This window comes from Phragmites australis, chromosome 2 (assembly GCF_958298935.1).
Source record: "Phragmites australis chromosome 2, lpPhrAust1.1, whole genome shotgun sequence".
Classification (NCBI taxonomy): domain Eukaryota; kingdom Viridiplantae; phylum Streptophyta; class Magnoliopsida; order Poales; family Poaceae; genus Phragmites; species Phragmites australis.
In genome coordinates this window covers 31,900,908-31,972,996 of record NC_084922.1, presented here as the reverse complement: position 1 = coordinate 31,972,996, position 72,089 = coordinate 31,900,908, and the positions used below count along the sequence as shown (strand labels likewise).

At 45.8% G+C, this 72,089-nt stretch overlaps 3 protein-coding genes across 5 annotated transcripts; 1 reads left to right on the top strand and 2 right to left on the bottom strand.

The window, feature by feature from the left end:
• The first annotated feature begins 24,844 nt into the window (after positions 1-24,844).
• On the top strand, positions 24,845-26,417 carry LOC133908396 (transcription factor WRKY19-like). Its single transcript, XM_062350404.1, has 3 exons — positions 24,845-25,358; positions 25,464-25,589; positions 25,698-26,417. The coding sequence occupies exons 1-3, from the start codon at positions 25,030-25,032 to the stop codon at positions 26,227-26,229; spliced, it is 987 nt and encodes a 328-aa protein (XP_062206388.1). The 5' UTR covers positions 24,845-25,029; the 3' UTR covers positions 26,230-26,417.
• A 16,644-nt stretch (positions 26,418-43,061) lies between these two features.
• LOC133905455 (uncharacterized) lies at positions 43,062-44,450 on the bottom strand. Its single transcript, XM_062347243.1, has one exon. It carries the CDS (start codon positions 44,448-44,450, stop codon positions 43,062-43,064), a length of 1,389 nt encoding a protein of 462 aa, XP_062203227.1.
• Positions 44,451-47,109: 2,659 nt separating this feature from the next.
• LOC133908395 (probable protein phosphatase 2C 8) lies at positions 47,110-52,505 on the bottom strand. Of its 3 annotated transcripts, XM_062350402.1 has the most exons (4): positions 51,536-52,505; positions 48,287-48,392; positions 47,979-48,081; positions 47,110-47,869 (listed from the first exon to the last, which is right to left on the bottom strand). In XM_062350402.1, the coding sequence occupies exons 1-4, from the start codon at positions 52,355-52,357 to the stop codon at positions 47,545-47,547; spliced, it is 1,356 nt and encodes a 451-aa protein (XP_062206386.1). In that variant the 5' UTR covers positions 52,358-52,505; the 3' UTR covers positions 47,110-47,544. The 3 variants fall into 3 exon arrangements, 2 of the variants coding, with proteins under 2 accessions (XP_062206386.1, XP_062206387.1); XM_062350403.1 differs by lacking the exon at positions 47,979-48,081 and having other exon boundaries at positions 47,117-47,869; positions 51,536-52,496; XR_009908202.1 differs by lacking the exon at positions 47,979-48,081 and having other exon boundaries at positions 47,822-47,869; positions 48,287-50,482; positions 51,208-51,666.
• Between the last annotated feature and the right edge of the window lie 19,584 nt (positions 52,506-72,089).

Here is a 72,089-nt window from a genome sequence, read left to right as displayed (position 1 = left end):
GTAAAAGGAAGCTGGATCTGCGCAAGCAACTAGACCTAATTTTGGCGGACCATTCACACAAGTATCGTGCGCCCGTACCCTCCGCCCGCGCTCCATCCCGGTGAGCGAGCGCGCGTGTTCTTCTAGTCCTCTCATCCACACATGCTAAGTTGATAGAAGAGATAAAACTTTTTAAGTTGGTCTCCTACATCCACTAGCAAGATAAGACTAAAAAAACACACATTTCTCACATGTTTAAGCCTTTGAGATTTATTTAGAATTATACAAATATAATAAGCTAAACCCATATATTCTACCAAAAGCACCCAAGAACCTTGTTATTTGGCTTGAAGGTTCTAATGGCTGGTCATAGTGAAAGCAATGCTACTACTTCAACAATATCCGATGCATACTCAAAGATGCTTACAATATTTATTCCACTTCTTATGGATAAGGTTATTCTTTTTTTCCCCTTCAGTGGTCCATATTTGTTTGACTTGATACACAAACTGATAACACTATTACATCTGCAGAGTTCTTTTTTGCACATGCTATGCACTTGGAGTATCTGCATTTGTTTCAGCTCGTGAGTGATCTAAAGGAAATGATGTAGATAATTAACTAGGTCTTGTGGATGGATCTTAAATCAGATATCTTTTCTAATGTTGAATAATGCGAGTTTCTTTCATGCAATGTGAATACGTCTTCTCTTACATTATAATCGTTGCACACAATCTTATTTTTTTTAATAATAGTTTCAAATTTTTGTTTAACAAATTTTTAACATCCGTTACAACATACCGGCTAAAAATTAGTTAACTATAAAACAGTATAGAAGCAAACATTGATTTACAGGTGGGGGAGGGAGTGCGCGTTATCTGTCTTCCTTCCGCCCAGGCGGACTCCAACAGCCTCCGCAGGGCAGCCGCATGGTGCGGACGTGGGACGGTCGTTGGTGTGTTTTCTGCGTCATGAAACTGCTCCAAGTCCAAACTCCGCACACGCTCCCTCCATATCAATTGCAGCGGAAGCATTAGGCCATCTCCAGTGGATGTGCTTATCAAAAGAAAATCGGGTTTCATTGTCTCGTAGGATGATTATAGTGCTTATTTCATAGCATCGGTGTTTCGTGAAGGTCATATAACTACCATAAAAAAAATACACCAAACACCCAATTAAATATCTAAAGAAAAGATCTTGTATTGAAGATAGATGCTTCTGATATATGTGCTTCAAGACGTGACTCTACTCAGACAATCGTATAAGCACTATTGCACTGAAGATGCCCTTATGGCTTCAGCCGCTTCGCCGGACGGTATTGGCATGCTGAACGTCAAAGCCAGCTAAACTAGGCCCGCTTGATAGTTTGGCTGGGGCATGGGGTACACAACAAGATGAGCCCAGACTTCCCTCCACAGCAACAGAGCCAATTGCAGACAGGGCCATTTTGGGTTACCTAATCGGATCTGTATCCTCTAATTCTACTTAAACAAAATCAAAGATGCTGCAGTAACATGACTTTGTCAGCTCTCGACTGTTAGATTGTGATCAGGTGAACAGGGCTGAGTGCTTTAGTGCGCGCTACAGTATTTTCGCTACTAGCGACTAGAGGTGGGACTTGGGCCGGGTCGGGCTGGCCCGACCCGGCTCCTTCGGGTTTCGGGCCTTCCGGGCCGTGCTAGAATGGCCCGAGATACTGTTCGGATCGGGTCGGGCTGGCCCAAGCAACCGTCAGTTAGGCCCAGACCCGGCACGCATGCCCGATGGGCCTCGTCGGGCCGGGCTGGCACGGGCCCAGCACTGGTACACCACAGTGCATGTGAGGGCGTGCTGGCGCGAGCTCACGCGCGACGCCGCGTGTCGGACAGCATCGGTGGGAGCTGGCGCGGCCGTGCGGGACAACACGGGTGCTGGCGCCGCGTGTTGGCACAGGAGCAGGCGCTGGCGCGGGACGGCGCAGAGACCTGGCGCAGGCGCCGCGTGTCAGCGCAGGAGCAGGCGTTGGCGCGGGACAGCGCAGAGTTTAGGCGCGGGCGCCGTGTGTCAGCGACTCAGTGCGGGATGGGCGTTTGGCGCGGGACGGAGGCATGGAGCCGAGCGTTGGCATGGGCGCGCGCCGCGTGTTGATGCGACAGAGGCGTGTGTCAGCGGCTCAGCGCGGATGCAGGTGCAATGGCGCGAGAAACGGTGCAATGGCGCGAGAAACGGTGCGAAATTTTATGGTGGAATACGACGAAAAAATATAATACATAAAATAGATGCATCAAATATTTTTGGAAGAAAAAAGAGAAATTTTCTTATAAAATAATGTGTTACAATATGATTGCCTCGTTAAAAACCTTACACTCCAATATGGAGTTCCTCCGGTAAGGAAAAGAGTACAATACATCGTTACACACATAATTTACTCATTATCATCTAGATTAAGGTTCTCGAGGTCTGCTAATGCCCCCGCGATCTCCAAATCCTCAAGCTGATGTTGTGTGCCAGCGTTCGCCCTCTCCCAGTCTTTGAGGCAAGTGATTGCCTCTACCATTTCAGGAGTGAGCGATGATCTCCTCTCTTCAATAATTCTCCCCACCATGCTGAATGTCGCTTCCGACGAGACGGTCGACACTGGAACTAGGAGAACATCCCGTGCAAAGCGTGACAACACAGGGAAGAATCGCTCTTTATCTTTCCACCATGCAAGAAGGTTGACAGTGTTGTTGTCCGTAAGCATTGGATCATGGGTGTAAAGATCTTGCTCAAGGTAGTGGTTAAGCTCTGCTATGGGATTCCAAGATAACCTAGTTGTCTGCTGAGATGATGATGCGAATCCCTTGCCTTTGATCTTGTTCCATAAATTGGCCGCACTCGACTTGCTTGCTTTGTGTTGCTGTGTAGACTTCGGGACCGGAGGGCTACATCCAAATTTGCCCTGGTATAACTGAAAAACCCGAAATACTTCTTCTTTGACATGATTGTAGGCATCCGAGAAATCAAGGTTGAGCAAGTCACCTATTTCCTGCAAAGCAAGCTCTAAACCACCCAACTTTTTACGCGGGTCAAATATAACAGCAAAACAATATAGATGTGGGATAGTAGAGAAATATTTTAGATATTTATCTTTCATTTGTTCAACAATGGGATTTAAAACATTATCATCCTTATTTTCATTAAATGTGTATGCAATTCTCCAGAGCCACTCTAGCACTAAGCAAGATGTAGGATAATAAACACCGGACAACTGCACTGTTGCCTTGTAAAAGGGTTTTAGAAAAAGTCGTAAACGTGTAGCAATGTACCAATCAGTTTCTGTAAGTAGTAAACCAGCATTCTGAGCATTTACGAAAACAGTAATAATTCCTTCGTAACTTTTCACTTGCTTCAACATAGTATATGTTGAATTCCAGCGCACTTTCATGTCAAGTCCGAATTTTCTTGGCTTCTTACCTTGAGCCTTGCAGTAGTCCTTGAAACTACTAAATATTGTAGGCGAAGTAGAGATGAGACGGATGGCACCACGAATATTGTTCAAATATCTACTTACCATTGTCATACCTGCCTGTACTATGATATTGATGATATGACACATACATCTTCGGTGGAGAACATACCCACCAATGTAGCTCTGTATGTGAGGTTCTAGGTCCTCCATTGCTTTTGAGTTGGCTGATGCATTATCCAAAGTTATAGAAATAATCCTATTTTCTATTTTAAATTCCTTAACAACCTCTAGCACACGTGCGGCAATGGCTTCTCCTGTATGTGACTCATCAATGATTCTAAACCCTATTATTCTTTTATTTAGGTTATAGTTGTTGTCTACATAATGTGCGACAACGCTAAGATATGATGTTCTTTGATGTGATGAAGTCCAAATATCAGATGTTAAAGCAAATGAGTAGGTCATATTATGGAAGTTTTGTTTCAAAGCATCTAATTGAGTATGAAACAATTTTAAAATGTCATTCTTAGTAGTTTTCCTAGAGACATGTTGATATTATGGACAAAAACCATGTTGGATCATTCTCTCAAAACTTAGGCTTTCCCCATTCTAATTGGTAGATCCTCAGAAACTATATATTTAGCAATTTCTTGACGAGCTACTGAAGGATCAAATATCCATGTGCTTACCGAACCGTCAGGCGCAAAGGTAATTTGTGTCTGTACAGGTTGTCCAGCTATCCGCGCAGCTGCAGCAATCTTTTCCCGACACCTTTTCCAATGTCGATTCAAATGTGCGGTACCTGCTGTTGTAGACGCAGATAATTCACGACTACAATAATTGCAAATTGCGATACATACCTTCTCACCACCCCGTATTTCCTCAACCAACTTCATGTGCTTCCACGCTTCTGATCGCCGTCACATATTCACAACTCAGCTTACAGATTGTATATGACGAACTGGGCTTTTTTCGTACCGGGCCGGCCCAGATTCGGCCCATTTGTTTACCGGGCCGGAGCGCCCATTGGGCCTCATATCAAGGCCCGGCCCGGCCCATAATTCGGGCCGGGTCAGCCCGGCCCAATAGTGCCCGGGCCGGGTCGGGCTTCAGCTCCACGGGCCGTGCCGGGCTCGGGTCGGCCCAAAAAAGGGCCCAAAGTCCCAGCTCTACTAGCGACTGAGCGCTTTAGTGCTCGCTGCAGTATTTTCGCTACTAGTGCTACAGTAAAATCTGATCGGATGTTGTACCTTCCGTACTGTAGCATCTCTGACTTTTGCTTGTGATCCTCCGCGAGAATTTCCCCGGCTGCTACGCCTACTGACAGTGCCATTTTGGGCAATGCATGCGTTGGTTAATCGGTTTCTGTCGATTTCGAGCCACCTCTGTGTCGCGTGGTCTTATTTCTCTGTGGAGAATTCATCCATGCATGTTTCTGTCACCGGCCGGTCGCGGTCTACCGGCTCGCGGAGATTGGTCCGTCCACGACCAACGCAGTCTAGAAGGCATTGAGCCAGCAACTAGTCCAACACCTGTATATACACGCGCAGTATAATTAAGGTGCCGAACTTTGGAACCTTCTACATCAATTTACGGAATGAGTGTGTGACTGTTTCCGACAAGTCCTTCAGCTTTGAAACCCTAAACCCTAAGCATATATCTCAATTAATTTCCAACTTAAAAATTTAGCACGTAGTGTACTACTGTACAGGGGAACAACGACATATACTTTTTGAGTGTGTTGCGCAGAGGTTTTGAATTGGTATACCTCCTAGATATACACGTAAACATTTTTTTAATTGAATAGTAGGATCATCCTCTACTAGATATATATTAAAAAACAAAAAAGAGTACAAGAAAAGATTAACAAACCAAAAACAAAAACTATAAAAAGGCTTATACATATTAATCTAAAGAAGCAAGTCATTCGGTCATATGGTTGACTTTAGATTGACATCAATCTAAAGATTTGCTCTAGTTATTCATAGAGCCAACGCTTCTTTAGATTAACATGTATATGACGGGAGATACATATTTTTCCGATGAAGAATTTCGCTTGTGTTTAGCCTGTGTTTAATCAAGAGCCAGAAAAATACCTTATGTTTTATTTGACAGCAAGATTTCCAAATCCAATTGAAGATAGGATGAACAGGCATGTGGCCAATAAGAAATTTATAAGCTTTACTAGCTGAATAGAAAGCACTTTCTCAAATATAGCTCCAAATGTTATGCTGATTATGAAAAGCCATGCTAGATAGGTGCTCAAGCAGGACCTGGAACTGATCATAAGCTTGCACTGAGAGAGGTAGATTAAAAGTCTCTGAGAAACTGTTGAGCAGGTGCAAAGACTGCATTGTAATTGTCACATCTTTTGCAAAAGAAAACAATTCTAGGAAGGTCTGGTGGGGGACAAAAACAAGCACATATATCATCCCATAATAACACAGAGCTTCCATTTCCAATTTGGGGAGAGACAATACCTTTAAAGGTGTTAATGAGTTTTACATTATCTCTTCACCAAAAGGAATATCTTTTTGGGACTTAAGTAAAGTACCATTTCTGCAATAGTTTTCCCAAATCAAATGAACCCAAGGGATATCGCACTTATTATAAAACTTATGAAGATTCTTTAGGAGGAGAGCCTCGTCATGAACTCTGAGATTGATGACACCAAGGCCACCTTCCTTCTTTGGTATGCAGACTATTTTTCAAGCTGCTAAGGCTGCTTTCTTTCCATTAATATCATAACCCCTCTAAAGACAATACTTTCTATATTTGTCAATTTGCTTAATGACAGCTGAAGGGATTTTAATGGTGCACATAATAAAAGTTGGGAGAGAAGAAAGGACCGTGTTCACCATTTCTAGTCTGCCAGCTTGATTTAAAAAGATTAAGGTGCAAATTAGTCTTCTTTCTGTTCTTTTGATAAGAGGCATGAAGTCTTCAAGCTTTGGCTTAGTGAGGCTAAGAGGCAACCCCAAGTAAGTGAAGCTGAGAGATCCCTTTTGGCAGTTGAAAGTCTTGGATAGAACCTCCATCTTTTCATCAGAAACATTAATAGGCACCATTACATATTTGCTATCGTTCACTTTTAGCCCTGTAGAATCGGTAAAAGTATTTAGAAGAGCTTTGAGAACTAGGAGCTATCTTGGGCAGGCTTGAAGAACCAAAAGTGTATCATCAACATACTGAACAACAGGAAAATTTTGTCCAGCTCCCACTTGAATAGGAAGATGAAGCAAACCCAAAGCCTTTGTCTTATTAAGAATACTTTGAAGAAGGTCAGCTGCCAAAACAAAAAACAAAAGGGAGAGAGGGTCACCTTGTCTTACACCTATCTTACAATGAAAGGTCTTGCCTAGAACACCATTAAGAAGAACAACCAAAGTGCCTGACTGGAGAATTTCAGAAATCCAAGAGATCCAATGTTGACCAAAGCCCTTATGCAGCAGAATATCAAGAATAGCCTGGTGCTCAATTTTATCAAAAGCCTTTTTGAAATCAAGCTTTAGGAGCACAATCTCCTTTTTTTGTGACAAATATGAATATACTCAAAAGACCAGGCTAATTAATAGTCATACTGGTTTTTATGAACAAGCTGTCGGATAACCTGTTGAAGTCTATCAGTTAGAATGTTGGTGATTAGCTTAATTGATGTATTGAGTAGAGAAATTGGTCTATAATCACCAATAGAGGTTGGATTATCCTTCTTGGGAACCAGAGTGATGTAAGAACCATTGATACTTTGAGTGTTGATATTGCCCTCATAAAAAGCATTACATAAGTCATAAAAATCCTAAGAGACCACTGTCCAACATTTTTTTAGGAAGTCACCATTAAAACCATCCCATCCAGGCGATCTATCAAAGGGCAGACAAGCAATGACCCTATCAATCTTCTCTTTTGAGAAGGAGAGCTCAATCCAATCCAAATCACTCTTAGCTGTCAGAAGATCAGAGAGGTCAAAATGCATTTTAATGAATTCTGAAGAACCCAACCTTTCTTTGAAAGAAACCCATAAAAGATATGTCTTTTCCTCATGGGAAGAATGGGAGACCCCAGCTTCATCTGAGAGGAACATAATAGAATTCCTTCTATGCCTATTAGTGGCATTTGCATGAAAAAACTTAGTGCAAGCATCACCAAATTTAACATATTTGAGGGAGCCCCTTTGCTTACAATAAATCTTCTGCTGAGCTAACAAATGGTCTAGATGAAGGAGAAGCAAGTCTCTGAAATTCCACTCCTGCAAAGTGAGATCTCAAAACTCCTCCAGGGTGTCCAAAAGAAGAATGATCATCTTACAATTAGAAATAGTAACAGCCAAACTCAAGAGATGCTTTTTCCAATGCCTAAGAACTCCTATGAGGTTCTTAAACTTAGCGACAAATTTTTTTGCCTTATCAACTTGATTAGATTGAATTGACCAACCGTGCTGAGTGATCGGCATAAAATGCTCATGCTCCATCCAATAATTTTCAAATCTAAAAATCCTAGGCTTAGGGATATCAGTTGTGATGCTAACAAGACATGGAACATGATCGGGGGCTTCTTTAGATAAAGAAGTGACAATTATCTTAGGGAAAGAAGAAGTCCAAGAAAATGAAGTGAAAAACTAGTCAAGACGAACAAGCAGCAGGGATTGCTAGTTATTAGACCAAGTGAATGATCTGCCTTTCAAAGGGAGTTCCACTAGCCTAAGGCTACTTATAACGGCATTGAAATTCAGCATATCCCTAACATTTCCACTGGCTTATTTCTATCAGAAGGAGATCTTATGAGATTAAAGTCCCCAACAAAGAGCCAATCATCATCTTCTGCAATATCAATACTTTTAAACCAATCAAGGAAAAGGGTTTTTCCTTTAGGGGTACACGGAGCATAGATGTCGGTGAGAAACCAATGATCCCTAGAATGAACCGAGATGAACTCGATGGATATAGCAAAGTCATTGTTGAAAATCTTAGAGCCTAGAAAGCGAGAGTTTTTTCAAATGACAAATAAACCACCAAAAGCCCCATTGGAAGGTTGGTACTCAAACTGTCAAAGTCTCTAGTACAAAAGTTTTTGATGTATGACAAGTCAAAATGTTCTCTTTTGGTTTCCTGAAGACAAATGATGTCACATCACGATTCAGTTATTTTGCTTCTAATAGCATTCCACTTGCCATCAGCATTGATGCCCCTAACATTCCAACAGAGCACATTCCAATCTCTTTTAGAATTTCTAAAGTTCTTATTCATTTAGCAAGAAAAAAAGAGGAGAAGCTACCAACATGCTTAACATGCAGGAAAAGACCAACCAAATCTATAAGAGACAAAAAAAAAGGCACAATCCATATTGTGGGATCCCAACTTGTAACTGGTAAAAGACTGAACCAAAACCATGGCCATATACATAGTGTTAAACTAACAACTCTCAAAAGATGCATCTTTAAGATGTCCAAAAGAACTAGAGATAAGACTAGGCCCATCACTTCTTGGAACTTGGACTGTTAACATCATCTGGACACTTTTTATGAATCTTGCTAGCTGCATGCTTTGAGTAGGAAGCTTCAGTAGAGGCAACTTTGGAGGAGGATGCTCTAGATGAAGGTGATATACCCTAAAGGCAATCATAGAGATGATTGTATCACGCGTCTATGTTTATGTACTATTGAATAATGTGTTATTCTAAGAATGACTATAGTTTACATTGATTAGCAAGTATGTGACTTGTTCATAAAACTCTTTGTTTATTTCAAGATGTTATTCTTAATCGATCCCTAGTCGCATATCATTGTGATGATACATAAGATCAGCACATGTATTGATTGATGATCACATTTCATGGATCATAGGTATAGAGATACCAGGTCAATAATGTGAATATTTATGTTAGAGAATATGATGTTGGATAGACACACCTTGAGATACTGCTAGGATTGTTATTTATGATGTGCCATTAGTTATTATCTCAAATGGTGTATCTGCAGGATCCTTAGACCTGAGATTGTCATTGATTCCTAGAATGTGTGGTGGCATACTTTGAGGCTGTCAAACGCTATTCCGTAACTGGGTAGTCATAAAGGTAGTTTTCGAGTTTATCATGAAACATGTCGTGGGATATGAGCGATCAATATGGAATTTGCCCCTCCTTGATAACGGGAGAGATATCTCTGGGCCCCTCGAGGTAGTTGGATTGAGAAAGTGCATGGCTATACCAATATGATTAAAGAGTTAATCATGATGAATCCACTATTTGATCATGTGAATGGTCAGGCTATCACAAGGGTGGCATATATGTCACCTTGAGCTTGACTGATATCGTGAGGTAAAAGGATCGGTGTATGTGTATATCAAGGTTCAGCTGATATGATCTTTTATGTATACTCGGGAGTCAATATGTCCTGCTAGGGACCGCTATTGATTTCGGTTTGGAAAGATTTTCCGAGTCGTAGCCATTTGTACATGAATCTAACGGGTCACACACTTAATGGGTTTGAACAAAACATGTGAATTGGATTCATATATGAGTTTTGATTGGATTGTGATCCATGAGAAGTCAGAGTGCTAATGGGATTCTATTGTGGGAGCTCATTGACGAGCTCTATATACAGAGAGACGTGGGTAGGGCGTTCTAAGGTTGAGCCACTCCGAAACCCTAGCCGCAGCCTTCCACATGATCTCCCAAAACCCTAGCCACGCGTGTGGTGCTAGCACATTTGCACTCGGCATTTTTGTCCAGTACGTGTGGATACCATAGAGGCACTGTTGCTATTGTGGCACTGATCTTCTCGGCGAGTTGAACGTGACGTGTTCGGGACTAGTTGCCAACCATGGTCGAGGAGCACGACCACCTACTCAGAGTTGGTCGAGGAGCACGACCACCTGCTTGGAGTTGGTCGAGGAGCACAACCACCTGCTTGTGGCTGGTTGAGGAATTGATCGAGAAGCTGCTCGAGAAGTTTCACATGCACGATGTTGGATCGATCTACTCCAACTCTTCTTTCGCTGCATTGCGCATGGAGCGTAGCGATCTATGATCTCCTACTAGTATGATTTTCTGGGTGAATGTGGTAGAAATTTTTTTATTTTAAGCTAGAGTAGCCTGCCCGTTCCCCAACAGTGGTATCAGAGCCATCTTGCATAGTTTTTGATCTTGATCGGTCACATATATGTGATATGTGGTAGTAATAGATTGGATCTATTATTTTAGTGATCATTTCATGTGATGGATCGGTCGCTGCACGGTTTGGTGTAATTGGGATCGGATGAGGTACTAGTCGATGGAACCATATGACCAAAAATATTAGCTCAATCTCCCACTTGCTCGCACGTGTGACTTGCCCCTACTGGCTGGAATCACCATCGGGGCTGACAGCACGCGTCGCTTAGTGGTCGGGAGAACAACAGATTGAGGTTGTACGTGTTGTTGTCATTTCCAAAAACCTCATGAAATGATCAATGTGATTGACCCAATGAAAATTGAGGCATTGTGAATGACTCAAAATCGGCTTGATATGATCAATCCGATGAGATTTTCATAGCGATTTCATAGATACGATCTATGAATTTTTGAGAGGTTTATAAAGATATCATGTTAACGTTGCAGCACTAGAATTTGATTCCACGCTTAACTCGTTTTGTAGAGAATGTTGTGACTAGTATGGCCTTATAATGTATGTGATGCATGTTTGTAATTTTCATGACCTGTGTGTCATGGTTAATTGCAGTGCAAGGCAATCATGTTATTGTATAACGATCCGCATGGTAACATGTGATGCTTCATATTCTCATGTAATTTGTCTAGTGCTATTAGGTGTAATAGACTAATACATAACCATGAAGACTCGAAGCATGATGAATCGGAGGACAGGGACTATGGCGATAGAGATCACCATGTGAAGAGGCCATACTATGTCACAATTAATATGATTGTCTGTGATGCTTATTTATGTTCCTGTCATGCTGTTTTATTCATGTTTTCTATGATACGGATATGTTTACATGATAGAATAGTTTACCTCAGAAAAATTAAGAATAATTGCACCTACTTAGGTTTTGATCATTGTTTGGTAGGTCTGCCAAAGCAGGGTGCCATCTTTTATCTTAACCAGTTAGTGTGGATATCGGATATCCACACGTATAGTGTTGGTTTACTATCAAAGCTATCAAAACTATTTTTAGGCTTTGGAGCATAGTATTGGGACTGGGGCATTCGATGCCACCCAACAAACAAGAGTTACATAGGGATGTGATTAGCAAGATGTTGTTTACCTATGTCACCTAAGTTTCTAGCAGTGATGCCATGCCAAAGCTCACTAGAACCTAGTTGAATATGGATCTTGTTCCACTATATGTCATTAGAGGGAAACAGTTTCAAAACATATAGTGAGAGTATCTTTTGTTAAATTGTTCAATGAAAGGTTAACATAAACATAGTGCTAAACTTTGCATATTTATTTCTGTTGTAGATCATGGAACCTACTATTAACGTCAATTCCAGTTTTAATTTGCGTTCGATTCTTGAAAAAGAAAAGCTATCTGGAACAAACTTTATTGATTGGTATAGAAATCTGATAATTATTCTCAAACAAGAGAAAAAATAGTATGTTCTAGAGGTTCCCTATCCTGATGAACCAGCTGATAATGCATCTACCGCTAATCGGAGGGCTTACGAGAAGCATACCAACGATTCACTCGATGTTAGCTGTCTCATGCTTGCCACTATGTCCTCTGAACTTTAGAAGCAATATGAGAACGCGGATGCTCACGATATGATTGTGAGACTCCGAGTCATGTTTGAGAACCAAGCTAGGGCCGAGAGGTTCAACACCTACAAGTGCTTGTTTGCGTGCAGGTTAATGGAAGGCAGTCCAGTTAGTCCTTATGTGATCAAGATAATTGGTATATTGAGAGCCTGGAAAAACTTGGTTTTCCCTTAGTCCTGAGTTGGCTATGGATGTAATTCTACAGTTGCTCCCTACGAGTTTCGATCCGTTTATTTTGAATTTTCATATGAATAGCATGGAGAATAGCATGGCTGAATTGCACGGGATGCTTAAGACTGCTGAGGAAAGCATTAAGAAAAGCTCTAGTCATGTGATGATGGTTCAGAAAGATAGCAAGAAGAGAAAGCGCAAGGCCAAGGCTAAAGCGTCCGATGACATCTCGAGCTCAAAACCTAAACCTGTTGGAAAGTCCAAGGCTAGTCCTGTTGCTTCTGATGCTTGCCACCACTGTCATAAGCCTAGCCATTGGTGGAGGAACTGCAAGCTATACTTGAAAGAACTCAAGTAGAAGAAGTGAAGTAAGACTTCCACTTCAGGTATAAATATTATTGAAATTAATTTTGCTACTCGTCCTAAAGATTCATGGGTATTTAATATTGGATCGATTATTCATACTTGCAATTGTTGCAGGGACTGAAAAGGACTAGGAAGTGTGCAAGAGGCGAGATGGATGCTCGTGTCGGCAATGGTGCAAAAGTTGCTGCGTTGTCGTTGGTGTTTATTCCTTATCGCTACCCTTAGGATTAGTTTTGGAATTAAATAATTGTTATTATATTCCTACCTTGGGTAAAAATATTATCTCTTCTTCATATTTGGAAGAAGATGGATATGATTTCATAATAAAGAACAAGCGTTGTTCGATTTATTTGAATGTTATGCTCTATGGCAATTGTCCATTAATGCATGGATTATATATTCTAAATCTTGAGGATGTCCCTGTCTATAACATTAATACGAAGAAGCCTCAGCTTGATGATTTGAATCCCACCTTTATTTGGCATTGTCGCTTAGGTCATATAAATGAGAAACGCATGCAGAGGCTCCATAAAGATGGTCTTCTTGATTCATTTGATTTCGAATCATTTGATATATGCGAATTTTGTTTACTTGGCAAGATGACTAAGGCGCCTTTCACCCGTCAAGGAGAGAGGTCGAGTGAGTTGTTAGCCCTTGTACATACTGATATATGTGGACCAATGAACTCTATCGCTAGAGGTGGTTTTCAGTACTTCATTACTTTTAACGATGACTTTAGTAGATATGGTTACATCTACCTAATGAGGCACAAGTCTGAGTTATTTGAAAAGTTCAAGAAGTTTCAGAATGAAGCACAAAATCAACTTGGAAAGACAATTAAATTTCTGCGATCTGATCGTGGAGGTAAATATTTGAGCCATAAGTTTGGTGATCATCTAAAGTAATATGGAATTGTTCCACATATGACTCCACCGGGGACACCTCAATGGAATGGAGTGTCCGAACGGAGGAACCAGACTTTGTTGGACATGGTCTGGTCCATGATGAGCCAATGTGATCTTCAAATATCCTTTTGGGGATACGCTCAAGAAACTGCTACGTTCACTTTAAATAGGGTTCCATCTAAAGCTGTAGAGAAAACACCATATGAGATATGGACTGGAAAGCGTCCCGAGTAGTCTTTCCTTGAGATCTAGGGTTGTAAGGCCTATGTAAAACGTTTGATATCAGATAAGCTCACTCCCAAATCAAATAAGTGCTTCTTTGTGGGGTATCCTAGGGAAACCAAATGATATTACTTTATAACCAGCAAGAAGGCAAAGTGTTTGTCGCCCGAAACGGTGTTTTTCTGGAGAAAGAGTTTCTCTCAAGGAATATCAGTGATAGCACGGTGCAACTCGAAGAGATTCGGGAACCATCAGAAAGTGTTTCAGCTCCTATTAAACCACAATTGGATGTTACAGAACATGTTGTGGAGACATCAGCTCCACGATGGTCGGAAAGGATCAGTCGCGCACCTGAGAGGTTTATGTTCCTTACCACAGAGCAGCGCGATATATTATTGTTGGATAATGATGAACCTAAGATCTACTCGAAAGTGGTGGTGGGACCGGACTCTGAGAGATGGCTTGGAGCCATGAGATCCGAGATAGAATTCATGTGCGATAATCAAGTTTGGAACTTAGTTGATCCACGTGATAGTGTCAAAGCAGTTGAGTGCAAATGGGTTTTTAAGAAAAGATAGACATTGATGGAAATGTTGACATCTACAAAGCATGATTGGTGTCAACAGGTTTCAGATAGATTCAAGGTGTTGATTTTGATGAAACATTTTCGCCCATTGCAATGCTAAAGTCTATCCGGATCATCCTAGAAATTGCTGCATATTATGACTATGAGATATGGCAGATGGATTTTAAAATGGCTTTCCTTAATGGAAACATAAGTGAGGGTGTGTACATGACACAGCCTGAAGGTTTTGTCGATCCGAAAAATGCTAGGAAGATATGCAAGCTGCAAAAGTCCATCTATGGGCTGAAGCAAACTTCTTGAAGTTGGAATCATCATTTTGATGAAGTGGTTAAAGGGTTTGGCTTCATCAAGAATGAAGAAGAACCTTGTGTTTACAAAAGGGCTAGTGTGAGTGCACTTGTGTTTCTGGTTTTATATGTAGATGATATATTATTGATCGGGAATGATATTTCGATGCTTGATGCTGTCAAATTTTTGTTGCAAAAAAGTTTTTCAATGAAAGATATAAGAGAGGCAACATACATATTGGGTATAAAGATCTATAGAGATAGGTTGAGAAGGTTGATCAGATTAAGCCAAAGTACATACATCGACAAGGTATTGAAAAGGTTCAATATGCAGGATTCCAAGAAAGGTTTCTTGCCAATATTACATGGCATCACTCTCAGTAAGAGTCAGTGTCCTTCGACCATTGATGAGCTCGAGAGCATGAGTGCGATCCTGTATGCTTCCGCTATCAGGTCCATCATGTATGCCATGCTTTGTACATGCCCAGATATCTTTTATGCTCTAAGTGTTATGAGTAGATAGCAATCAAACCTAGGTGAAGCTCACTAGGTAACAGTAAAGAATATTCTCAAGTACTTGAGAAGAACAATAGATATGTTCCTAGTCCATGGAGATGAGGAGGAGCTCGTTGTAAATGGTTACTGATGCTAGCTTCCAAACCGACAAGGATGATTCAAGATCGCAATCTAGTTTTGTGTTTTGCCACAATGGAAGAGCAGTGAGTTGGAAGAGTTTCAAGCAAGAAACGGTGGCCGATTCCACGACGGAGGCCGAGTATATTGTAGCTTCTGAAGCTACAAAGGAGGCTATTTGGATCAAAAAGTTTGTTTCTGAGTTAGGTGTGGTGCCTAGTGCTTCTAGTCCAATGGATCTCTATTGTGACAATAGTGGAACCATTGCGCAAGCCAAAAAACCTAGGTCGCATCAGAAGTCCAAGCACATGGATTTGAATATTCATGATCCGTTGACAAAGCCACTCCACCGTGGCTGAAGCATGAGGCGCACAATGAGAGCTATGGGTATTGGATACTTACATAATTGACTCTAGTGCAAGTGGGAGATTAAAGGTGATATGCCATAGAGGTAATCATAGAGATGATTGTATCACATGTCTATGTTTATGTACTACCGAATAATATGTTATTCCAAGAATGACTATCGTTTACATTGATTGGAAAGTATGTGACTTGTTCATGAAAACTCTTTGTTTATTTCATGATGTTATTCTTAATCGATCCCTGGTCACATATCATTGTGATGATACATAAGACCAACACATGTATTGATTGATGATCATGTTTTATGGATCATAGGTATAGAGATACCAGGTTAATAATGTGAACATTTATGTTAGAGAACATGATGTTGGATAGACTCACCTTAAGATACTGCTGGGATTGTTATTTATAATGTGCCATCAGTTGTTATCTCAAATGGTGTACCTGCAGGATCCTTAGACCTGAGATCGTCATTGATTCCTAGAATATGTAGTGGCATACTTTGAGGCTGCCAAATGCTATTTCATAACTGGGTAGTTATGAAGGTAGTTTTCAGGTTTGTCATGAAATATGTTGTGGGGTATGAGCGATCAATATGGAATTTGCCTCACCTTGATAACGGGAGAGATATCTCTAGGCCCCTCGAAGTAGTTGGATTGAGAAAGTGCATGGCCATGTCAATATGATTAAAGAGTTAATCATGATAAATCCACTATTTGATCGAGTGAATGGTCGGACTATCACAAGGGTGGTATGTATCTCGTCTTGAGCTTGATTGGTATCGTGAGGCAAAGGGATCGGTGCATGTGTATATTAGGTTCAGCCGATATGATCTTTTATGTATACTCAGGAATTAACATGTCCTGCTAGGGACCGCTATTGATTTTGGTTTTGAAAGGGTTTCTGAGTCATAGCCGTTTGTACATGAACCTAACGAGTCACAAACTTAATGGATTGGAATAAAACATACGAATTAGATTCGTATATGAATTTTGATTGGATTGTGATCCATGAGAAGTTAGAGTCCTAATGGGATTCCAATGTGGAAGTCCATTGGCAAGCTCTATATAAGGAGAGGCATGGGTAGGGCATGCTAAGGTTGAGCCACTCTGAAACCCTAGCCATAGCCTTCCACACGATCTTCCAAAACCCTAGCTGCGTGTGTGGTGTTAGCACATCTGTGCTTAGCATTTTTGTCCAGTATGTGTGGATACCGTAGAGGTGCTGTTGCTATTGCGACGCTGGTCTTCTCGGTGAGTTGAACATGATGTATTCGAGACTAGTCGCCATCCGTGGTCGAGGAGCTCGACCACCTGCTCGGAGTTGGTCGAGGAGCACAACCACCTGCTCGTGGCTAGTCGAGGAATTGATCGAAAAGCTGCTCGAGGAGTTTCATGAGCACGATGTTGGATTGGTCTACTCCAACTCTTCTTCTACTGCACTGCGCGTCGAGCGGTAATGATCTATGATCTCCTACTAGCATGATTTTCTAAGTGAATACTGTAGAAAATTTTTATTTTAGGCTAGCGTAGCATGCTCATTCCCCAACACTAGAGACCCCCTCAGACTGAGGCGCACTTTTCTTCTTGCTTAAATTCTCTTCTGCAAGCCTCATTGGATCCATCTTGCAAAAGGATCCACTGAGGATTCTAATCATCCTGGAAGAAAGTATAGGAAGCTTGACTGGGCATGCCAAACAGTTATTGTCATAACAAGAATTGTTTTTGAATCCCTCAATTTTAGATTTAAGTCTATTACTCCTTCTCACCTCAATTTCCACTAGGGGAATTGAGGAAGACATCGATTGCCTATTCCCCTTTGAAGTGACCTGAATATCATTCTCACTGTCATGTTGTTGTTGAGCTTCACACTTTAATTCAGCAATATGAAGACAGGCATCAGGAATGGTGAGATATAAGGAGCCATTATCATTAGAGTTTTTCATGATAGAATCCCAAGCTTTAGAGGACAAGAGATTCTTGATCTAGTCAAAAAAAAAAAGGGCGAAGAAAGGGGCCCATCCCAAAGAGATACTTACAGAGGCAGAATTAGGACCCAAAGGGCAAAGGATTTTAGCCCAATCCATGCCACAAACTTGCCTTCCAGTGGTGTCCTAGGGAAAGCCCACATTATGATGGAAGGCTTCAACCACTGGGTCAGAATTGAACCTAATGTCATGCTGAGCAAAACTCACTTGCATGTATAAGTGAAAGCTACCTCCATCTGGATGAGGGTTAGGCTATTCATTCTGAGATAGCTCCACCTCCATCAACTCATTTTGATTAACATCATCAGGTAAAAAAATTGGAAGTTTCAGGTCCAACTAGGGCTCTTGAATATTGGTCACCAAGGTAGGAACAACCTGAATGTTAGGATCAAGATGAAGTTCCTGGTGGTGAACTAAATTATTTGAAGATGCCAAGCCAGACGATGCAAGACAAATGGAGAGCCTTATTCTACTGTCCTCATTATCATCATCCACTTGCATTTCTTGATCAACTAGATAAGAGGGGAGCTTCATTTAAGTTCAGTTGCTCTCCTTCAGCCATAAGATCAGGTAGCATAGCTAAATGTACATCAAACTCGGGCATCAGAGGGGGAAACTCCACCGGGCCCTGGAAGTCAAGGAGAAGAGGAAGCTCATTGTTATCTAGCGGCATGTCCTCATCCTGCGGGGGGGGGGGGGGAGAACACCTAGAAGATTTTGTTGAATTATCTCACATTACACTATCCAAGAAAACCCCTAAAAGCCATCACACTTAGTGATCACAATAAACTGCAGCACTTCTTGAAGGTCAGTGACCCTGGCCTTGATGATGATGTGAGCAAGGAAGTCATCTTCTCTTTCCCACACAAGAAGCCTACCAAAAGACTTTATAGCACCAGCAATATGTTCAATGGACCAGTAACGAAGAGGGAAGCCAATTAGCATCAGCCATCATTCTTTATTGATGCTGATAGTCCTATGATTGGGTCCAGCATTATAATTAACAAACTCAAAGGTAACCCCTCTAGCAGCATGGGGACTATGATGAACCAATACATCCCTCTCACTAATTCTGGATAGACGAACAAAGGCCATTCCTCTACCAAAAGGACAAAGCTGAACATCTCGAACCTCAACATGATGATGGTCCACTAGGAACTCAAGGATAGCTGCACGGAGGTTCTCAAAGGCAACTTCACCTGGAGAGAGTGGCGAGACTAAGACAATAGCAACATCTACATTAGTTTTATCCGCGGAAGCATTAACCACTACACGAACAAATAATTGGTGATTCCGAACTTCCAGCCTGGTAAAGCCCAAAAGCATGAGAGGGCTAGGATCAATTGCATTGAATGCCATCGTTGGACAAGACGCTTCTTCCAAAGAGAGGGCTCGAGATGGATCAATTAAGGGCACTGGAGAAGCCCTAAGCTCAGAATTAGGGGAAGAAGGGGAGAGAGAAGCCGGAGCGACCGAAGAGAAGCCTCCTAGAACCACCCACCCAAACTCAAAGAAGTTGTAAAGCTTGGCACCACTAGTCTCAGGCCCACATGGCATAGAGGTAGATTTGTGGAAAAAAAGTTTTGTGGGTTTCCATCCTACTTGTTATTCTCCACTAGATTTGGGAAGTTGCAAGATGACATGAAAGAAGCAGGGATTGGGATTCCGGAAGGGGGTGGAGCAGATCGACAAAAGAGGGCAATATGTCCCCAATGAAGGCAACAGTGGCATTTAATCTGATTAGAGCATAATTGCCGATTATGATTCATGGAGAGGCATCTTGGGCATCTCTGAAAGGAAGCCTGAAATTTCAGAAGCTGAAAATACACCTCTCCCAAATGCTGATTTGAATGGTTTGATTTCAAAATTTGCACGCACTGAGGCATAAAACCTGGATCATGAACTCCCAGATGGCTAAACATCAATGTATGGGGAAAACTTATCTAGTTAAACATTGAAACACGCTGATCAGTAGAAGAATTGCTCTTGGAACCCAGGAGAATGCTATTAGCACCAGAGAGGACTAAATGGGAGAGGTTTGATCTAAGCACTGCAGCATAACATCTCTGATCATGTTTCCTTAGCACTTGAGTCCAAGCAACCTGTTCATCATGGAAGAAAGTAGCAGATTCAGAAAGCCAATGAGGACCACCATTCCCCCAAAGGTTAAATACTAATTTGAAAGATTCACATTCATAGGATTTGGTCCTGTAAATGAAGAAACCAATCTCTTTTGAGGCAACAGAGAATCGAAATGAGAGATCACGCAAATGCGTAACATTGAAACCCGCAGCAAAACCACCAAGAACTGACTGGAGAACATGAGCAACTGATTTTGGAGAGAGCCTGAATTGAGCCCAACCGAAGGAAACCACCAAGAAGAAAGACTTGAGAGACTCACCAGGGAATAGGACCAAAGATCGATCGAACTTCCGAACCACCTCGCCATGAAAAGAAACCCCCATATGATGATCTAGAAGAGACAGATCCATGGCAAGACAGAGAACCACCAAGGAGAGACACTAGAGGAAGAAGATCACCGATCGCACGTCACCCCCGAAGCCAGATTCTTGAGGCATTCACCAACTCCATCCCAAAGAACCCTTCGGGCAAGATCCTAAAGAAGGACTTGAGAGCCAGGCTCTCCTACACGTAAACATCTTTATTGCGATTCTATCACCATCTAATCTATAGACTGTTGTATTCAAATACGAAGTCTATCTCATTTGTCACTGATCAGACATAAGTTTTGTCGAAGAGGATGGGATCAAAAGCGAGAAAACCACAGCGATAACCTAAAGAAAGTGAATAGAGCGCAAGAGCACAAGAGTGTTGTAAGCCTAGTGACATTGCTGAATCCACATAAATTGCCAGGGAAAGGGACGTCAGTGATCAATAGCTACTAACCTACTAGCTAGCAGCATGACCTAGCTGCAGAAGCTAGACGTGGTAAAAGAGGGGTATCTAGTTCGTTGGAACATGTCAAAAGTAGAAAACCGCGTGAAATATTGTTGGATTTACATTACTACTTATCAACTATATATTATTGTAACTTTTTTGTACAACTTTTGTCATGAGCATGTTGTTCTATATATATCTTGGTGATACAAGGCCAGTACTCACGTTGCAATCATATGCGCGACCACCACATACTTGAGTGTGATTCATGGACTCATGACAGGTCTATATCACATAGTACTATGATTTATTCAGCATGATTAGGCTGTCAGCAGACGTGACGCATTTTAATTTTCGAGGTAATGTATCACATCCATCCATTTTTTTCACCAAAATAAGGCAGTTGGGATCTCGATCATAACAAATAAACAATACTAACCCACAGTAGTGAACTAGTATTATGTGGTATATTGACTGTTCATTCCATCACATTAGGTGTGTGGGACCGGGTATTTATAGCCATACCTCAACTATTTCACTCATCATCATTACATTAGTGCCCTTGTTCTTTAGAATATTCTCAGGATATTCTATGAGTATTACAACCATTATACTATTTTAAGATCACATTGTCCCACAATATAACATGTGTCTGTGGGTGCAAGTATCGGCCTGCCCTTCGTTAGTGGTTAGCTACCTTTGGACTTCCCTTCGGCTTGACTCTCTTTGGATCCTTTGCTCCGCCTCAGGTGGTCTTTCCCTTCTCGTTCATGTCTTCAGCAGAGAAGCTCTAATCTTCAGGTTTTCATCCCTCAGCAAGTAACTTTTTGGGCCCCTCGTTGCCTTTAGCGAATCCTCAGGACTTACGGTGTGCCCTTCGAGACCTTCGGTGTCCATAGTTGGCGTTGGCCTTCTCTTCGACTCTGTCTCTACAAAACAACTTCTAAAACTACTTAGTTATTGTGTTATCACTGACAATTCTTATCTGATATTTGGTTGGTTGAAGTCGAATGGGGAACGACTTGATACCAATCCCCCAACCAGGGTGTTTCAGGAATGCACGAAATTCCCATAGCTAGAGTCTTGCATGAATTGAAACATGAACCATTTCCAAAGATAATGAGAAAATCTTGTGGGGACCACCAGCAGGTGGGGCCGACTGAGCCTCGAGGCCCCCACACTCAGTGGAACCCGCATCACACTTGGTGGAGTCTCTCACACCTGCGCAGCAGCGCAAGACCGTTGTCGCGGACCACCATCGTTCATTGGTCACCACTCACCACCATGAGGCTCTCCCTGCATGCGCAAGGCACGATGCCCTCGTGATAACAAGCCGCCAGTGTGACCTTACGTCACTGGCCCGTGGGCCACAGTATCTACGAGCCCAGTATGTCAAAGTCGTCTAGTACGTAAGTTTCGACCGAGCTACTGCTGCCCTTGTGAAGAACAACAACGTGCTCTGGTGCGCCGCCGAAGCCAACCAAGCCGCTACTGCATGTCCCAGTGCCCCCCGTGCTAACCACGGCCGCCAGGCCGCGTCTGCTGAGTCACTAACGTCTCTCCTTCCGCACGAGCTGGCTACCGCTGTTGTTTGTTGGTCCGTCCGTCCAGGTTCGGATCTCCGAGTCGCCATGCCCCATGGCTATTATATTCGCCTAGAGCTACACATCCGATTGTTGTTATAGGCTAGAACGTATTGTCGCATCGTGTAACTCGTTTATTGCGGGGCAGTGTCAGGATTTGGACATAGGGGCCAAGACGGCAAGGAAACAATGATATCGAAAAAAAATTATCATAACAGTGTATTTGGTTCCTATTTTCTTACTGTTTGGCATTGACAATAGTGTTCAATATATACTTTTCAGAACTACTTTTTTTAAAAGAAAATGTTAGTAAAAAATTGTTAAGGATTCAAAGTACAAAACTATTAAAAAAATCAATGATTTCAAAATTCAAGATAGATCTAACAATAACATGTTTATGTGATAAAACTTAATACTTTTATGCATTAGACAACATATTAATATATGTTAAAAATTTAAAAGGAATTATATTTGATTAATTTTCTCCGACATACTCCTATGTTCTTAAATAGCTGTTGTTTTAAAATACGTACAATCTAAATTTAAAGTCTTTGGCAACTAGTACACACAAAAATATTAGAGGTATTAAAAATGACAGTAGTAGATATTGCATGAAAAGTACTTTAGATCTTTATATTTCCAATCATTTTACTAAGATACACGTAGAAAAAGGTAAGGATTACATTGGAGAATGAAGACCACATAAATATCATAAAACAAGTAAAAAAGAAATATGTCATAGAGAAACCCAATTAGATAATCCTCGTGAGATTCATGCAACATGTACTACTTATCTTCGTGACTTCGCTTAGTGACAATAGCGGCATAGCTCATCCTAGTCGGCGATTGGAGTTCGCTATAAGTGAATGTGTAAAACTATACAAAGGCAGGGGGAGGGGCGGCGGCGGTCGGACTTGCCGCTGAGAAGTTGAACGTAGGAAGCGACGAGGTGATGAAGGCACTACCCACTTTGGTGATTATATTGGCTGCCTATTGGTTTGATTGGTGACAATGGGCAAAAGGCAAGACTGAATCAGTGAAGTGAATTGGATTGGGCTTCACCTTGTTAGGCTTGGATAAGGACTTAGAGGATTCACGAGGAGGGACCAAGTAAACACAGTACAAGAAGATTAGCAAGGTCATTAGGGGACCCTCTTAAACTTGTCTCCGCCCCTACATTTATTGTGGTCTATCTCACCACTCTATAGGTGAAGGTTAGATGAAGCTCCCCCGAAAGGTACAGTTGCTCAATCGTTAGTAGCGTCAGAAATTAACGGGCTCACTTTTGCTCCTTCTCGACTCTTCCCCCAGCTGCAGATGAGAGAGGGCAACACTCTTCCCATTTCGGCGCCGGTGGGAATGGAAAACCGGGATTAAGGCGGCCGATGTATATATTTCCTTCTTATCTAATAGATCTAGGTAGGTTAGGGTTGGTTTCTCTGTTCGTGTCGTCGCTGATGTTGGGATTTTGGAATCTCGGTTTCTTCCATGTCTCCGGGGTGTTTTCCGGTGTGGAGAAGTTGAGGTATGTCTTTCTTACCCTATTAGCGGTTGGGGTGGAGGTACATCTTCTCCTTTTTGGTGGAGTTTAGGTTGTTCTGGGTCGCCGTTGTTCCCTTTGGGTTCATGATTGGTGGCACCAAATCTGGTCTCTAGGTTGTTGACTTCGTCGGCGTGCTGCCTATCCTTGTTACCGAGGAGGAGCGTCGTGTTCCAGTGGGGTTTCTTATCGGGTGGTGTGGCCTGGGCTTGTTTTTTCCTCGGTTGATCTTGACGACGACTTCGCCAATGTGCGTTCAGCGGCCAAGTGGCCGAGGCGTTTGTTCATGGGACATCTTCAAAGGCTTTGGGCTCGTCGCCAAGATTGGCTGGTGGACTTTCGGATTAGCTATTGTTGTTGCTGGCAGCGGCAGGTTCCCCTTCCATCTCCGGCAGTGGGATGGCCGATGCTCGTTCATGGTGCTTCATGCGTCTTAGGAAGAGTCTGGGGCGCTGTCTGTTGCGGCTTTTCTCCAATGTGTTGGGATCCCTTGCCGGATCTGGTAGGTATCCTAGCCACCAACTCCGCTATCCTTCTTCATTCGGTGTGTTGCTTCGCTTTGGCTCGTCGGTGTGGGCACCGGAGGAAGGAGACGGCTTTGAAGAACACTAGGGGCATCTTATGGGCTTCTCTGTTCTTTTTTCTTCTGCGGGTGCTAATTGTAAGATGGGGATGTAATGTTATGTAATTTTAACAAAATCCTCACCCCTTTCGCAAAAAAAAACTAGCATCAATAATTGGAAACAGCTGCCCCCAAGTTGCAGTTTTAGTTTAGCTGGCCGAACTAGAATTTGACAAGAAGCATGAATGCCAAATGTGATTTTTTATCAGCTCCAGCCTCCAGATTCTTATATCGACTAGGCTACAATCCACGTTGCTCAGGACCTTGATCAGGGGTCATCAGCAACTGCACCTAGGAGTGTATCACCTAACCCAAGTCAGTACCTAGCAGCACGACGTACCAGTAACACCAAAAGAGCGATCCAGCCGAGCAGGGAACCGGTCAAAGGGTGCACCGGACTAGCGTCTCGATCGCCATCCGGGTCCCACGATCAAAGACCGGTCCAATTCCAAACCGTTGAATGTTACACAGCACAGGTCCTTTTAAACACCCAGGAAAAATCCCCTTTTCCTTAGTCCGGTCAAACTTCTTACTCTTCCACCTGATAAATAAGCTAGGATACTGATGCTCTCAGCTCCTCTATAAGAACTCCCGTTCTCTACACACATCATCAGCTTGACGACACACAGCCCAGCCGCCAATACGTATGAACACTTGAACGGCTAGAATTGCAGAGTGAGCAAGCTAGCTTACCTGCGTTCGATGGAGGGCTCGTCCGAGGAGAGGTGCTTCTTGGTCAGGAATCTGGTGCAGGTGCTCGAGATGGCGAGGCAGGTGGAGGCGCACATGGCGGGCCAACTGGACTGCACGGCGGCCGGAGGGGAGCAGTGCCGGGCCCTGGTGTCCACCATGCGCGCGTCCATCGACAGGGCCGTACAAATCGCCAGTTCCTGTTTTCCCGAGGGCCGACTGGCCGTTGGACTTCCGGAGTCGCCGCCGTCCGGTGGTGATGGCAGCCCGCGCAGCGCCGGGTCGTACCAGGCCGGTGAATCCCGTGGCCGCGGCAATGAGGCCGGGCAGTGCAAGAAGAGGTGAGAGCAAACAAAATCCCAGTCGATTATTCGCACGCGCGCGCGGTTCTTTCTTATGTATGCGTTTGTTCACCACGCACCTGCCGGCCATTTCGGTGAACGCAGGAAGACGCTGCCCAAGTGGAGCACCCAGGTGAGGGTGAGCGCCGTGCAGGACGTCGCCCCCCTCGACGACGGCCTCAGCTGGAGGAAGTACGGCCAGAAGGACATCCTCGGCGCCAAGTACCCAAGGTCAGCGCCGCCAAGATACTCGCCTCGAACGCCGCAGCCTTTTCAGCTCACGAGCGATGCTGATCCTGAACTGCGCTTGAGTATTAAACTGAACATGAACTCTTGCAGAGCCTACTTCCGGTGCACGCACCGGCACACGCAGGAGTGCCACGCGAGCAAGCAGGTGCAGCGAACGGACGGTGACCCGCTGCTATTCGACGTCGTGTACCACGGGAGCCACACGTGCGCCCAGGCCGGCGCGCACGCCAAAACCCAGTGGCCGCGCCCCGCAGCAAGCGCAGATCACTGCCCGCCCCAGGCCCAGCTGCAGCCCGGGCAGGAGCAGACTTCCGCCTCCACGGGGTTCGAGGGGCCTATGCCGCCGTTGTCGCTCCCCTACAAGCCGTCGGTTGCCGACGATACTGGTGGCGCGACGAGCAGCAGTTTCCCGGCCGGCGGTGTCACGGCGTCCTCTTTCGTGTCCCCGGCGACGCCAGCGTGCCGGCAGGTTGGCAGCAGCAGCAGCAGCTACGCGGTGGCCAGTGCCCGGAACGTGCCTGACGTCGAGCTCGACTCCACGACAAACTCTTCCATGGGGGACATGGACTTCATGTTTCCCCTGGACGCCGCCGATTTCTTGGGGAACCCCGGCTATTTCTAAGCGGAAACGTTCCTTGGCGCCGGCAAAGCCGCCAAGGCGAAACGAACGAGCGGCCTAGCGCTCACTGTAAAACCTCCCCTATCCACTCTTCAAGTCTGTAACGCTAGCTAGCAGCCTAGCACAGAGGACTAGTACATCACAGGTTCATCTGTTGCATGCACTTCAATTTTAAATCTCCTTTCATGTTCTTTTGGTGCACACATGATTATTTTCCCAGCAAATCGGCACAAGCAGACGTCACTCGGCGGATGATGTGGTCCTGAATTCTTGGTCGAATAATTTGTACGATGCAGAGGAAGTCACGATGTAATCCACACGAACAGATGTATCCTGACGGATCCGATAACCGAGAGATTCAAGTTGCACTAGCAACAAATACTGTCCGTGTCCCGTCGCCAACACGAATCAATTGCCGTCATCCGCAGGTTACTGACCGAGAGATGACAGCAGCAACAGCGACGCTGCCGTACGCCGATGTAGTGAAGTGTGACGCTGACACACTTTATACCTTGCAGCACATATGCTCATGCTCCCGGCCGGTCCTGCCCGCGCCAGACAACCATTTCCTAAGGAGCATAGATACATGTACGGTCGTAAACACGGCGGCGCATGTCATCGTGTGATGCACGTGAATGACGGGGATAGAACTGGGCGAATTTCCTCTATGCTATAAAAAAATAGCTTTTCCCTCTATACTATCAAAATTTCGAACTGCTTTATCTTCCATCATTTTTATCTTTCTTTTCCTGTCACTCCGTTAGCCCTGTTGGAGAACTCCAGTCTAAAATCACTATGCATCATATAAGAAGAATTAGTTCATACAACCTAGGACTAGAAGTAATTTTAGATTGTGCAAATGTTAATGAATTTTACAAGATTTTTGGATTTTATTTGAAGCCGTAATGATTGTTAGATATTTTTAAAGTAGTTTTTTTTAGAGATTTTAGTTTAAATTATACATAGATTTATTGGTGAATCCAATTAAAAGATTGCGGATGAATTATAAACACGAACAAAAAGTTCTATGATTTTTAAAAAAATAGAATACCACTGATTTTTTAAGGAAAAGAGGCCAATGTGTCCTGTGAACAGTACCCATGAATAGTGATTTTCGACGAGAGTTCTACCAGAGGAATGATGGAGTGACATGAGGGAAAGAAAGATAAAAATGATGAAAAATAAGGAAGTTTGAAATTTTTGATGGTATAGAGGGAAGAGATACTTTTTTTGATAGCAAAGAAAATATTCACCCTAGAACGTGTAGTAGGTAGGCTATGGGCAACTAGTAACTATGCATGTGCGACATGCACGTATAGTTTTTATACACGCACATAGATGTCCTCCACATCAATAATGCCGTAACAAGTTCTAGTCTATCTCATAGTGTCTAGCCCAAGAATAGTTGCCTTATTATCTTATCTCAATATGGATTACATGTCATTGTGACAAAGTAACCAGACTTTCCAAACCAAGACACCAAAATCATTGCATCAAAGAATCGTGTTTGCACGTCTTGATCTCGTCCAGGGGAAGTCCGTGAGAGCATGATTCTTAGATCAACCTCGGAAGCACATTGTCGGAGGATGAACTCCACAAGCGGGGATCCAGAGGAACCCCTTTGAGATTCGGCTGGGGGGATGATTTTGAATCTACCTCGTACGTGAAATAAATGAGAGTAAATGGGATGCAGGTGGGATGGATGATCGGATGCTAGAGAAAATAAATACTCAGGGGATTTAGACAGATTCGGGCCGTACGGAGCGTAATACCCTACTCCTATGTGTATGCTATAAATGCTCTAAAAATGCATCTCTGAGGATCTCTTGCGTTACAAGGATTTCTGTCTAAGTCTAAAGCTTTGTGTATCTTATTCTTCGTCTGTTGAGCTTCTTGAACTTCTTTGTTGGAGCACCTTCAGACCCTGTCGACTTGAAGCTCCTTCGGGGAGCCCGCCCCTTCTTATACCCCGTCGGGGCGGCCTAGCGTGCCCAGAAAGGAGAGCGCAAGTTCCAAGGTGCCATAAATGGAAAGCAACCCTCATGAGCTGCAGCTTGATGTTACGGGAAAGGTTGAAAACGCGCCCCCGTCCGGTCCTGTCGTCATCATACCGCTTTTCAGCGGGTGCAGCAGGGAGGGACCACCGGGCAGCCACCGAGCAACCCCGCGTGCCCGCCCGGTTAGAGCCAACTTGCCTCGAGCCCTGTGTCGATATCCTGAGGCGCGCCGGATGATGCGCGACGGGACCCGCCGCATTAAATGTCCCCACGCCTCCCTGCCAAGCAATGGCAGAGACTGACAGCAGGCGTGGGGGGAGTGGTTGGAAGTGACAGGCCACGCTCCCTCTTAAATGTAGCATTGGGCCTCTCACCAATTGACTCCTCACCGCTGAGCCCTTGTGGGGTCCACCGGCAAGGGGCTTCTCAAGTCCTCAGGCAACTCTGGGTGCTCGGGGACTACTGTTCATAGCCCCGAGCACTCTCTTCCGGATATGCCATTTCTCGGTCCTCGGGGAACTCAAGCGCTCGGGGCCATGAACTCTCCCGGAACTGTGTCTGCTCGGGTCATCGAGGAACTCAGGTACTCGGGGACCACTGTTCATGGCCCCGAGTGCCCTCTCCTGGAACTTGTACTTCTCGGGTTCTCGGGGAACTCGGGTACTCAGGACCACTGTTCATGGCCCCGAGAGTCCTCTCCCGGAACTTGTACTTCTCAGGTCCTCGGGGAACTCGGGTACTCGGGGACCACTGTCCATGGCCCCGGGCACCCTCTCCTGGAACTTGGTCTTCTCGGACCTCGGGGAAAAGTCCCCGAGGGATGGCGCCATGTGGCACTCTGCTGTCCTGGCCTCGAGACTCGGGGACCCTTGGTTCCCATGTCACCGACAGCAGCCCCCGGGCCCATTGGCAGGCAATGACCCAGAGACTGCGGATGGGGCCCTTATTTCTTCGAGGCCGATCCTAGCATCGATGCCACGTCGCTTGTTCTCAGGCGCTGAAATTTTGCGGTCTTGGCAGTCTTTCAGGCCCAGGCTTTTGGTACGACCCCGGCGGGGAACCGAAATGATGCATGTCCTTCCAACTTCCGAGGAGAGTGATAACGAAGCGGGAGGCGTGCGTGGCAACCGTGCGGATCGAGGATAGTGCGCCTGCCAACCGCACGGATTGAGGGAGATTTGCTTGGCAACCGCGCCGATCGAGGGGAATGGGCTTCGCAAAATACGCCACAGAAAGTGCCGTTTGAAATCCATAGGATATAAAAAGGAAGGATGAGCAAACCGTTGCCCCCTCACACCATTCTTGCGATCGCCACCTCCTGTCTTCTTCTTCCTTGCGCACCGGGAGCTCTCGCCCTCTTCAGCCCGTAGCGCACCCTTCTTCTCAACCCCTCCAGCACACTCCCCACCCAAAAAATGCCGAGGGCAGGAAGCAGCCGTCGGGACACATCGAGCTCCGACAGCGTTCTGCCGAAGTCCCGCTTTAGGAACGAGGAGGGGGCAGAGAAGGTCAGCAAGTTGATGGTGCCTGCCGACCAACGGGAGGCGTCGGTGGTGACGCCAGTGAACTTTCTGCCCTCCACACGCCGACCGGAGCGGACCGTCATCTTCGTGTCCTTCGTCGCCGCTGGACTGGTGCCACCATTTTTTACTTTCTTCCTCCAAGTGCTGGACACATTCGGCATCCAGCTGGCCCACCTGAGTCTGAACTCGGTGGAGATTCTGGCGATCTTCGCGCATTTTTGCGAGATGTTCGTGGGAGTGCCACCGTCGGTCGCTCTGTTCCGGCACTTCTTCGTCCTTCGAGCGGCCAGGAAGAGAAAAGGATCCGACAGGGTGGAGGTGGTCGGCTGCTGCAATTTCCACCTGCAGGAGGGGCTCGGCAAACTCTACATCCCGCAAGTGCTGCGCAGCAAATGGGAGGACTGGAGCCAGGGCTGGGTCTACGTTGACGTCAGCCCCCATGACCGCCTCACGCTGCCCCAAACGCTGACGGAACCCCACAGATCGACCTGGGAGGCGGCCCCCACGGAGGATGAGCGCCTGCGCCCGGTGCTGAACCGCATCGACGACCTCCACCGGGCGGGGCTGACTTCATTGATGGTGGCTGCCAACTACCTGTGCCGCCATCTGGCCCCCTTGTGGGAGTGTGCCCGCGCTGCCTGGATGTACACCGGCTCAGGCGACATCACGAGGACCCACATTGGCCCGGACGGTGACCTCGACGAGGGGGCGCTGGCGACCCTACTGAAGGTGGTGATCGGCATCGACGACCTCGCCCGGGCGGTCCTACCCCGAGAGGAGCTGGCGCTTTGCATGGATCCGGGCCAGGCGACACTGCAAGGGTCCATGCCGGAGTTCGACGCCCAAGGGCTGGTGGATCGTCCGGGGCGCCGGAACCCCGGGACCATACAAATCCCCAGGGTGGATGACAACGGAGGGTGGGGTGCCGCCGCTTAAGGCAGCAAGCCAGCGGCCCGAGGAGACAAAGGGAAGCGTCCCCGGGCATACATTCCTCAGCCGTCTTCATCGTCATCGCCGTCACCTTCGCGACAACGGCCGGTGGCGGGCGGCGCGACGGAGGGTGGTCGAGGCGGCCAATCTTCAGGAGCGGAGTCCGGGACGGAGGCCAGATCTAGGGCGTGGGAGCTCGAGGGCCAGGGCCCAGCTAGCGGCGCAACGGCTGGCGGCCGGGCCGACCAGCCGCCGGAGAAAGGCTCTGGGGCGGCCGTAGGGGCCGGCCCACAACGGCCCGAGGGCCAGAGCCCTCCCCCGAAGAGGGAAGGCGGAACTCGGACCGAAGCCGTAGAGCCCTGACTTCCGGATTTCTGAGTCTCGGTGGCGGTACCGCGGGCCGAAAACCACGTAAGTTTCCTTTCTGTCTCGAGCATATATGTCCAGATTTTGGCTTGCTACTAACCTTTTTTGTTTTCAGGCCGCCCAAAGACCCCGCAGGAGGCCAAAGGCAACCGGAGGAGCCGAGGCCAGCCCCTGTTCTAGGGCTGAGCACGCCTGTTCCAAAGCCGAGCGCGCCAGCGGGCGCGGAGCTGAGGGCACCAGCTAGCCCTGAGCCGAGGGCCTCGGCCGGTCCCGAGTAGCAAACACCGACCAAACCTGCCCCAAGCCCTCCGAGGACGGAGCGAGTGGTCGTGGGGGAGGTGGTTGCGACGAGGGCGCTGCTGGCGCGACAGCCATCGGGGACCCAGAGCGCCTCTGCACAGAGGGCTCGCAAGGGACCCAGCCCCCGACCGCCTTTTGGCCAGGCCCCGGAACCCCTCCCAGGAGGTCATTGGGCGGCTCAAAGTGGCCGTGGAGATAGAGCGGGTGGAACTCGAGAAGGAGGCGGGCCACGGAGCTGCTTGCTCAGGAGTGGCAGCTGTTGTCTCAGGAGGAGGCGGCCGGCAAAAGGGAGGAGGCCGTGTGGTCTACCCAGGCGGACTTGGCCCACTAGAACGACGAGCTCGAGCATGGCCACGCTGAAGTCCTCCGCCGGGAGGAGGAGGTCGTGGTACGCGAGACCGACGTTGAGATAAAGGCGGTGGCCCTTGATGCCCGGGAGGAGCAGATCGCGTGGCGCGAGGTGGATGTCGCCTCGGCATCGTCGACCATCATCACCCGGGAGGAGCTGGTCACCAAGCGGGAGGCCGACCTGGCTGCCTGGGAGCAGGCAGTCGGGGTCCGGGCTGAGCAGTTGCAGCGCGCTCAGACCGAGATCCCGTCCGTGAGGGGCGTCCCTACCAGCGCAGCCGACGGCACTAGCCTTGAGGACCGGCTGAAGAGCACAAAGGATGAGCTCGAGACCATCATCGCCGAGTGGACTAACGTGAAGCTGATGATGCGGGACATCCTCCAGCAGGCACGGAACTCCGTGAAGGCGGTCGGGCTCGGACACGTGCACGTGGGTGAGCAGTCGCTAGACAAAGAGACGACTGGCCACATCGCCCTCGGCTTTGCGGAGATTGCCTGGTGCCTCGAGGCCCTTCCAGACGCCGTGCAGGAGCTGGCGTCCCGGGAGGGGCGTGCTCTGCCCCAAGCGGTGGCCGAGCACGTTCTCGCCTGCTATCGCAGTCGAGACTCCGCCTTCCCGCTGGAGCCAGTCCAGCAGGGCGTGGTAGAGGCCGAGGAAGCTGCCGCCCGGGAAGCCGTCCGCGACGTCGCCGCTGAGGTGGCGGCGTGTTTTATGTGGGAGCCGGAGCCGAGCAGCGACGTGTCTTCGCCTCCGCCAGAGCCTGCAAATAGTTAGGTTTTTTGTTTTTGGAATGTTGTAAATATGGGAGTGATCCCCTCCAGAACGGTTCCTTTGAATATAATAGAAGCCTTTCTTTGGGATCGAAACTCCACTACGTTCGTCTTTATATTGTTTGCTTTTTGCTTGATGTCCCGAGAGGTACTGGCCGGACCGAGCCCGGCCTTCTTCCCCCGAGAGTTAGGTTGCCCCGACCACTCATCGTATGAGTAGCGGGACCACCCGAGCGTCCAACCCCCAAGCCCTCACGAGTCCGCAGCTGCTAAGTCAAAGAGACACAGACACGAACTTCCTTGCTCGGGAGATAAGTCCATCAGCATGGTGCACGCCACGACCAGTGAACACTTTCCACCCTGCGACCTCTCAAACGAGCAGACCGGAGACACGTGTGGGTGGAAACGTGACCAAAAGTCCCCACAGTTTGGTGGTGTTCGGGGTAGGACTGACCAGACCGAGCACCGACAGCCCGCCCCTGGGGTCTAGGCGGTCCCGACCACTCTTTGTTCAAGCAGTAGGATTACCCAAGAACCCCAGAGACTCGGTAGTGCTCGAGGTACTGCCAAGCCGGCCGAACACCACGGCCACCATAAAGGACCTCGGTCAGCCATCGCCACCTGTACGGTACATCGACCACTGTCTGTTTTTGTCGTTCCGGAAAAGCGAGCACGTGGGCGGGGTTTTACGTGAGGAGACCATCTCGCCGAACAGATTAGAATGCGAGGGTCCCGAGGATAACTCAGGAACAACAGTTTATTGTGTATGTATGAAAGGAAATTCATATAACTTTAGTTACTCACCGGACAGCTGTCAGCCTTCCGGCCGACCGATCAGGAGGGGGTATATGCCCCGAGCTCGGGGCACCCGGGAACTTTGGTTCCCTCGTACGGAGCGCCTGAGCATTGGAAAGTAGGTGAGAGAATAAGGGGCTAAGCGGTCCCGACCACTCATGTTCGAGCGGTAGGATTACTCGAGGACCCCGTAGGTTCGAGCAGCGCCCTGGGCACTGAGGCTCTTATGATCGGGCTGCTTTGTTCTTGATCATTGATCTGTAAACTTAAGAAAAAGGAAAAGACTCTTTGCTTGGTGCGCTTTGTTAGTGCGATACTTATTATAGAGTGCTCTCGTTTTTGACCCGAGACCTCCCGAATACCCGGACCGGCGAAGTGTACAGACAAAGGCATAACCAAGAGGTCCAATGGTTCGGTGATGCCCAGGGCAGGACTGACCAGGCCGAACACCGACCGCCTGCCCCTGGGGTCTAGGCGGTCCTAACCACTCTTTGCTCAAGCGGTAGGATTACCCGAGAACCCCAGAGGCTCGGTAGTGCTCAGGGTACTACCATGCAGCCAGACACCACAGCCTACCACAACAGACTTAAGTTAGTAGCTACTGCTTGCGCACGTACCGACCGGGATCCGTTTTTATCAACGGGAAAAATGAGAGATCGTGTTTTTGTCGCATAAATCGAGCATCTCACCAAACAGATTAAACATATGGATTTCAGAGAGAAAACTCAGAATAAGAGTGTATATTGACAATTTGTACAGAAGTGGTAACTTACATGGTTGGTGGCAGCCCCCGGCCATCTTGGACAGGGGGGACCCCTGGCCTGGTTGGCCCGAGAATGAACATGCCGTCTTATGGATAAAACTTGAGCAGATGCTCGATGTTCCACGTGTTTGGGAGTGACTACCCATCCTCTGTGGCCAGCCGAAACGAGCCTTGTCGCGGGACACCAGTCACGATGAAGGGGCCTCCCCACATAGGGGAGAGTTTATTCTTTCCTTCGCGCGTTTGGGTGCGTCGAAGAACTAGATCCCCAACCTCGAGTTACCGAGCCCGTATGTGACGCTGATGATAGCACCGCACGCTCTGCTAGTATCTGGCTGCTCGGATGGCGGCTCATCGCCGACGCTCCTCCAAGTACTCGACGTCGTCGCGTCTTCACTGTTCCTGTTCGCCTTCTGAGTAGGCATTCACCCGAGGGGAGCCGAGAGTGAGCTCGGAGGGGAGGACCGCCTCAGCGCCGTATACGAGGAAGAACGGAGTCTCCCCGGTGGCGCAACTTTGTGTGGTCCGGTTGGCCCATAACACAGCAGGCAGCTCGTCGATCCACCCTTTCCCGTGCATTGCCAGCACGTCGTAGGTCCGGGTTTTGAGCCCCTTCAGTATCTCGGCATTTGCACACTCGACTTGCCCATTGCTCCAAGGATGAGCGACAGAGGCCAAGCAAAGCTTGATGCTGAGGTCTTCGTAGTAGTCCCCGAACAGGGCACTTGTGAACTGGGTGCCATTGTCGGTGATGATTCTGTTTGGGACACCGAAGCAACTTGTGATACCGCGGATGAATTGAAGCGCCGTGTTCTTGGTAACCTTGGTAACTGGGACCGCCTCCGGCCACTTGGTGAACTTGTCGATGGCGACGTAGAGGTATTCATAGCCCCCGATTGCTCGGGGGAATGGACCCAAGATGTCCAACCCCTAGACCACGAAGGGCCATGACAGGGATGGTATGGAGAGCCTGAGCTGGCTGGTGAATCTGCTTTGTGTGGAACTGGCACGCCCTGCAGCGCCGAACTAACTCAGAAGCATCCTGGAGGGCTGTAGGCTAGTAGAAGCCTTGCCGAAAGGCCTTCCCGACCAGCGTGCAGAACGATGCATGGCCACCGTACTCACCCTCATGGATCTCAGTGAGGAGCTCACTGCCTTCTGCCCGGGTGATGCATTTCAGGAGGACACCGTTCGTGCCGCGCCGGTCGAGATCCCCATCTACTATGGCATAGCGTTTGGACTACCGTGCAATCCTCTCCGCAGAGGCATCATCCCCGGAAAGGATGTTTTCTTTTAAGTACCCTCGGATCTCATCGATCCACGAAGCATCTTGAGAACCACCGGCAAGCGCAGCGCACTCACCGGGCGGTGGCACCCTGACGGGATCTCCCACTGAGGGTGCTGCCTGGATTCCCTCAACTAGGCTCGAGGGTTCCACTTCATCCTAGTCGGCAGGCAGGACGGATGGCCGTGTGATCCTTTCTTCAAAGGCTCCGGCTGGGATGAGCGCCCGGGCAGAGGCCAGGCGGGAGAGGTCATCGGCCAGAGCGTTGTCGCGGTGAGGTATGTGCCGCAGCTCTAGGCCGTTGAAGTGCCTCTCCAGCCTCCTGACTTCCGCCACATACGCCGCCATATGAGGATCCGCGCACTGGTATTCCTTGGATACTTGGTTGACCACCAGTTGGGAGTCTCTCTTGACCAGTAGGCGCCGAATCCCGAGGCCCACTGCTGCACGGAGGCCAGCGATGAGGCCCTCATACTCTGCCATGTTGTTGGTTGCTCGGAAATGCAGTTGTACGACGTACTGGAGTACTTCACCCGTTGGGGAGGTGAGCACCACTCCAGCCCCCGCGCCTTTCAACGTGAGGGAGCCGTCAAAGTGCATGACCCAGTATTCGGGCCTATCTTGCCCGGGGTACACGGAAATCTCTTCATTGTCGATCTCAGGGACCGGTGTCCACTCTGCCACAAAGTCGGACAGAGCCTGGCTCTTGATTGCCTGATGGCTGACGAAGTGCAGATCGAACTCCACCAGCTCCACTACCCACTTGATGATACTCCCAGTGCCTTCTCGATTCCGGAGGATCGGCCCCAGTGGGTATGTGGTTACCACCGAGACCTTGTGCGCCTGGAAGTAGTGGCGCAGCTTCCGGGATGCGACGAGTACGGCATAAAGCATCTTCTGGGCTTGAGGGTATCTTGTCTTGGCGTCTCACAGGACTTCACTAATGAAGTACACCAGTCGTTGTATACGGCGGGCCCGGACTAAGGCCTCGCCTAAGGGCTTGTCACAGCCCCCAGCTCGGCGCAGTGGTCAGGGCCAGCCGGGCTCTCGGGCTCAACTCCCTGGTCAGCAGGAGCCGAGGTCTCGGGCTCCACTACCTGCTCGGGGGCGGCTGGGAGCTCGGACCCAGCACCTTGCCCCGAGTACTCGTCACGCTGTACCACCAGTACCATGCTCACGACCTGAGGAGTGGCCGAGATGTAGAGCAATGAAGGCTCGCCCTCAGAGGGGGCCACTTGTACGGGCGGTGAGGTGAGATACTTCTTTAAGTCCTGAAGGCCTGCTCGGCCTCCGGTGTCCAGTCAAAATGACCGGTCTTCTTCAGCAGTTTGAAGAGTGGGAGCCCTCACTCCCCGAGCTTGGAGATAAAGCGCCGTAGGGCCGCCATGTAGCCAGCGAGACGCTGTACCTCCCTGAGTCGAGCCGGGGGACGCATCTGCTCGATGGCCGGATCTTCTCTGGGTTGGCCTCGATTCCTCGGCTGGAAACCAAGAAACCGAGGAGCTTGCCCGCGGGTATCCCGAAGACGCACTTCTCGGGGTTGAGCTTCAGGCGGGTAGTGCAGAGACTATAAAAAGTATCAGCTAAGTCCTCCAGCAGGGTGGCGCGGTCTCGGGATTTGACCACGAGGTCGTCGATGTAAACTTCGATGTTGCGGCCAACCTGCGAATCAAGGGTAATGCGCACAGCCCGCTGGAATGATGACCCAGCGTTGCGCAAACTAAAAGGCATTGAGACATAACAATAGGTCCCCACCGGGATAGTAAAAGAAGTTTTTTCCTCATCCTGTTTGGCCATGCGGATTTGGTGATAACCCGAATTTGCATCCAAGAAACACAAAAGATCGCATCTCGTAATGGAATCTACAATCTGATCTATGCGGGGTAAAGGAAAAGGATCTTTTGGACAAGCCTTGTTTAGGTCGGTGTAGTCGACACACATCCGCAGCTTGCCGTTTGCCTTCGGGACGACGACTGGGTTTGCTAGCCACTCTGGGTGGAGGACCTCTCGGATGAAACCGGCGTCGAGGAGCTTGCTGACTTGCTCCCGGATAAACTCCTGGCGCTCTGGCGCCTACCGCCGGACCTTCTGCCTCACCGGCCGTGCGTCTGGTCGCACAGCAAGGTGGTGCTCGATCACCTCCCTAGGGATCCCGGGCATATCGGATGACTGCCATGCAAACACGTCGACGTTAGCCCAGAAGAAGGCGATGAGCGCGCTTTCCTATTTGTTGCCCACGTCACCGCTGATCCAGACGACCTGGGACGAGTCTTTGCCCACCACGACCTCCTTCGTGGGGATGGAGGCGTCGGCGGCGAATCGGGGTTTGGATGAAGAGGGTCCTGGGCCCCCTGGGTGTCCTTCAACCTCGGCCCGAGCAGAGACCAAGGCCGAGTAAAGCTGCTCGACGCAGGAGACGGCGCTGCCGGTCTCAGCGGGCACATAGATGGGGCTAGCAGGGCCCAGCATCTTAACTGCTAGCCCCGGCATCTTAACCGTGAGGTAGGCATAGTGCGTGACCACCATGAACCATGCAAGCGCCGGGCGTCCGAGTATGGCGTTGTAGGGCAGGGGGACTTCCGCGACGTCGAAGACGATGTTCTCCGTCCGGAAGTTGTCCCGGCTCCCGAATGTGACGGGCAGCTCGACCTGACCAAGGGGCAGGGTGTGCCCTGGTTTCACCCCGTAGAAGGGGAGTGATGACTTTAGGCGCCTGGAAGGCACCTGCAGCTTCTTGAAGGCCTCCTGGGATAGGAGGTTTAGGCCTGCACCCCCATCGATCAGCACTCTTCTGACTTTTACATTGCAGATGGTGAGGGGCACTAAGAGAGGTAGTCGCCCCACCCCTGCAGTACTCACGGGATGGTCCGCCAGACTGAAGATGATCGGGGTGTCCGACCACTTCAGGGGCCATGTGGCCGCAGTGCTTGGGGTGGTCGAGCACACCTCACGCCGCATTGTCTTGACGCAGCGACGAGAGGAGGGCGTGTACGTGCCCCCGTCGATGAAGGCGACAGTGTGCTTAGGCTTTTGGAACCCGAGCTCTTGGTTCTCGGGGGCGGCTCTGTCGTCGCCGCCCCTGCGGTGCCCCTCGGTCTCCTTCTGGCGCCGCTCGACGAGTCCTTTAACCGACCGGCACTCAGTAAGGTCGTTCCAATTAGTTTGGTGGATCTCACACCACTTTCCCAGCTCGGGCTTCACGGGAAAGGGAGCCCTCGCGGGAGCGGGCCTCCTGTCGACAGCCGCCCGGCGTGCCGGCCTGCGGGCAAGGACCTCTGCCGGCACAACAGGGGCAGCGTCGTGCCTCCTTCTCCTTTTCTTTTCCCGCCTGTCAGAGCGGGAAGGACCTGCCTTGTTGGCAGCGGGTTGCTCAGGGCGTGGAACATGCCACGCCTGAGCCTCCGCCGCCTTAGCGCACATATCGGCCAACGTGAAGAGCTCCGCGGTGGTTTCAACCTCATGCGTACCTAGCTTTTCGAGCATCCGTTCGTCGTGGATGCCCTGCCAGAATGCGACGATGATGGCATGGGGGGTTATCCGCGGAATGATGTTGCGGACCTAGCTGAAGCGCTGTATGAAGCGTCTCAGTGTCTCCCCCTCTTGTTGCTTCACGGCATGGAAGTCGCACTCCAAGCCGAGGCGCGTGAAGGTGCCTTGAAAATTGGCCACGAACTTGTGGTAGAGATCATCCTAGGAGACGATGGACCCTGGGGGTAAGTTCATAAGGCAAGAGCGGGCAAAGCCCCTCAAGGCTACGTGGAAGTAATTGGCCATAACCTTTTCACTGCCGCCCGCCGCTTGGACGGCGATGGTGTAGATCTGGAGGAACTCGACGGGGTCGATGGACCCGTCGTACTTCTCCGGTAGTTCTGGCCGGAACTTGGTGGGCCAGTTGACCTGACGGAGCTCGTTAGTGAATGTGCGGCAGCCGGTGCCGTATCCCTCGGCGCTAGCAGCGCCCTTGGGAGGCGAACGCCGGCGCACCGAGGAGCCTCGATGGTCACGAGCCGGCATAGAGGAAGCCTGGTCCTCTCCCTCGGTCTCGAGCCAGGACTCCCGGTGGCGCTCAAGGGTGACGCGTGCATCCTCGACAGCCCTCTGCTCATTGAGGTGTAAGCGAAGGTCCTGAGCTCCTGTGGTGGCCAGGGGGTGGCACTCCGCCTGGAGGCCCCCCGGCCGGTTCTGCCGCCACCCGAGGATGGTCCGGCTTTGGTTGCGCCGCGGTGGGAGGTGGCCCGAGAGCTTTCGGCCAGCACCTACCGGTGAGCTGTGCCCACCAGGGCAGCCACCTCCTGCATCCAACGGCCTTCTGGGGTCTCCCCCGCTGCCTAGACGGGCAGGTGCCTGAGGAGTGCTTGCGCCGCAGGCAACGCACTCCCAGGGCTGGCATCACCGAAGGCGAGCCTGCACCGTAACGGTGCCTGGCGTTGTCCAAACGAGGATCTTGCGGCAGGGGCGTCTGCCGCTTGCTAAGGGTTAGGCGGCCCGCCTGCGACGGCGATGGTGGCCCTGCTGGGCCCAGTGCCATTGTCCCCAAGGGAGGGGGCTGCCGCACGGGCCGACCGCTGCTGCTGCTGAGGAACAGCAGAAACTGGGGCCTCCTAAGCGATGGGCTCCACCTCTTCGCTGGAGTTGGACCCGGTGCGTTGGAGGCGATGTCCGCCTGCCATCTTTTCTGCAGAAAAAAAACCAGGTTCAGGGATGCAACCCCCCTAGCTGGCGCGCCAGCTATCGGAGGATGAACTCCACAAGCAGGGATCCGGAGGGACCCCCTTTGAGATTCGGTCGGGGGATGATTCTGAATCTACCTCGTACGTGAAATAAATGAGAGTAAATAGGATGCAGGTGGATGGATGATCGGATGCTAGAGGAAATAAATGCTCAGGGGATTTTAGACAGGTTCGGGCCGCACGGAGCGTAATACCCTACTCCTATGTGTATGCTATAAATGCTTTGGAAATGCCTCTCTGAGGATCTCTTGCGTTACAAGGATTTCTGTCTAAGTCTAAAGCTTCGTGTGTCTTGTTCTTCGTCTGCTGAGCTTCTTGAACTTCTGTGTTGGAGCACCTTCAGACCCTGTCGACCTGAAGCTCCTTCGGGGAGCCCGCCCCTTCTTATACCCCGTCGGAGCAGCCTAGCGTGCCCAGAAAGGAGGGCGTGAGTTCCAAGGCGCCATAAATGGAAAGCAACCATCATGGGCTGCAGCTTGACGTTACAGGAGAGGTTGAAAATGCGCCCCTGTCCGGTCCTGTAGTCATCATACCGCTTTTCAGCGGATGTAGCAGGGAGGGCCCACCGGGCAGCCACCGAGCAACCCCACGTGCCCGCTCGGTCAGAGCCAGCCTGACACAGCAGGGCGGCAAGCGATATGCCTCGAGCCCTACGTCGATATACCGAGGTGCGCCGGATGACGCGCGATGGGACCCGCCGCATTAAATGTCCCCACGCCTCCCTGCCAGGCAGTGGCAGAGACTGACAGCAGGCGTGTGGGGAGTGGTTGGAAGTGACAGGCCATGCTCCCTCTTAAATGCAGTATCGGGCCTCTCACCAATTGACACCTCACCGCTAAGCCCTTGTGGGGTCCACCGGCAAGGGGCTTCTCAAATCCTCGGGGAACTCTGGGTGCTCGGAGACTACTGTTCATAGCCCCAAGCACTCTCACCCGGATATGCCATTTCTCGGTCCTCGGGGAACTCGGGCGCTCAGGGACCACTATTCATGGTCCCGAGCGCCCTCTCCCGGAACCGTGTTTGCTCGGGTCATCAGGAACTCGGGTACTCGGAGACCTCTGTTCATGGCCCCGAGTGCCCTCTACTGGAACTTGTACTTCTTAGGTCCTTGGGGAACTTGGGTACTTGGGGACCACTATTTATGGCCCCGAGCGCCCTCTCCTGGAACTTGTACTTCTCAGGTCCTCGGGGAACTCAGGTACTCGGGGACCACTGTTTATGGCCACGAGTACCCTCTCCCGGAACTTGGTCTTCTCGGACCTCAAGGAAAAGTCCCCGAGGGATGGCGTCACGTTGCACTCTGTTGTCCTAGCCTCGGGACTCGGGGACCCCCGATTCCCATGTCACCGACACACACGCTTCGCCAGCAACAATTGTATCTATAATGCCCTATCTGGTATTATATTAAGCAACACATTAGATAAAAGAAGGACATATGTTAATGATACAAGGTTCAAATAAATAGATGACATGTAATACTTGATACAAGTGTGAACGTATGAGAGTTTGATTCTCTGGTTTCGAATTCCATTCGAGCCTCATAGACTCTATCTTTACATATATATCAACAACCCACTATTGAAAAAAGACGGCGCTCATAATGATATGTTAAATTCTTCAATTCTCATCTGCAACTTAAAACAATAATATTCTATAGTACTAGCATGTTTGCTGGACTCGTTACAACCATCTATACAAAATATAAACTCAAAACCAGTCACATGGGATTAATAATTCCTATGTATGCAAAGATATGTCATAATCCCATTCGAAGATATGTGGCCCAAGTAGATTTCTATGCTCTTGTACGATTCTAGAGAATATCTCCCCGCTGTTCTCCAAATATACGTCTCGACAATGAGCCAAGAGACTATGTATCCGGAGAACAACAGGGAGATGCCATCACAATTCTCTCTAGAACCGTACAAGAGCACATAAACCTACTTGGGTCACATATTCTCAAACTGTCCAAATTTCGTGGATAATTCGGGAGCATCTTCTTATAAATATGATATGTTTTCAAGTCATATTTATAATCAAACACTCTCGAACGAGAGATATAGGTGACACAAACTAAATTCACTTTTAGGAACATAATTAACATAATTGTGTAATATACATATCAAGATTTGGGAGAATGAGCACGATTGTTGATTCCAACTCAAACACTAGAATCCACTAAATAGGAGCAAGAGGACAAGGAAAGGGGGAGGGGGTGGGGCGGGGGATGTAAACCTTTAAAGTCCAAGGGACAATCCAAACTTCAAATTATCAAGATTTTGGTTGGTCTTCAACCGAATTAACAAAAAAATTACCTCCTGAGCCAAGCACCCAGTGGACAGATACTATCTGGACGAGCTGCTCGGCGCAAAACCCCAAAATAGGAATTGCGTCATTAGTAACGAGTAACGAAAATAACCTTCACTAATGACTCAATCATCAGTGATGAGTGTAATTATGACCCATAACTAATGACACAATTATTAGTGTCAGGTGTAATTATCACCCATCACTAATGCAAGAGTCTATCTTTATGACGTGTGCCATTTCTACGCATCACTAATGAGTCTCTCATCAGTGATGAGTTTTTATGTGACCCATCACTATGGTATTTAGTGACAGGTTATTTTCTCTCCTGTCACTAATTATATATCATTAACGACGGGTCTTGACTAGGATCCAGCCTAGGATCACATTAGTGACGGATCGTCACTAAATTTGTCACTAATGTAATATTAGTGATGGTTTTTTAATAGGCGTCACTAATACTATATCTCCAATATTTGTTTCTTATGTAGTTTGTAAAACCCAACTAGGTGCCAAAATTCCATGTCTCTTATGTATACGTTCCAACATAGTACATGCATATGTATACAATTATGTAAGGTGCCCGCTCCATATGCCTCAAAATTTTGTTCTCGAGTTCATTCATCATCAACCTACAATTATATCCTGATCTACATCGTAACTAAACTGAATTTTTCCTTGAACGGGAGAGTCCATGCGAAATTCTTCCGCTCTAATAACCTACTGCTGCTGCCCACCTGTGGACGCCGAGCCCTCTGTCCCGGGCGAGCCTTGTTGCGCCGCTGGCGTTTGCACTCCCGGCCCAATGTCAGCGCCAAAGAGAAATACTCTACGCGTCACGGGCGGCCCAGCAGGTGCAGGCTCGGGTGTTCTGTCCACCGCTGGCGCCGGAGCAGGCTGCGGCGCCTCCACGGCCGGCGCAGGCGATGCCTCTTCCGCTTTGACCGGCAGCACAAATCTGAGCTGTGCCACGTCCTCGGTGGTCAGGGCAGGTGCCGGCTTTTCGACTTCGGCGGGCGGCGGTAGGGGCTGGATAATGCGCTGCTTCTTCTTGGGCACGATCGGCGGGCCATCCCAGTGCGTCCTCATGTGGCCGCCGAGTTGCACCCCTTTTGAGAACTCTCTAGCGCACATCTTGCACACGTGCGCCTTCTCCGTCTTGGGGCCTCGGCGGCATGGAACGGCGCCGTCCTGGGGCATTCCCGCGGCCGCGGCGGCGAGTTCCCTGTTCTTGTGGCCGGTTACGTGGACACCAAGCGCCTGGTGCGTCTTGAACCACTTGTTGCACTCGCTGCATGTGTACCCGTTCAGATTTTGCCCTCCTGCAGCCGGTGGCGCAGCGGACTGCTGGAGGACGAGTGGAGCTTGCTCCCCTGCAAGCGGCGGTGGCGCAGCTTGCTGGTGGACGACAGCTTCGGTGGGTGGATTGGCTCCTGCCACCACTATGGCCATGGCATCATTATGTATCGGCTGCGCTCTGCTGCTCTCGCCGGAAAGATCAGTTCCTGCGGACGCCATGGGCACGGACGACAGATTGGTTTTTGCGAAAGCCATGGGCATCGGCTGCAGGACAAGCTTGGGCTCTGCCACCATTATGGTCATGGAGCTGTCCGGTTCGGCACTCGGAGAGACAGCCGTGCCCCCCGACCCAGGGCAGCCTCGCTTGCCGGTGACGCCCCAGCTCCCCGCGACCGCCACATTGCCCTTCACCTCCTCCCCCTCCCCGTTCCTCTGCTCGTGGCGCCCTTGCGGGCGGTCGTGAACGTGAACCTTCATGTGCCCGCACACTGCCTTGTTGCTCCCGAACTCCTTCCCGCAGAAGCAGCAGGCGTGCACCGGCGCCGCGACGGCGGACGAAGGGCTGGAGTTGCCGTAGTTATTCGCCGCGACGGAGGACGAGCTGGCGTTGCCGTTGTTGTTCGCCGCGACAGGGTACGAGCTGGCGTTGCTGGTGGTCTCGTCCGACTCGTCGGAGGAATAGTTGTTGTAGTACTCTGTGGTGTCCGACGCTGAGTGGTACCTGGGGACGATATCGCCTTCTTCCATCTCGTCATCCAAATCAGCCTGACGGCGGCGGCGCCGCGACCGGTCTTCAGAGGAGCCTGCCATGGGTGCCAGGGAGGATCCACTAGCAAGCGTGGTGTAAAACAGCTCGACTCGCCGCACTCCCAACGACGACGAGAAGCTGGGGATCAGAGGCGTACGTGACTTGAGATTGGCTTCACTTCCTCAGAGGAGTCCCCTTTTATTGCCCGGCCGTCACGTAGGATCCTCGGACGAGTCGGCAGCAAGGACTCCGAGTCCTAGACCGATACGACGACCAGCAGAGACAAGACCTGCTGCGTATCATTCCTACCATTTTTAACCGGCCGAGAATTATCTTTGTATTTCTGTCTCTGTTTCTCGCACGACTCCGATCAAATAAATGCCGATCTCGTGTTGGTGTTGGTCGTCTACTTGCACTCGGACTGCGCCTGGTGCTCGGATTCGACAGTAAGCTGTTGCTATGCTTAGACTGACCTGGAGATGCATGGGCGCCAGCTAAGTTCAGGATATTGATCACGACCGAGTGCTCCAACCACGAGAGTTTAATCCGACTCGAACCAGATGAGAGAACCAAAGATCAGAGCCGAGAAAAGGTAGCTCATGCTTCGAGCTTCATGCCTGCTTGATTCGACCGAAAATTGTCAGCAAAGAACTGTCACACCTAGTTTTAAAACCAAACCAAATGTACATATATGTATGTTAAGATCAAGTTATGTATATATAGTAACATTATAAGTGAAATGATATAACAATATCATTAGCTTAAACGTACCTTCGTTCTAACCAGGGACGAGCGATGCAGCAGAAGTAAACGCAGTCTTCAATCTTCAGGACGATACCACAAGTAATCGACGGAGAATACATCCTAAAACGTGCCATCTTATGCGAAGTCTTTAAAATCTTCCCCAACTAAGCAATATTGTTTGTGTATAACAAGTTTGAGTACATATAATACTCAGCAAGTGTGAAAAAGTATGACAATAGATTTAAGACAAGGAATGTTTGACTCTGGTTTATTATAACTAAGTCATTCTAACTTGAGACTCAATACGACAATACTTTAAAATACACAGCTCATTAGATTCCATCTGACTACTAAATTCACCAGGTATTCCGTATCTAGTTACCAACTCATCGGGTCACCACCACCCGACTATCAAAATCAACTATCCAAGATTCTCACTAATCATGAAGAACTTCAAACCGCTCTTGACCGTGAGCATTAGTGATTAACCATTTTTATTTTTCAGCATATATTGTACAACTTTACTCACGAGTCATGATTCCCGTGTTCCTTCACACTTCTGGTGTCTAGAGCCGGGTTCTCACTATAAGACCTTTACAAAGCACCTCCTAATCTGTATACATCCACTAAGGTTTCGCCGCTAATAGAGATTCCATCCACTGCAGAGGTCCCCTCTTGTATCACTTAACAGTCAACCGATGTGTACAGAGTTAGGTGGACCACAAATTATTCAGCCAGACCCTACCCATATTAGCCTCGTTGTTGTACTGTTTAGCTAAGTTACATGCTTCACAAACCAGCCCTTAGGATCTAAAGTAGGTACTCGCAAATTATCCAATGCACACACAATAGTCATACCAGACAAACTAACCTGCCTAGATCCCTATGATCCATATTCCTACAAAAGATTATATAATCTGGTTCATGTTACGTAGACAATTAATCAGGTTATTAAGTAACCCACTCATATCCATGACAGCAAAGCTAAGCAAGTCTACCCTTGATACCCTGACTCTAACACAGGTAATAAGGATAATCTAGAAAGTACTAGCAACCCTTAAACATGGGACATACATGCAATTCAACAAATAAATGACACACTTTCCTACAATGAGATCAAAGTGGTCAAAGACACTTGCCTTCTCCGATTTTGTTTTGCTCAAAGTCACCAAAATCTTGGTCTTAGATGTTGTCAAACTACTCCGGAACAAACTCCTCTACACTCAAACAACACAAGCAACACTAAGAACAAGCACTAAATAAAGCAAATACAACAAACAAATGATAGGGCTAGCTAGGGCACGATATTAGGAAGATTTGGACGCAAGGACCATCCAAATCGAACAACGACACGAAAACTATGGCTAAACGAATTTTAAACGGCTAAAAATGATGAAAACTATTTTTTGAAATTAAACCTATTTTTTAAAAGTCCTAAACATTTATTTAAAAAAATTTAGAATTATTTTATAGCATAAAACTAGATAGAACAATGTTATAGAATTTATTTGCATTTTTCTAGAAATAAATCTAATTTTATTAGTGGAAAACATATTAAAAGCATTTATTTAACTAAATTAAACATATTTATAAATTATCAAAATAAATCTATATTTTTGAAACCATTTTTTAAAATAAAAATTTATTCTATCATTTTTGCAATAATTATTGCACTGGAAGAACATTAAATAATATTTACAAAAATAAAAATAGAGCTAAAAACAAATTAAAACATTTATCTAAAACATATCTATTTTCTAGATTTTTTTCTAATAAAGAAAAACCTATTTTCTTAAGAATATGGAATATCATGAATTATTTTTCTAAAGGAAAAAACGTATTATTGCACAAGCACCGGCTTCATCAGCTGACTTCACAGCTAACTACCACGGCTCGTTGACTGGACTGTCACGTATAACAAAAACTCCTACGTGGCTTGTTAACATTGCAAGATGACTGGGTCGGGACCTATTTAAATCACGCGTGTTCAAACTCGATTTGACGGCTCTGATCTAATCACACGAAAAGGATATCTAACTTCTAATCTATGACGCACAAAAGAGATTGGACGGATGAAAGGGAGCCCCTACCTCGGCTCTGGTGAGACAGATGACGGCGGCGAGCTGGCTTTACATTCAGCCGAGATGATCAGAATTGAGAAAAAGCAGCATATGCTTCTTGCTGCTTCGATCGGTAGGAATGCCATATCTGGATAGAACTAACGCAATACAATAGCACAGCTACGAATAGCTAGCTACCAACACTCACCAGTCACACAACACATGAGCAGCTTTATGGACAGATCCCTGCGAGCCCGAGCGCTTTTTTACAACATCCCATCATACACTCAGCTGCGAATTCTTTTTCCTCACTCTCTCGATCGCCTCTCGCCATGCTACCCCTCCATACTACCTACCGTTCTGTCTGCTCGCCGTCCGGCTCTTCAGCCGTCTCAACTCCACCACCACGACGCTGATGTTGTCCTTGCTGCCGCGCGACATGGCGAGCTCCACCAGCAGCGCGGCCGCGTCGGTCGCCGTGCTCCCGGAGACGGACTCCGGGTACTTGGAAGCCGCGCGCCCGCTCAAGCAGTTTCTTGCAATCTTGCAAGCCACCTTGTTGGACACGACGTCCCAAAGCCCGTCGCTCGCCAGTATGAGGAACTCGTCTTTGTCCGTGCGGTCCATAACTGTCACTTCTGGTTCCGCTGTCACATATGGTTTCAGGTGATAGTCCCCTGAAATGGCAGGCAGAAGAAATTCAGTCATCCATCCAGAATAGAGCATCTGTATTGCCTTATCTAAATGTAGACATGATATGTAATGTGTTGAGCATTTCGAGTTCACCAAATTCCAAGTCCACAGAGGGTTTTGCGCCTCATTGGAGTGAGGTTTGTTACTTCACTAGTCATCATAGGGACCACTACTGGTGTAGCCTGGCTTATGGGACCTTCACAGTGCACAGAACATCGCATTGCAGAAATTTTCGAAATGATCTTACTGACAATATAATCAGATATCCTCAGCTAGTATTAACTGTTCCTTACCAAAGCTACTGCAATTGTTAGCCAGTTGAAACTCTAGCTAGAAGCATGCTGATTGTGCATCTCAGTTCACTTGGAAAACGTATAGAACAAAAGGAGGCATCATCGTACCAATTGACCTTGATGTCGCAAGCACCCCCAGGACACGGTAACCATTCCAGTTGATGACCCTACCACCTGCTGCTTCTACTCTTTCCAACTCATCCGGGCGGTCTGGCTGTACAGTTAAAACAAAGTATTCATTAGCATTACCTGTGGCAAACGTTACAGGTTAGACAAGGTTGAAACTGTAAAAGAGGTACAGTTGTAGGAAAAGAAATCTCGAATTGAATCCAAATAATAGACTAATTCAAAAGTGTGTTACATCGTCAAACAAAAGAGACAACATCACTTCCACTAACCCGAAAACCTGGACTCGGTAAATGATTAGACATTGCAGAACTTAGAGCAGAACATAGATCAAATCACATTTCGTTTTAATATGAAGAACCTTATCAATATAATGCAACTTAGAGCTGAGCATGGTTCATTTCACATTCAGGCTTTCTAGGGGTCATTGTTTCCTGTACTCTACAGAGTATAGACAACTTGAACAACTTGCAGTTCAAAATGATGGATACAATCAACAGCAGTGCTTTTATATAAAGATGTTATCATCAAAAGATCACGTTGGGAGAAATTGAGGTAGGTTTCTAAAGGAAGCATGGCACATAAATGAGGTCAAGAAAAAATCTGTTCTCGTTGCGAGCATATCAAGTCGTATCAAGTGCAGTAGGAAACTTCAAAGTTCAACTATTGCCGGAGTACCAAACAGAGATTTTTCTTTCACCACCTTTATTAATCACTTGGACTGTCATTGCACTCTCCTGGCGCCTACATCCTAGCAAGGTAATTCTAAATAAAATTAGTGAATATGACACTTTTTTGGCAACTGGAGCTTTCTCATATTTAGGAGAAGCTATGCCACATTTTAAAACCATATCCTCGCATTGACCAATTTCGTTAAGGACACCTGCAGAACAGTTGCATAATCTCTATGCACATCCTACATCATTAGAGTTTTAAGGCTTGCATGACACATGATCGAGGTTGGTCCCCACACCCGGAGTGAAAAGACCAAGCCGACAAATAGAAATCTTAAAGCAGCAGCCTGGTAAGCGACCATCGCACTTGGTATGACTTGACAAACCCACATCTAAACAAAATTGTTTCTCTTTAACATTAATAGTGTTATTGTTCAACACTTGCATATTGACACCCACCCCTACTCCATTGACACACCAAAATGTCAAGCAATTTATTCCCCATTATTGTATCCACTATCTTGTTTCAAGCTATACCATACCAACGAATGTATCACACCCTCTTGAGATATTTAACCCTCCAAATAATGTGAACCACGTCTGCAGCATGCCATTAGCACTTAAAAACTAAAAGACAAAAAGAAGGAACCTTAAACATTGTCACAGAAGCCTTTCGGCAACAAAAGTCAATCTGTTCTTTTTTTTTTGACAGATTGATCCTATGCTGTAACCCAGTACTTCTGACATTGATAAAAGATAGAAAGCTTAAATATCTTACCTTTGAAGATGTTAGATTAAATGGTGAAGCATCCTATATGGCACATTTTAAGCACAACTAGTACTGAATAAGGTGTTAGTATTGTATGACATTTACCATAAACAACCGAATCAATGACATGGGCAATTTTCCCAAACAAATCTATTTGTACGTAACTGTTGTATTTTCCAAAGAGCCACAACACCACCCAACTTTGCCAAGAGAAATGACATAGATAAACTAAAGAACTCAGAATAGTAGACTATATCACAACAAACAGTAATTCAGGACTCTGAAAACGCAGTACTCCAGTCTGAGGTTTTCAACGAAAATACAGGAGCAGAGGTCAGTACAAATCTCAAGGACTGAACCGAGCTAACCATCGAAAGAAAGAAAGAAACTTGGCTCTCCCGGTGCAGTGCACACAATTACCACCCTTCTAAACTATATAGCATGAGTGGATTACTGCAATGGAACCTTTTCGATTTCGTTCCCCAAAAGAGAACCTGAGCATAGTTTAGACAGAGACAGGCCACGGAGATACAGGAGCTAGGGGCTCATGTCTGAGGAAGAGTTTCTTTTGGCCTCATGTGAAATTTCTGCCCGATTTGTTCTTGCTTCCCAATCATGCCAAAATTTGCACCGGAGTCAAGCTCTCCCTACATTAACCAAGTGAAAGGAGTAACTGAAAATTAACCTATTAACTTTACTTACTAGTGAGACGGCAGCAATTCCGTGTTGTATCAGCTGTAAGCAAGTAGGAAATTGTTTCAGGTACGCATATATTAAGCAAATCCTTCCCACACTAGGAAATTGATGACCTGAGCAACCTTCATAGCACAGAAGGAACCCATCAGTCCCAGACAGATAGTCAACATAAATGCAGCACTGCATCAACGCAAGCAGGACAGAAAAAGAAGCCACGTCGACCTCGATCCAACCAAATTATTTCTACGCACATTCAGTGACCATGGCCTAACACACCCGTCCTCGCGGGGAACCATGTCTGGGCCCGATGGGGAACTCCATCGACGTGTCGCTCGCTTCCACTCGTGACGAGGACCCGGCCAGGTGTAAGCCACCAGCCGCTTGGCCTTTACCTTAACAAACCCGGCCGGGGAGGTGGGTGGGAGAGTCCTCACGGACTAATCTTTTCTCACGAGTCACGAAATGTGACAAGCGAGGTCACCTCGAAAAAAATCCTACAGGTACTATTTAAGATCTGAATCTAATTTATAGTATGACACGTTGTAACTTATTTTCTTATTTGTTTTCTCATAAATAATTTTCTTTGCCTTCACAAATTTATAATAATTTTTATCTCATATCACAATATAAATTAAGACAATTCCCATAAGATTATTTTCCAGTCACCTACCCCTACCACACACGCCCCACGAGAGAATCGGCTTCTAATTCGGCACAACGTCACACGAAGTGACGGCCAAAAGCAAACGGGTGAGCGATGAAACCTGCGGCACGGTCAAGCCCTCCTGTTTCGACACGGCGGCACGCGAAAGGGGTTGTTGAGGCGGTGCGCGCTGAGAGCGTGGAGGCTTTGTGCCCGGCACGCGACACCTGTGATCCGACCCCCCACCAAAAAAAGATCTTGGCGGAGACGCTGCCGTCATGACGCCGACGTCGATGCGTTGCGTCCCTATAATTCGCAGACGGATCGCTCACAGGTCTAGATTAATGCGGATCTGGAACACTTGGCAAGTTCTCAGTTTGCCGCCCCTGATGGTGTCAGGCGGTTTGGTTTTGGGAGCTGTGCGGGTGTTGGACACAGGACACTTGTACCTTGTGGTCGGAGGAGAGCGGCACGGCGACGCCGCCGCGGGAGAGGACGGCGCGGGAGTCGCCGCAGTTCGCGACCACGATGCGGCGGGGGCCCACGACGGCGACCACGGCGGTGGAGCCCACCGCCTGCTCGCCGGTGTCCTCGTCGCCTTCGTCGGCGCCGCCGACCTCGCCGTCCACGCGGGCGAAGCAGGCCGCCATGGCCTCCTTCCACCGCGCCCCGTCCTGGTCCTCATCGGCACCGCCGCGTTGCAGCTGACGCAGCCGCACCACCTCCTCCGCGAGCACCACGTGCATCCGCTCCCGGCACGCCTCCGCCACCTGGGACCCGCCGTGCCCGTCGTAGACCGCGAAGAACCCCTCTTCCCCGACATCTTCCTTCCCACCCTCCCCCGCGCCGCCCTTGTCCTCCCCCGCCGCCCCTGCCGAAGCCAGGAACGGCGCCGCGATGGCGACCGCGTCCTCCATCTCCCGCCGCCGCCCGATGACCGACACCGCGCCGTGCGACACGCACGCCGGCCACCTCGCCGCCGCCGCTTTCTGCGGCTCCGGCGCCACTTTCGCTGAGTCTGCCGAGTCCGAGGAGCTGTCAGGCACCGGGCGCACCCGCTTCGCTCCCTCCTCCTCCGCCGCCGCCGACGCCGTCCGGCCGAGCCGCCGGAGCTCCAGCCTTCTCCTCCGCGCCGGCCGCGCCACGGCGCTCACCCTCTTGTCCCCCGCCGCGAGCGCCTCGCGTACTGGCAACCCATGATCTCTCGTGCCCGTCTCACCGCTGCTCATTTCCTTCTCCGAGTAGAGGAGAGAGCAAAAGAAGTTAGGCATGCGAAGGCAAGCCGGCTTTAATACTCGCGGCCGCGGCGGAGAACCGTCGGGTCGGCCTTAGATAGCCCAGATGCCCGACAACGCGGGCGGGAGCCGTATCCGGACGTGGATCTCGCTTGCCGGTACGTGGACGAGCGCGATCAGTCGGTGCCCCGTCGCGTGGCGCTCGCGATGAGCGGCTTTCGACCTCAGGGCTCGAGGAAGGGCGTGGGTCGCGTGAACCGTAGAGACGGATGCCCGACGGTTAGCTGTGGGCCCAGGATGGCATACGAACAAGGTGTGCGTCGAGTGGGAGCACCCGGTGGCCTCGTCATTTTGGGTTTTAGGTAGGGTTTGGTTGAATAGCTAGACGTGATACAATAATTTTATTTATATATTAAAATATATAATAATTTATTTATAGGTATTTGTTTGATGAGTAAGATAAAATGAATCTATTTTATATTTTAGATTCACAGTTAATTTTATGTTTAAAGTGGGACGGCTGTATTCTATCATTTTTAAAATAATTTTGTTTCGAATCTTTAAAGAATATTCTTTAATTCTAAATTATTTATACCGTTATTCTCCATCTAAATAGTTAACAATAAAATAAATTCGCTCCAATCCACTGACATTCGCGTGGGATTCGAGGAAAGGAGAGGGTTACGTGGAGGAGAGAGAAAAGAAGACCGGTGTGGCATTCCGTGCGATTTTGACTGGCAGGAATGAATTGGTAGACGCACGCCGTCTTCGCATGCCAATGTGCAAGATTCAGGTGGCTTTGGACGCCACTTTTTTTTTTTTTTTGTTGTTGCGGGAATTGGACGCCACTTGTTAAATGCACTGCCTTCTACTTGTTCAAATTAGGTAACAATGTCTTTTCTTCTGAAATTCGGTTATATATTCTTTAAGCAATTCTATATCTAGGCAATTCAACATCAAAAGTCACACAATAAATAAATAGCTAAACAGTTCATGAATTTTTATTGGAGTATTGCTAGACAAAAGTAGGAATGACTTCCAAAGTGATAGTATACTTTAGCTCGGTGCACATGTTGCAAGGATTTTAAGTCCAAATTTAGAGCAAGTTTTCATGAGTTTTTAGAAAGTTCCAGCATATCTCAAGTGACTCACTCAATACAAAAAGGTTGAAACGTGGATTTTGATGTACACTACCGATCATGACAGTCCTAGAGATGCTACCAATGTACAACCACTAAAGCTACAACTAGAGAAACTTAAACCACCATCTACCCCATGTATAAATTGGGCTTTTTCTTGGCACTAATTCCTTGAGAAACTGTGTATTTCCCAACTTCATATGCAATTAGCTCGCCTCGTTGTAGCGGTGAGCTTTCAATGTAGAGCGGAACACTAAGTGCATGAGAGGGATAATTGGGCCCCGTGACTCATGAAAATTTGTTAAGGGTCTTTAGTTCTTTTAAAGAAAATAGATCACAGGCTTTTTCATTGAAAAGCGGATCATGGGGTTTTCCAACAAAAACTATCATACACCCATGTGGCCTGCATCCTTGTCCGACGGCTAAAGGATGACATGTTGTTGAGTAGCTTTCTCTATTTTAGATGGAACTCTCATCGTGATATAAAAACTATAATCTTTTACATGGCCGAAAGTTATGAAGTTGTATTTTGAATGTTTAGAAACATCACAATGACTAGTAGCTTCAATTAATTGGTCATCAAGTATGTATTGCTTTTGACAAATTTAATACCATATGCTCCTAAATTCTATATCTTGCCTATGTTACAGTTAGATAAGCAACAACATTGAAAAAAATAATCTATCAGCTGATAATGGTCTGCACTTATGAAGAACATGTGCCAAGAGTATAAGTCGTACATATGATGATGTTTTTCTACGTTGTCGGTCCTTTTAGGATTGGCTAAAAAAAAATATTGTAATGCGATACCAGCGGAACAACAGTTAATCTCCGTATATAAGATTTTTTTCATGGGACGGGTAGCCTCTTCTTTCTTCAGCTCTTAACAAAGAGCAGGAGCAGCTTAGGCACGTAAAAGGATGTTATAATTGGCATATTAGGCTAGCGATACCGCGGCGCGGTAGATGTGACAGTGACCGTGGTGATTGTAATCGAGAGAGCGGCTCTTTCAATCTATTTTGGGTAACGGTTAGGCCTAACTTCTCGTGACAACGCCAAGCCAAAACACGAGGACACATCCGCACTAAAAAAGGTCACTCGACAACCAAACGTCGACAGATGTCCGCGCCTAGTTAATGAAGCGTCAGTGTAAACCGAATGCGTCACAATTCCCTTGGCTCTTTTGTGATTGGAAATTTTACCGACCACTGCACGGGCGAGCGCTGCGTTCGTGATGGAGCGAGCGGGTGCTGCGTCCTGGGACGGTTGGCTGGGTGGAGCAGAGAAATAGCGGTCGGTGGGGGGGGGGGGGGGTGGGTGGGGTTCGGAGCGCGGGGGCCATGCCGGGGTCAGGTGCCGCTAGCCTGCTCCCTCCTCTCTCTCAGGATGCAGTGTGCAGAGGCGGAACATAGTTGTGGTTTGAGTGAATTCTGACTCTTTCTAATCCAATAATTTTTTATATTTTAGTGTATTTTCTATATTTATAATATATTTTGAATCCAATCTTCTGTATTATAGATTCAATCTCCTTATAACCTAGTTAAAACTAATTTAGCTTCATCAAACTCTTTTAAATTTGGGAAAAATTTAAACCCCAAAAGTCACTTGGATTTTGACTTTTCCCACAAAAGTTGTTTTTTTGCAAAAAAAAAAAACCCCAAAAGTTTGACTTCATTGAAAAAACCCCCCAAAATTCAAAAAAATAAAAAAATCACAAAAAACTTTTAAAAGAACTTAGAGACAATTTTAAGACCTTCTGTGAAATTTATTTTCAAAAATAATATCCTTTGCATCATATTTAGTAAATAATTAACTATGTATTTAACTCGAATTAATAAATGAGCTGCATGTTTTTTTAAACTTACTCTCCATGAAATATGATGCAAAGGATATTATTTTTGAAAACAAATTTCACAAAAGGTCTTAGAATTGTCTCTAGTTTTTTTAGATTTGTTTAGATTTTTTTAATTTTTTTTAATTTTTAGGGTGTTTTTCAACAAAACTAAACATTTGAGGTTTTTTTAAAAAAAACAACTTTTAAGGAGGAAAGTTAAAATACAAGTAATTTTTGGAGGATTTTTTATTTTTTCCTTTAAATTTTGATTCAAACTCTATCGCTACTGTGCGCCGTGCCCCACCGCCCCACTTCCGCCTTCTCTCTCAGGGTGCTGTGTGCGCCGTGCCCCACGTCACTGTGGAAGGGGTGGCCTGCGCGCGACGTGCAGACCCCGGGCGTTATACCGGGGCGCGTGTCCCTTCCCTGTCGTCCTTGGTACGACGATGGATGGACTGGTCGTCGTCGGGTTTCCTCTTGTCAGATCCAGTTTGCCTGTTTTTGACTTTGGAGCGGCTGATCGATCGACGCTCGACGGGTGGATGGGTCACCGGGGTCCTCGTGCCACGTCGTGTTGCGGCAGTCCGTTTGAGGTTCGTTCTGGACTGGAGTACCGTGCTCGGCTACCAAGAGAGACTGCCTGTCGCGTAGCGTTTTAATGAATGAAGGTTCGGTGGCTGGTGAAAAGCGGTGCCTTTGAGAGGCTGATGACCTGATGCTCGCGTGAATGAAGCATTGAGAGCAGTCACGGAGCTTCTTGAGACAAAGGGGGCTCCTCTGGTTTTACAAAATTCTAATAGAAACATTCATTTTATTACTTACATAATAAATCAAAACACTTAATTTAGCAAGTTTCTGTAGCCTAGCTCCCTCTATATTTCTATTATAAGTTCCTTCAATGATTGAGAGAATCTCAGGGTTCACAGTCTAAGAAGAGTTTTGGGTTAATTGGATCGTGGAAAGTCGAAGGTTGATCGTGGCTCAACTGAGGAACGACAAATGCGCAAATTTCTAACTCTTGAATATTTCTAAATACGTATAGCCGACATGACAAAACGGAATGAAATAGCTAGTCAGCTTTTAAGTTGATACAATATTACTGTAGCAGTACTAGTACTAGTACTATTTCGGTGAGCTGCATCCATGCTATACCATGCCGAAAAGATCTAGTCACATGCGTGTGGAGCATTGATACTTTATTTGAAGAATTCTACTAGCCCGAAATGCACGCTCATCACGTGCACTAATGCCAGGCATGCACCCAGCAAGATATTTGTGCCCTTGTGCATCAGTGCGTGTTGCTTCCTTGGATTCAAAACAATCACGCCATGCATTCACATGCATGAAATGCAACCGAACTGATTAGTCTCGCTTTGGTTTGCAAGCAAGAATGCATGCTTTCCGGCCGCTGACATTTGCACGGAAATTGTACTACTTTTCCCTGTGTAGTGTAGTATAGCTCTGCAGGAGATGCTGTGACGTGATGTGTGTTGGAGATCGACGTGTGGTTGTTACAGGAGTCCCGTATGGTACACGACCCGCATGCCGGCCCATGGGCATGCGTGCATCACCTGCACGCATGTCCGTATGCGGCTACTCATGTCCACGTCCATATATAGACGGTACACGTACACGTACCCCAGGCAACTTATTAAAGATTCGATAGTAATGCGGTGCGACAATGAACAAATAGATTCAAACTTCTAATTTTTATTGATTGATACTAGTTTATATACATAATAAAATGTGTCCGTTCGAAAGGCATCTTTTTAAACGGCGTCTAATGTCCAACGAACGAGTGAAACCACCACAGCCGGCAGTTGGTCATTCAGTTTCTAACATAACACTCCTCTTTCATCAATGTCGATCTATACATATATATATTATCTACACAATTCCTTCCAAAACACTATAGAAGAGTATGAAAAAAGTAATAGTGATATAGTGTTAAAACTTTTTTAAACCCCAGTAGAAAAATAAAGAGAAAATGATATAGCGTATATAGATTATTGTATCTTTGTAAATTCATATGAGAAAACATTTAAAAAAAGGAAAACTCATAGTGAGTTTAGAGAACAATATATTTCTCTTGCATACCTCCTTTAAAAACTCAGGTAAGAAAAATATGAGTATGACATATGTCTGTGTGGATATTGTCTCATTAAAAAAAATTATGAGAAATTTTATAAGTAAAATTTATAAAAAAGAGTACAATATGATATTTGAACATGTTAAATTCATGAAGAGACTCCTCTGATCCTTGCAAATTTTGAAGTCATCACATACGAATACCATAAACATATTTTTGGAATGTCAAAGTTGATAAAAACTTTTTGAATAAATCTACGAGGTTATCACAAGATTTAATTTGTAAGATATTTATTTCCCCACTCTGTTGCTAGCGCTTAAATGGCACTGAGATATAGAACCTTGGGTCCCAGTATCTCTTCTCCATCTTCCCGTAGTCTAAATGGATCTTTCTCCATGTCTAGAGATCAAACAACCATAGGGGTTTTAGATGGATATGATTTGTTCACATTGAATTTCTCCAATATTTTTTGGATAGCCAGCTTGGTGTATCATAATTCCTGAGGGAAGATGCTCGAGTTATAGACCCAAGCACAATTTGGTTTTACCCAAATCCTTCATCTCAAATTCCATCTTTAGATGATCATGTGCTTCATTGATATCTTGTGTGTTGCCAATGACATTTAGGTCATCAACATACACTGAGATAATACAAAATCTTGTCGATGATTTCTTGATGAACACGCATAGACAATCATCATTGTTGGAGTAACCCTTCTGCAAAAGGAACTCACTAAGTCGGTTGTACCACATTCGTCCTGGTTGCTTTAAGTCATATAGTAACTTATTGATCTTTACACAATATATGTTACGATTTACGTTTGGATTCGGAATTTAGATTCCATCGGGAACCTTCATGTATATGTCCAAATCAAATGATACATATAGATATGTGGTCCCTACATCCATCAACTATATAGATAGATGATTTTGAACTGTTAATGATATAAGATATCAGAATGTGATTCCACTCATGACTGAAGAATATGCTTCATTGAAATCGATATCAGGTCTTTATGTGAACCCTTGTGATACAAACCTTACTTTGTATCTCACTACCTCGTTGTTTTCATTCCGTTTCTGGATGAAAATCAATTTGAATCCCACAGGAAGACATTTGGAGGTATAGGTATTACTTTTTTTAATACCTCTCTTTTTGTGAGCGAGGATATCTCTGCTTGGATTGCATCCTTTCATTGAGTCCAGTCCAAGCATTTTTCACACTCTGCCATGGTCTTAGGATCTAGATCATTTTGGAGGTTATTTGCAATCGTAGTGGAGAAGTATGTGTCGACAATTGTAATCTTTCGGTCATATGATTCTCCAGAATCTAGATAGTTGGTGAAAATCTCTTGTGCCCTTGATGATTGTTCGTGATTTTCTAATACGATTGAGTCGAGGTATTCCGATATCCCAGCATCATGAATTGAGTGCACTATTGAGCTGGGTTGTGGATGTTGCCCATTCACTGGGTCTACTCTAACCATTTAGTATCTGTCAACTTGAGGTTGACTTGTACTTACTGTTTTAGAGGGTTTCTTCCTTTGTTTCCTTTGGCACTTGCGAGAAGTTGTATCATCTTTTGTTATCGTACTTCTCCCCTTCTTATTTTGAACAAGGAGTTGAGTGGTTTTACTTGGTACATCCACTCTTTTGGGAATATTTTTAGCAGGATTATATGATTTGGTGACACATTTGTAATTGGTAAATGCATCTGACATGTTATTTACAATATGTTACAAATTGATGGTATTCTGAACTTGGAGTTCAAATTCTTGAGTATGTGGATCTGAGGCAGAAATATCTTGGAAATTCTAACTAATTTTCCAGTATTCTTTCTGGTACTTGAAATCTCCCTCTAATGCCAGGAAATGGTCCTCATTGAATATATAGTTAGCATACCGGGCAATGAATAGGTCCCCTGTGTGGGGCTCGATGTATTTAATGATCAACGGAGATTGATGCCCCATGTAGATCTAACTTTCCTGTGTGGTTCTGTGGATGTACATTGCAGTGGTGAGATCGGTGCGTATGTACACATATGGAAAATGTTTGGTGGATTTCTACGTACTAGTTGTAGAGAGGAAGTACTATGATATGCAGTAGGTCACAATTGAATTAAGTCAGCAACGTGTAAAATTTTATGACCCCAACACGAGGTTGGTCAATTGCAATTCTATAGTAAGGGTCGTGCAATGAGCATAATTCTCTTGATAAGGGATTCCATCAAACCATTTTGAGTGTGGACATATGGGATAGAATGTTGAACTTGAATTTCTAGGGTCATACAACAGTCACTGAAGGCATGTGAAGTGAATTCTGCAACATTATCAATTCGAGTTGATTGAATTTGAAGTTCAGGATGATGTGCTCGTAATTTTATAATTTGAGCCATTATTTTGGCAAATGTATGATTTTGTGTGGACAAGAGACATATGTGAGACCATAGTGTAGATGGATATATAAGAACCATGAAATGCCTAAATGACCTAAATGGTGCAGCTAATGGTTGGATATGACCACATATATCGTCTTGAACACGTTTAAGGAATTTGAGTTGTTCTGCTTGAATTTTAAGGTAAGAGAGCCTTAAAATTAGCTTTCCTATGGCACATGCATTGCATATAAAATCTGAAGATTGTGGGAATTTAGCATCACTTAAATCATGACCAATGGGAAAAAATTTCGCATCATCCCTATGGCAGGATGACCAAGGCGATCATGCCAAGTTTGAAATGCATTAACATTCTAAAAAATTACCTTATACACAACATTTGCTATTAACATTCTAAAAAATTACCTTATACACAACATTTGCTACAGATTTGATGTATGTATAGCACAATCCTGATGATAAAGAGGGAATTTTGTGAACTACTTGTTTGCCTTATCCATTGTTTTTCGTTAAGAGGAGACATTTCTCTTTGTTGTCATCATAAGTTTTAATATAGAAATCATTTTGAAGGATATCTCTATAACTAAGTAAGGTACGAATTGAATCAGGATACAATAGAGCATCATCGATTATGACTTGAGTACACATAGAGAAAGTAATTATGGCATGGCTAGAGGCAACAATCATTGTTTCGTATCCAACAATTGTCAAAATATTTCCTTCTCTTTTAGTAACAGTTTGAAAATATTTTGTTTCCTTAAGTATAGAATTTGTTGTGCAACTATACACAAGGCACATTTCCTCCTCCATCGGATTGACTCTTGTAGAAATCTATATATATAAATGAAGAATTTAATATAAAATTCTTTATCAAATATATAGAATACATACAAATTTTATTTAGTATCATAAGTGTTGATACAATATTATGACATACAATACATAATGATGACAACTTATTATTACAACAACTAACAAGCGTAGATAACATAGTATCTTAGAAATTGGGAGACTAGATAAGATCTCCAAATATGTCATGCGAAGCAAATTCAACGATCATGTTTTTCGTGGTCATGGGATCTTCTGGCTCTTGAAGAGTCTGGTTGTTATTTCATTCTTGTAGAACTTGTTGTGAACAACTAGCCTCCTTTGTGGTGTTAGTTTAAAGATTGAAATGCTTCATATCTTTATCCTTAAGCAGGTCGGTTACATCCCACTGGTTGTAAATACGTATCAATTAAATGTCTCAGGTGAGGCATTTCTTAGTGGTGTGCTTGTAGCATCCACACTTGCAACAAATATTAGATTTGTCAAATTTGGGTTTAGAAATGTCTTTCCTCTTTTCCAGTGCATGTAGCTTCTGCTTCTTGTTGCGTCTGCGTTTACCTTTAAAGTTTGTTGGTTGACGTCTAAGAGAGTCATCAAATTTGTTGTTATTCTGGATATTAAAATGTACTTCAGGTAAAGGAGAAGCGTCAATTGGACGTCGATGATGATTTCTTAGAAAGAGTTTATCATCTTTTTGGCCTGAAGTAATACATATATTAAGTTAGAGTAAACTTGGTATTCACTTGCATGATATTGTTGTTATAAGATCCTATCAATGAGAGGCATAGTAGATAAAGTTTTCTCTATCTTTTCCGCATATGTAGATTTTTTTTCACAAAAATGCAACTTGGAACATATTTTATGATCAACATGATTGTAATCTCCAATGAATTTGAAATCCTGAAGTCGAAAACGTGTCCATTCATGATTTGCATCAGGTAGAATGATTGTCTTATGTTGTTCATATCTTGTTTTGAGAGCTAGCCATTGAGCGCTTGGATTCTATTCCATCAAATACTCAAATTTGAGATCCGGATGGATATGATGCTTTATTATATATAATGCACCATGTTTAACTTGATCTGGTAGTGGTGGATCTCCCTCTTCAGAAGGTTGGAGTGCCGCTACAATTCCTTGGGACACAAGGCTAACCTTGACGTCCATCGCCCATGTTGGGTAGTTGTGACCATTGAGTGCGAGTGCATCGAACTCTTTTCCAGTCATCTTGGTCTACATGGATTTAAATCATAGATTTGATTCATTTACTATAGGTAAATTAAAAATTATCATTGTAATGTTGTAATAATGATGCAAAATTTATAAAGTCAAGTTGAGACTTGAAGTACATAGTGTAGACCTCAAATTATGTAGCTAATAAGTTAGACATAATCACCAAATGTGGTATAGATCTTATAGTAATAGGAGACATAATCTGATATTTGTTAGTAGCTGCCTATGTTCCTATTACCTTATATTATGCTAAGTAGAATATTTGTAAGAACACATTGAAGGTAGTCATTAAGTCAAGATGACAAAATATAAACATCACAGTAATTGTGGATAATCTGCAAATATGCAGTAGATATCATAGTTTCATTACCTTCTATTTCATAAATATTAAATTGAGGTAATCACTTAATTTGATTTTGTATTTTAATTTTGCTTGAATTAAGCAATTTGGAGCATAAGAGCTCTTTGGGCTTAATTAAGGTGAATTAGTATGTAATTCTACAAGAAAATGATCTCAATTGCAAAATTAACATTGTCGTAAATAAAATATAATGTTATAGAGATTGCATGAGGCAAACACATTGAACATTACATAAAATCCAGAAAAATAGAGTCTGTAATGTTAAATTATAACAGTAAACAAGACATGATGTAATTATAGTAAACTCTAAGGGTCTAAAAATGACAAGTACTAATTAAACAGTACTGGTAGTTGGAGTATTTTGCAATTTATTAAAAACCCAAGGGGTTTTATGCAAAATAGCCATAGTTTCAGGTGTGCTGACGCTAGGGGCCAAGACAACCTGGGTCGAAGTGAAAGTGCCTAGAGGGGGAGGGGGTGAATAGGCTTTTCTGAAAATTAAAACTAAAACAGCGGATTAAATCTGCCGGATACTCCGGTCTGGTCCGGAGTAGCCGGTCTAGTCCGGAGTCTCCGGTCTATACAGGAAATCTAGAACAACTACGAATTAAAGCAAGTAGCTAGAATCTAAGGTTGAAGCTAGGTCTACTGGATATCACAGAGCTAAAATAACACTTAACACTAGCAAGATGATCACTAGAGCAATTTGTATGAAGAATCACAAATTCACACGGTAAAGCAAATTGCACGAATACGAACGCAAGAGATTATCCCGGAGTTCAGTCACCTCACAAAGAAGTGCCTACGTCTCCGTTGAGGAGCTCACAAAGAGCCGGGTCTTTTCCAACCCTATCCTCTTCTAGCGACCACCAAGATCAAGCTAGAATTTCTTACTCAATTTGAAGATGTTTACAAACTTCCCGTGGCACTCCACAAGTTTGGGTGCTCTACGGGCGACGCCTTGCCGTCTAGAAGCACGAAGCTTCAAGAGAAATGATCGCAACGAATGCTCGAGGAAGAACTCAATGCTCAAGTGGCTTAAACCCTCTCCAAACACAAACTCTCTAAATTTTTGCAAACTTTGCACTAGAGGTGGTTGGAGGGTCTTTGAATGCTCTTAAAGTGCTCAAGAGGTCTAAAGTTCACCAGCAACAGCAAGCTCTAAATGCCATGTGGTGTGGGAGCATTTATAGCCCTCTCTCAAAAACTAGCCGTTACTGTTCTGTCAGAACTGACCGAAGTATCCGGTGAACACTGGAGTATCCGGCCCTAAATCCAAAAACGGCGTCAGAACGGTCACAGAACGTGTCAGAACTAGCCGTTACAGTTCTGTTAAGTTACCGGAGTCTCCGGTGAACACCGGAGTCTCCGGTCCTGACAGGGCTTCCAAAAATACTAAGTCCAGAGACTAGCTGGACCCTCCGGCCTTTCCAGGTACCGGAGTATCCGGTGAACACCGGAGACTCTGGTCTTTTTATCAAAAAGATTAAAAGCTAACCGAGACACTCCTGCCGGAGTCTCTCTCAGAGACTCTGGTTAAAACTTAACCTCTTACCGGAGTATCCGGTGAACACCGGAGACTCCGGTCTTTTTCAATTAAAATAAAGACTTAACCGAGACTCTCTGGCGGAGTCTCCCTCGGAGACTCCGGTCTAATAACCTATAAATTACCGGAGTATCCGGTGAACACCGGAGACTCTGGTCTTTTTTCAATAAAAAATAAACCGGAACCGAGACTCTCTGCCGGAGTCTACCTCGGAGACTCCGGACTAAATACTGAGTACCGGAGTATCCGGTGAACACCGGAGTATCCGGACTCAGTGAATTTTTGCAGAACTAACTCGGTGTCCGTGGGTGATTGTGTCTCTCAACTAGTTGGTTCTAAGGGATATTTTGAGCATTGAGACACTAACCAAGCAATCAAAAGCAACCCTCTTAATAGAGCGGCTATCCTAGACTCAATTTCAAAAATAAAAGAATTTAAATCCTATTGAGTACTCTTCGTTGAATCTCCATTTGTTTCGACGGGCGTCAAACGCCACTTGTCTTTTCAACTAATACTTAAACCTGTTCATAACTTAGATAAACATATTAGTTCCTTAATCATTTTGTCATCAATAAATCAAAACCCACTTAGGGGGCCTAGATGCACTTTCACGAAGCCCAGACAGCCTTTCAGTCCATGCGGCCAGGAGCGGGGAACGGCAGGCTGGGGCAACCTAGGCTTAGGCTGGCATGGCCTTTCAGCCAACCCAGAGGAGGCGCACGCACACGAGTATAAGAGCGGCGTAGCGTGGTGGTTAGGGTTAGGGTTTTGTCCCACCCATTCTCCTCGCCCACCATTGTCGCTGCACCACCTCGTTTGCTCCGCCATTGTGCCGCTTAACGCAACGTGTACTCCTCCTAGTTGTAGGAGGTCGAGTCGCCGTCGCCGCTGCCGCCGTTGGTGTGGGCCCCGATGCAAAGGTCTGTGGTCGCCGGGGTCCAAGATCCCAAGCGGAGGCTAGGACAGCGGTTCACCGCTGCTATCGCAAAGCGGGGGAGGATGCGACGAGCCGAAGCGGAAGACAAAGTGGGTGAGGCAACGTTGGTTCGCCCGAAGTGGATCCGACCACCGGGTTGATGAAGTAGGGGGTTAGCCCACGACGAGCCATCATCGTGCCGCCTGGGTTGATCGAGGAGTTAGAGGCGGGCATCGGCATGACGTCGCGGGTTGCTGGCGGGACTTGGCCGGATGCAGGTGCGCTATTGCTAAAGCAGCGCACCATCGAGGCAACGATGCGGCCAGGGTGGCTCGGCCCTGGCATCGTCGGGGTGATTAGCGTAGGCATCGGGGATGGTGGCTCCAAAAAAACATCTGGACGTCGACCTCCGGTGGTGGTGGGGGGCATTGCTCCTGATCGGTGAGTAGGTGTATGGCGTGAGGCCATGGAGCGCACAGAAGCCGTAGGCGCGTGGAGGGCGACATCGCCTGCGTCAGTCGTGGTCAGTGGCAGAGGCGGGTGGCTCGAGCCAGCGCGGTGCCTATCAACTAGAGGGTGACGAGACGAGCACATGCCATTACAACCACGTCCATGGGAGTGGTGGCCATGGTGGTCGCGTTCCAGAGGAGCATGGTGGTGTCGCCAGCCACCGTCAGGATTGAAGCGAGGACCATGGTGACGATGCGTGAAGTTGGGGTGGTGACGGTGTTCCTGGCGCAGGACTCGAAGAAGAGTAGCGTCAATCGAAGATAAGTTCATTCTTGCCTTTTCTCCCCTTCTCCAATCTTTTTCTTCTTGTCGATCATTTAGTGGAGAAGATGCTTGATAACGTATTAAAGATTCGATAGGAATGTAATGTAGACAATGAACAAATGGATTCAAACTTCTAATTTCTCATTGATTGATGCTTGTTTATATACATAGTAAAAAGATGTCCATTCGGAAGACATTCCTCCAGAACGGGCGTCTGATACCCAATAGTCCAGTGTAACCACACACCACTCTTAACTTTTCGGCACCTGTGGACTGCAGGTCAAAACCCATTAACCAGACGTGTCTGCAATGGCCAAACGACCATAATATAGATGCAAAACTTTGCCTGTCTTGTCTACGTACACGATAGGCGATAGTGTCATAGTGTGTCTTTGCCTCTAGTATATTCGTTTACTTTTAATTGAAAAGGACATAGGCTCGTAGATTAAAACTAGCTAGTGATCGTATTTATTCAGAGTAGAGAAAACAGTAGGGAGAAATTGAAGATAATAAAAGACTTGTGTCCATTGATGTGATGGAGTGTACAATTTATAAATTACAAAGGGACATGTTTCAACCGTTGGAGTCCCCAACAGGTGCCTCTATAGGATACAACTGCCTAATGCAGTTACATGATAATTGAGCACATGTTATTATTTACAACACTTCTCCTTGATTAATTATTCCTAATTGTAAATTTTTTGTTGAAAACTCCTCTAAAATCATGTGGGAAAAATATTAGGAAAAAATAGTATGTTGATATGCCATTAAAACTCCTTTAAAACCCAATAAAAAAATGTAAGGAGAAAATAATATGACACATATTGGTTATTGTCTTATTATAAGCTCACATGAGAAACCTAAATAAGAAAAACTCATTTTGGTGAGTTTAGAGAACAATAATTATGATCTATGTATCATATTAAAATCTCCAAAAAACCTCTTGAGAAAATAAAAGGATAAATAGTGATATGCTGTTAAAACTCCTTTAAAACCCAGTGAGAAAATAAGAAAAAAATGGTATAGCATATATTAATTATTGTCTCTTTGTTAACTCGTATGAGAAAACCTTGTAAAAGGAAAAACTAATTAAGCGAGTTTAGCGAACAATAGATAAGTCTTGTATACCTCCTTTAAAAACCCCGGTGGGAAAAATAAGAGATATGACATATGATTTTATGTAGATATTGGCTCATCAAAAACATTATAGGAAAAACTTATAAAAGAAAAAAAGTGAAATATAATTATGAACAGATTATTATTTATTGATCAACTTCTCCTAAACCTTACAAATCTCGTAGTCGTCGCATATCAATTCTATGAATACATTTTAGAATGTGGAAGTTAATAAGGACTTAGTGAATTAATCAGCGAGATTATCATATGATTTAGTTTGCAAGATGTCTATCTCTTCATTACGAGGATAGAACAATTTAGGAGCAATATGTTTGGTTATATTGCTCTTTATGTAACCTATTTGTATTTAAGCAATGCATTCTGAATTATCTTCATAGATAATAGTTAGTGATTTAATAGAATCAATACCATATGACGTATGTGTTTTATCATTCTGCAAAGCTATACATATATATGTGATGTTTCAAAATGATAGGTGGAAATAGCCAATGAAATCTGTTTTGATAACTCCTATGAGATGATTATATCACCATAAAATCAGCCTGTGATCTGACGTTATGTGATCAGTTATATAGCCAGAATATGGATATCCCACTATGATTATAAATTGAATTTTCTAATAGAAATTTTTTGATCTTTGGCACCATAAAATTATCTATGGATATCTTATTTGACTCCTGCCTATTGGCGTTGTTAGAGCTGTGCTATTTAAGCTAGCAAGTTATCTGCAAATGCAATATCAGGTTTGTTGCGATTTATAAGATACATGAGCATTTTGATGACATTAAGATATATAACTTTAGGTTCAATATCTTTTCAATGTCAATTCAATGTATAAATGGATCTTGATTCATATTTAGGGATTAAATGACCATAAGTGTTTTAATGGATAAGACTGTCCAATATCATTTGGATATTAGTGAACTGATAGATAAATATTTTTGAAAGAATGTGCTCAAGTTTTAAAATTAAGCAAAGTTTGGTTTTACCTAAATCATTCATCTTAAATTCCATCTTTAAGATGATTACATACTTTGTCATGTGTGGTTTGGAGATGATATAAAATTCAATTGGAATTTCATTATGAACACACATATATAATGTTGGAGTAACCCTTCTGTGGAAGGAACTCATTTAGTCAGTTGTACTACAATCAACTTAACTGCATGAAGTTATGAAATGACTTTAAGCTATACATAATATATATTGCAATTTACATTTAGATTCAGAATGTGAAGTCCATTAATCTATCCAATTCATTTGATCTGCCAATAATATTGAATATGAGAACATAAGTTCCACACATACCATGAGGTATGTAGCATCATAATTGATGTCGGATCTCTACGTGAACCCTTGTGCTATTAGCCTCGCTATTTCACCACATTATAGAATAAAATCTATTTTGCTTCCGTAGGGGAGATATTGGAGATGTATGTATTACTTTTGTGAATACATCTTTTTTTGTGAGAATTCCTCTCTTTTTGTGAGCGAGTGCAATTCTACCTCAATTGCTTCCTTTTATTTGGTCCAGTCCGAGTGCTTGAGGCACCCTGCCATGGCCATGGACTTTGGCTTGTATCCAATTGAAGATCTTCTGCAACTTTCGAGGAGAAATTATTTGTCGACAATTTATAGTCTCTGGTACTGATTAATTCTATGGAATCAATATAGTTTTTGGAATCCATTTAACTTCGTGTATTTTCCAAAACAATAGAGTTAGGATGTTCCCATGGCCTAGCGTCTAAATATGTGTACACATTTGTATTGGACATTTCTGAACATCCATAGACGTTTTGATAGTGAATATCCACAAGGTGTCTATCAATTTGATGTTAATTTATATTTACTATCATAGAGGAGGGATTTCTCTGTTTCTGCGGTAGCTTATAACAACTTTTATCCTTTTTGATTGTACTTCTCCCCCTCTTATTTTAATATGAGAGTTGAGTGGTTTTGTTTTGTATCTCCACTTTTTTTTGGCACATTCCTAGTAGAAATATAGGATTTTGTGACACATTTATTGTCAGTAAATGCATCTTGGCAGGTTATTTGCAATATATTGCAAATACAATATATTCTAAATAAGGATTCAGATATCAGATACGTGGATTTGAGGACTGAATGTGACGTGTATAATGTTCTCTCATGATTCGTGGTATTCTTTGTGCTATTAATCTCCCTCTAATTTTGGGAATTGTCCTCAAAATGTTATGAGTATACGAGCAATGAATATATCCCATGTTGTCACGTCCCAAATTCTTAATCACGCGATTAAGCATAATCATGCTTTTTATGCATTATGTTTAATTTTGCGTAATTATAATTTGGAATATTAATGCAATTTGTTTGAAATCATTTGGATGAGATAAAGAAATCCGAGAGAGAAAAGAATTGAATTCGCAGCGAAAATAGACACTTTTCACTTACACGTGGGCCCCACACCTCACCCACACCAACCACTCAAGTGGGCAGCCCCCACCTGCCCACTCTCTCTCCTCCTCACTCTCCCTCACGTCCCCCACCCGAGCTCCCTCTCCCTCTCACTCCCTCTCTCCATTTTCTTCCAAAATCCGAGCTCAAGTGAAGGATTGGAGGTATGCATGTGGTACCATTGCATTCTAGAGCTCATAAGCTACTCATCCATCCAATTCATTTTCGTTTGCTTGAAAGATTCGAGCCGGGTTTGATGTCTTTTGGTGTTCTTAGTTGAAGCTCAAGGAACACCGGAGTTCTTCTATTTCCCTCTATTTGCTCCACTCCCCAACTGTCACCTAGCTCCACAAGCATCTTGAGTAAGTCTCTTAGGCTTTCCATGGCAAGAATTCGTGGTTTGATTGACCGATTTTGAGTTTTAGCAAAGTTCATGAGTTTTTGAGGTTTTGGACCAAAATGAGGATTTAGATGAGTTTAGATCTAGGAATCGAGTTACTAGGTTGATGAATGAATTCTAGACTCCATAAACCATCCCAAACATGTTCCTCTTTAGTTTGGAAAAGATCACATTTCGATTTGGAAATTTTTTCCCCAAATCAGAGAAGTTCTGGGAAGTGCGGAATATCCGCATAAAAGTACGGATAGTCTGCACATATGTGGAGGTTCCGCACCAAAGTGTGGAGGGTCCGCACTTTCTGGAAAAATGGCAATTTGAATTGTATTCAAGATTTTCTTAGAGTTAAGCTGCAAAGTTCGTCTAGAACCCTTAGTATGGTATATGTGCAGGTGTATGTAGCATGGATTCAAGTTTGGAGTTAAATTGATCGACGAATCATCGAAAAACACATTTTCAGCCTAGGTTTGGAGTGTCCGGACAAAAGTCCTGAGGGTCCGCACATGTCTAGAGTATCTAGAGAAAAGTCCGGATAGTCCGGAGTTTGCCTGAGTTGCACAATGTCCGGATGTTCCGCATAATTTTGCGAATAGTCCACATATGTCCAGAGATTTCTCCGGAGGTTCTGCACTTTCAGCAATTTTTCAAATTAGTTTGAGTCCTAATTTTGTTCTAGGTCGCATGTTTGCACTTTTAACATGTTTTGCGCATCCTATGACATGCATTGTTGTATTTCATCCATACTCATGGCATTGCACGCGTTATTCTTTTTAGAGAACGTCGAGTCGGTGTTCCAGGAGAGCGAAGGAAATTTTGGGCAGCCACCTGAACAGCAAGGCAAGCATCTATCATATTGCACTTTTGTCATATTGAATGAAGTCTAAATATTGATAAATTATGCTTATGTATAGGTTTGCATGTATAGGGAGTCAATGTTGGATTTTTATGGGTAGAACCTATGTTGATCACATTTTCTCTACCTTGAATTATTGTTGATCTATATCCTTGTAGCCTGGGTTTATTCATGATAAGGTCTAACTTAAAAGTGATGCGAGATGCTTAGCAATGCATAGGTCCTCGGTAGAAGTCGAGCGGTGGAAAGTCCCATCGTTCGCGAGCTATAGGTTAAATTACTTTCACAATGGTTACCGTGTTGGGTTGTTGGTGTTGGTTGGTCGAGTGGTGAGTATGAGACGAGATCTGGGCGGTGTTAGGGGTGTCATCTGCCCTCAAGGAAAGTCCGGGGGTAGTTCGGGAAGGGAACCCGAACACCGTAGGCCGCTTGCATCGTTTAAGGCCGATCGTCGAGGTAGTTGGCTTTAGCACTTACCTTACCACATACCGATCTAATGGTAAGGCGAGCCGAATACTTTTGCAGCTATGGCTTTGTGGGGCCTGAATATCGACGGTGTAAGCGGGCGGGCTTGTAAGTGGTACTAGTTTCCTTCAGGAGTAGTTCTAGTACCGACGCGCCGAGCGATGCATGCCACACACGGTTGGGGCTGGTTGGGAAAGGTTGACATGGGTACCCCCTTGTGTGCACTTTAGCGAGTGGCACAAGCCGTATGGTCTCCGATTCGTGTGGGTCCAGGAGTATCCCCCTGCAGGGTGTATAAACAGTTCGAACTGCTGCGCTCTCGGTCATGAGCATGCTATTATTTCAGTTGCACCCGGTCATAGAGTTCTCATGGTTGGTTCGGTTGTATGGTTCGGATATGTAGGAGGTGGTCGAGATGGTACTTGTTATACATTGATACTAATGTGGTTTCAATTTCATATGATCAGTTGGTAGTTGCAGGATAATCTCATATATGTTGGTTAAGTTAGTTGCTCACACATATATCTAGGTTGCTTACCGCATATGTTTTACTTAACCTAGTGCCCTACTCTTGCTAACAACTCAATGCATAATCCTTGGAGTCGGGATATTATATACCCATATTGTGTAAGACTTGCGAGTACCTTCGTACTCAGGGTGCTGCCCTTAAGTTGATGCAGGTTCCCAGGTCAGCGAGGAGGGGGCGGTGTTTGTCTACTTTGTGCCTGCCGATCAGGGTGACAGGCAGGAGTAACACACTCTACTCCGAACTTAGTGTTCTAGTATGGAGCCTAAGGGCATGTGGCACCATATCCTTTTGTCGTATAGCTTTTAGTCTTCCGCTGTTTAGTTCTTTTGCTGGTTAGGAGTTGAGCAGGTTTTAGTCTCCTCCTAACTCTCTTTTGCTGTAAATTGTGATAACTTGTTGCATGCTTAAGAACTCCCTGTAATATAATATTAATTAACTGCTCTTTCTTAAGCTTTGTTGTGATGTACATGTTGGGAGGATATGTGTTCCGATCTTGGGCACAAAACACGTGCCGGCTTTACCAGGATGATATTCTGGTTAATCATCGAGGTTGTGATTATGAATAATGATTATCCTGGTGATTAATTAGAATATTATTTGGACGGTTCCTCACACATGTGAGGGACTTGATGTACTATATGATTGACAGATAATTATACCTCATATCAGTACGTACAGAACGTAACCAATTCGCAGATAGAAAATGCTTGGCTGAGACTAAATTTCCACGTATTAACTGTAATGGAGGGAATCGTATGATTGCAGTAGAAAGAATTTGGTTTAATGATGCAGTGTGTAAAGCTGCATGTTACCAACAAGATATTGACAAATTGCAATTCTATG

Coding starts and splice junctions, on each gene's coding strand:
- LOC133908396 (XM_062350404.1), top strand. CDS start 25,030: ATGGAGGGCTCGTCCGAGGAGAGGTGCTTCTTGGTCAGGAATCTGGTG. Junction 25,359..25,463: donor GCCGGGCAGTGCAAGAAGAG/GTGAGAGCAAAC, acceptor CGGTGAACGCAG/GAAGACGCTGCCCAAGTGGA. Junction 25,590..25,697: donor CTCGGCGCCAAGTACCCAAG/GTCAGCGCCGCC, acceptor GAACTCTTGCAG/AGCCTACTTCCGGTGCACGC.
- LOC133905455 (XM_062347243.1), bottom strand. CDS start 44,450: ATGGCAGGCTCCTCTGAAGACCGGTCGCGGCGCCGCCGCCGTCAGGCT.
- LOC133908395 (XM_062350402.1), bottom strand. CDS start 52,357: ATGCCTAACTTCTTTTGCTCTCTCCTCTACTCGGAGAAGGAAATGAGC. Junction 48,393..51,535: donor CGCTCTCCTCCGACCACAAG/GTACAAGTGTCC, acceptor TTAACTGTACAG/CCAGACCGCCCGGATGAGTT. Junction 47,870..47,978: donor CTCTGTGGACTTGGAATTTG/GTGAACTCGAAA, acceptor CTGCCATTTCAG/GGGACTATCACCTGAAACCA.